The sequence below is a fragment of the Nuphar pumila genome, chromosome 13 (genome assembly GCF_984573655.1).
Source record: "Nuphar pumila chromosome 13, dmNupPumi1.hap1.1, whole genome shotgun sequence".
Taxonomy (NCBI): Eukaryota; Viridiplantae; Streptophyta; class Magnoliopsida; order Nymphaeales; family Nymphaeaceae; genus Nuphar; species Nuphar pumila.
In genome coordinates this window covers 66,380,061-66,452,149 of record NC_143261.1, presented here as the reverse complement: position 1 = coordinate 66,452,149, position 72,089 = coordinate 66,380,061, and the positions used below count along the sequence as shown (strand labels likewise).

The following is a 72,089-nucleotide window of genomic DNA, read 5'->3' as shown; positions in this document are numbered from 1 at the left end:
CTTGGCCTCAGAGTTTACTGTTTTGATAGTCCTCTGCTTTGGCCCAGTTTTCAAGCCCAACCGCTCTGCCTCTTCCCGCGAGACAAAGTTGTGTGTGGCCCCGGAGTCTACCATTGCCGAAGTAGACTTTCCATTCATAATGACTTCTACGTACATAAGTTCCTTACTGACCTGCATGTTCTTAGCTGCGCAACTTCTAGCTGCGTTAATCGATCGCATGGCGCCCATCCTCGGTTGCATGGTCTCAGTGTCACTGCCTTCAGTATTGCTGCATTCTTCCTGTGCAGCATTGGCTTGCCCGTCGTCCTTTATAAGGCGCTTTGGGCATTGCCGGGCGATATGTCTATCACCACAGAACCAACATGTCACAACCGCACCCTTGTTGTTGTTGTTATGCTTTGTGTAGTTCTGTTTCTTTTCGGATTGATGGCGTGTCGATGCCTCACCTTTATCGTTGCGCTGCTCATCCTTCTTGCCTCCGTGGTCAGGCTTCTTCCCAACTTTGGTTGATGGGGTGAAAGGTTTGCGCTGAGTATCAACTAAGCGCTCCGCCACCACATATGCATCTTCCAAAATACGGGGGTTGCTCCTTTCCACTTCGGACTGTGCCCATGGTTGAAGTCCCATAATGAACCAGTTGAGCATGTCGTCTTCTGGCATGTTAGGTATCTCCAACATAAGCTTCTGGAACGTTCGGACATAGTCTTGCAACGAACCAATATGTTTGAGTTCACGAACCATCCGATAAGCCTGTCTCTGCGCATTTCTTGGCATGAAGTAGTTGCGCAACTCTACTTTGAAGTCGTCAAAGGTGTCTATCACACATTGACCCCTCTCCATGTCATTGCGCTTCTGCCTCCACCAAGCGATAGCATCACCATCAAGTAAGGCCGCTGCAGCCTTGATCCTCAGATCTTCAAGGGTCACATTTTGGATATCCAAGTAGTCTTCTACTTGGAACAAGAAGTTCTCAATGGCCTTGCTGTCGCGAGAACCATTGAATTTTGCGGGTCTAGGTACATCAATCCTTGATGGTCTCTCACCATTTCCGCCATTCAGGGTCACCGTCCGCTGCAACGTACGGTTCCTCAACTCAAGATCGGTCACTATAGTCGTCAACGAAGTGACCTGCCCCATTAGTAAGTTCACCTGCTCTTGCAGGCTCGCCACCACATCATTCAATCCATTGAATGATTCACATGCGCATGAAATCGCTTCATCATGCGAAGTCACATCTTCCACCAACTTGTTAACATTTGCAGCCAACTCTTCTTGGCCCCGAGGTGAACCCATCTCCTCAGCTTCGGCAACTGCCTTGCCCCTGGTGTTGCGCAAGTATTGATAAGGCGCCACGATGTCTTGCTCACAAATCGCAGTCTGTCAGCGTGTCTGTCGACACCGACTCCAGAGTCCCTTCCCCAGCACGAGAACGGGCTCTAATACCACTTGTCACGGGCCTATTTCCTTCAATGGGCCAGCGCGGCGCGACGGTCCTTCCTTACCGCCGCAAGCCTACTTGTTAGCTCACTTGCCGGTCGCGGAAGCTTATGATCAGAGTGCAAGAGAGCAAGAGAGAATAGAGGGAGAGAAGTTGCAATCACAAGAAGCAATCACAACGAGGGTGAACAAAAGAAAGCTCAACGCATTTAATTCATTCACAATTTTGCCCGCAGGCTATTACAGTTCAAGTATACGGGCTGCCCCTTCGGGGTATTGATTCACCTGAACCGGGCAGCTTACATCAGACTCAACAAAAGTAAAACAGACTCTAGCGCAACTGTACACTGTAAGTCGCAAGGGAACAATTGAAGTGTTCTTATTTTTTGAGTACGGAGTCCATGCTAGGCATGGTAGTAGTTAGTAAGATATTGAAGTGTGTTTGCTGCAGGTACATGTTTGCCATTTGTTTGATATGAATGATTACAATATATTGCAATGTTTGATGTAATTGTATTCATGCTTGCATGCAGTTACTTTCAATTTGATTATGACTTCCATGTGAAATTGTATAATGAAAGCATGCTTCAAATGATTGTATCGTGTCATTAATAGTTTGCACATGAAAATATTAAGTTATAAATGCATGCATCAAAATTCTTGTTATTGTATGACATCATATATTGCATGATAAATTTGATATGTTCTTCATCGTAGCATTCTGATTGTTTTCTTTTAATTTGTTAGGCTATTATTCGTAACATCATAAGAAAATGACTTCAAACCATGAATGGATGTACCGTAGGATAGTGGACAATGAGTTATCGCATGAATATATGGATGGTGTTGACAGTTTTATTGAATTTGCAACAGCAAGTGTCTGTATAGTGGATCCCACAGGTCAGATTAGGTGTCCCTGCAAGATTTGTAAGAATAATCGATTTGTAGAACTTTATAGCGTTAGACATCACCTATACAGGAAGGGTTTTGTGAGTGATTATCAGAACTGGACGTTTCATGGAGAAGAATTTAGAAACGATTTTGATGCACGGGTGAGTGTGGTGCACGATAATCCATATACGAATTTGATATTTGATGCCGCAGGAACAGAACTGGGTTCTGCTATGAGTTCTAGTAATGTAAGAACTGTCGTAGATGAAGAATCACCAAACGATGCAGCTAATAGATTTTATGATTTACTTAGAGATGTTGATGAGACACTTTGGAACGGTTGTGAGAGTCACACTATCTTGTCTGCAGTTCTTCAACTAATGAATTTGAAGTCCGAGTATAATTTGAGTCAATCATGTTTTGACCGTTTGTGCATGATTGTGAAGAGTATGTTGCCCAAAGATGAGAAATTGCCACAAAATTTCTATCGTGCGAAAGTTATGGTCAACGCTCTAGGTATGGGTTACAAAAAGATTGATGCTTGTCCAAATCACTGCATGTTGTATTTCAAGGAGCAGGAAAACAACATATCATGCCCGTCATGTAGGCATCCTCGGTTCAAGCCAAAGACAAGAGGCAATGGTAGCACAAGATCAAAGGAAGTTTCATGCAAGTCGCTCCGCTACTTTCCTATCACTCCTAGATTGCAGCGATTGTATATGTCTTTAAGGATAGCTAAACACATGAGATGACATGCAAATAAAGTTCGACACGATGAAAACAAGATCACACATCCTGTTGACGCTGAAGCTTGGAAGCACTTTGATTGTACTCATCAGAACTTCGCAATGGAAGTGCGAAATGTTAGACTCGGTCTATGTACAGATGGATTTAATCCATTTGAGGGTAGATCAACTCAATACTCATGCTAGCCAATATTTGTAACTCCATACAACCTTCCACCAAGCTTGTGTATAAAACGTCCAAATCTTTTCTTGTCTCTGTTGATCCCTGGTCCAACCTCACCTGGCCAAAATCTTGATGTATATTTAAGGCCATTGATTGATGAACTAAAAGTATTGTGGGATGACGGTGTAACCACGTATGATGCCCACAAAAAACAAAATTTCAACATGAAGGTCGTTGTTCTATGGACAGTCAGTGACTTCTTTGCATATGGTATGCTATCTGGTTGGAGCACACATAGAAGGTTGGCTTGTCCGTACCGCATGGAGGATTCCAAAGCTTTTAGATTGAGGCATGGAAGGAAGCCTTGCTGGTTCCAGTGCCATCGTCGATTTCTACCCAACGATCATCCATTCCGACGACAAAAGAATGTGTTTAAAGCAGGCACAACTGAAACGGAAGGTCCATCCTCAAGATTGTCTGGCATAGAGATTCTAAGAAGATTGCGATACTTTCCAGATGTATTAACAAATGCCCGTTGTCCTACACCTTTCCGTGGATTTGGAAAGGATCACAATTGGACAAAGAAATCTATTTTTTGGGAACTACCGTATTGGCCGACCCTATTGATACTTCATAATTTGGATGTGATGCATATAGAGAAAAATGTGTTTGATAATGTGTTCAATACAGTAATGAATATTAAAGGAAAAACGAAAGATAATTCGAAGGCCCGTATGGATTTAAAATTAATATGTAAAAGACCAGAATTGGAACTCAAAGAGTATAATGGCAAAGTACTGAAACCAAAGGCAAAGTACATGCTCGGACCTGATCAAATAAAACATGTATGTCAATGGTTGAGACAACTGAGATTTTCAGATGGATATGCCTCTAACATTGCTCGGGCTGTGACAGTTATATGGGTTGAAGAGACATGATTGTCATATCTTTATGCAAAGATTGATACCCCTAGCATTCCATGATATGTTAGACAAACCTATATGGGTCGATTGATATGTCTGAGTTGAGCGGATTTTTCAGAACATTGTGCGCATCGGAGGTCGTAGTATCAGATGTAAAGAATCTCGAGGACTCTGTCATCACCACTGTTTGTCTGCTAGAAAAGATATTTCCGCCAACATTTTTTGATGTTATGGAACATTTGATCATACATCTGCCATATGAACTAAGGGTTGATGGCCCTGTGCGATATCGATGGATGTACCCATTTTAAAGGTATATGTTTTTTTATATTTGTCTCTTTAATGACAGATATTTAAAATTTGAAATGTATATTCTTGTCAGATGCATGTTCGACCTAAAAAAAAAGGTTCGTAATAAAGCAAGAGTAGAATGCTCTATTTGTGAGGCGTACACTTTAGAAGAGATTTCAAATTTCTCATCTATGTACTTCGAACCTCATATTCCAACACGTTACACATGCCCGCCCTGTAACGATGATGGAGAACAAGTAACTGTAGCTGACAAGCTATCGATATTTCAACCACTTGGGCATGCATTTGGTAGTTGCCGATCAAGGCTATTGACAGATCGAGAGCAAGACGCAGCACACATCTATATTCTTTTTAATTGCTCAGCGATCGACCCATACATCGAGTAAGTATATATATATGCAACTCAATTATAAATCCTTTTATGTTCTATATGTGGATACATGGCTCGGTAATATAAGTATTTGTGGTTTGCAGACGATTTGATCTAGAGTTGCAAAGCGAAGTTTTACATCTCACTGATGTAGAAGTACAAAAAAAATGTGAAACTAAGTTTGTGGAGTGGTTGAAACAGTTGGTAAAGAAGCTAACATAAATTTTGTACTTATAAACAACACTAAGTTACTAAATTGATCATGATCACAATCATTGTTTATGTCTGTATGTAGGTTCGCCATGGTGATGTTAAAGATCAAGGAATATGTGATTTAGAAAATGGTCTGACCAAAGTTGTGCAATGCTATAACGGGTATATCGTAAATGGTTATCGATTTCATACAAAAGATTATGGTATAAACAAATCAACGATAAATAGTGGCGTGTGTATCAAGGGTAGCAGCTACGGTGAAAATGAACATGATTACTACAGTGTTATAGAGGAAATAATGGAATTGACTTACTTAGGCATGAATAACAGGGTAACTTTATTCAAGTGTCATTGGTTTGATCCAACTGCAACAAGACTCGACAAAGCTTCAGGCATTGTGGAGGTGAATCATAAATCCAGGTTTGGAACATATGAACCATTCATATTAGCCTCGCAAGCTCAACAAGTTTATTATACTTCATATCCGAGTATAAAAAAGTCAGATAGAAATGAATGGTGGGCAGTTTGCAAGGTGAAGTCCAAACTATACCCTAAGTATGATCAGTTACAGGAATATGAGTTAGCTGAAGACAACAATTACTATCAATCAGATAATGTCTATGACTTCGCTTATGGTCACGATGTTGCGCATGATATGCATGTCATATCTCCATTGGCCGATGAAACATTCATAGAGGAATGTGATCCAAATGATGTACCAAGTGAATGGGCAAACAATGAAGAAGAAGAAGAAAGTCAAACTAGTGACGAGGAAGAATTCTCAAGCTAGTGAGCAAAATCTTGCACTACAAACCTCTATTTAAATGCATTGCAGTACTTGATGTGAGTTGTATTGCAATACTTGGTGTGAATGATTAAAAAATTTATTTGAATGTATTGTAATACTTGATACGAATGATTTGAATGCATTGCAATACTTGATGTGAATTATTTGAATGTATTGTAATACTTGATGCGAATGCATGAGTTGTATTGCAACACTTGATGTGAATGATTAAAAATTTTATTTGAATGTATTGTGATACTTGATACAAATTATTTGAATGCATTGTAATACTTGATGTGAATGATTTTAATTATTTGAATGTATTGTAATACTTGATACGAATGATTCGAATACATTGCACTACTTGATGTGAATGATTTAAATTATTTGAATGTATTATAATTTATGCAACGAATGATTTGAATTATTGCAATACTTGATGTGAATGATTTGAATTATTTGAATGCATTGTAATACTTGATGCGAATGATTTGAATGCATTGCAATGCTTGATGTGAATGACTTGAATGCATTGCAGTACCTGATATGAATGATTTGAATTATTGTAATACTTGATGCGAATGACTTGGATGTATTGTAATACTTGATGTGAATTATTTGAATGTATTGTATGACATGTTATTTGTTAGAATATGGTTCGTGGAGGTTACAGTGGTCGCTCATCCAGTAGTAGCCAGGCCCAACCTTCATCTTCACAGGCTCCTGTGATAGGTATATTGATTAACTAATTGGATGCTTGATTAGTTCAAATGTACATTCTGAGAACTTCTAACGTATTTTTTTAGAGATGATGTTTCGCCTATAGACGACCCACCTACACCAGTTGATCACACAAGTCAGGAGACAACACAGGAAGCAGGGTCTTCTCAGTCTGGCACAAGAAGACTCATTCGAATAGTGTATATCGATAATCGACCGTAAGTATTTTGTTTTCAATTATTGCATATCTTATAAATATTTTATATTGATATTTACTGTGTAACAATTCATGTGCAGCATGAGGTTTGAGCCACAAGTAGTATGGGAGATTAGGAATTCACTTCTTCAACATCTACCAGGACCGGTTGCTCAATGGAAAGAGTACCCAAAGGAGGTGTTAGACAGATTGTGGTCCTCATTCACGATATACAGTTGTTCCTCATAGTTAATGTGTTTCATATTTAATTTATTTAAGTAATGTCTACTAACTTTTTGAAAATATTTGTAGGCTTCGAATCGCTTCGCAACTACGGTAGAAGAAAATGATGCAAAGAAGGTGTGGCAGAAGGTGGCTGTCAATCGATTTGCAGACATGTTGCACACTATGAAGACTGTAGCAAAAAAAGCATCTGGCGTAGTAGATGATCCACTACTGTGGAAGGGTCATGGCCCTATTACTATCAGGAGAGATTACTGGGATGAAATGTGCGATAAGTGGGCGAGAGATGCATTTAGAACTCGCTCTGCGAAGGCTGCATAAAATCGAGCGAAGATGCCCGAAGCCCATCTACACACAAGTGGATCTAAGACATTTGGGAGCCACCTGAAGAAAATGGTAACTCATCAATATATAATATTAATTTTATAAGTATTGTTGCAAACTTGTGTACTAAATCTTTTGTCATTTAACTTCGCAGGAAGCAGAAAAAGGAGGCAGTGTACCATATAAGGATGTGTTTGTTGAAACACATAAACGGAAGACCACGGGAGTCTTTGTATCAGAGAAGGCGAGAACAACGACGGTATGTATTTATTCTATTAATAATCATTGCAATATGCAAGTTATCATAATGTTATCATTAATTATTAATGCATACTTTAAACATTATTTTGTAGGAGGCATATGAGCAATAGATGATAGAGCGATATAGCGATGACGCTACTCAGATTCCATCATTTGATCATGCAGCATGGGTGACTGCAGCAAGTGAACCCAAAAAAGGTCGCGTGTTTGGGTTTGGGAGTAATCTGAACACTTCACCAGTTATTGCTTCTTCCAGTTACGGCTCAGAGGCTACTTTCGCCGACATAAGCTCCAAGCAGCAGCCTATTCTTTCCGGTAATGATGTACGCCAGATCATTAAGGACACATTCAAAGACTACTTCCATGACACTCTCGCCCCCTTTCTCCGAGATGAGATCAACAATCTTGTGCTGAACAGGGGATCTTTGATTGCAGGTCCCTCTCAGGTATAATCACATATTCAGTTTTTTGACTGCCTTAGCACACATATGAGCATGATAGAATCACATATATAACTTTTTGCCTGCCTTAGAGCAAATATGAGCATGATAGAAGCACATATAGAGTTTTTTTGACTGCCTTAGAGCACATATGAGCATGCTATAATCACATATTCAGTTTTTTGACTACCTAAGAACACATATGAGCATGTTATAATCATATATTCAGTTTTTTGACTGCCTTAGCACACATATGAGCATGATAGAATCACATATATAACTTTTTGCCTGCCTTAGAGCACATATGAGCATGATAAAATCACATATAGAGTTTTTTTATTGCCTTAGAGCACATATGAGCATGCTATAGTAACATATAGAGGTTTTTTATTGCCTTAGAGCACATATGAGCATGCTATAAGCACATATAAATTTTTTTGCCTGCCTTAGAGCACATATGAGCATGCTATAATCACATATTCAGTTTTTTGACTGCCTAAGAACACATATGAGCATGATAGAATCACATATAAAGTTTTTTTGACTGCCTTAGAACACATATTAGCATGATATAATCACATATTCAGTTTTTTGACTGCCTAAGAACACATATGAGCATGTTATAATCACATATTCAGTTTTTTGACTGCCTTAGCACACATATGAGCTTGATAGAATCACATATATAACTTTTTGCCTGCCTTAGAGCACATATGATCATGATAGAAGCACATATAGAGTTTTTTTATTGCCTTAGAGCACATATGAGCATGCTATAAGCACATATAATTTTTTTTGCCTGCCTTAGAGCACATATGAGCATGCTATAATCACATATTCTGTTTTTTGACTGCCTAAGAATACATATGAGCATGATAGAATCACATATAAAGTTTTTTTGACTGCCTTAGAACACATATGAGCATGCTATAATCACATATTCAATTTTTTGACTGCCTAAGAACACATATGAGCATGTTATAATCACATATTCAGTTTTTTGACTGCCTTAGCACACATATGAGCATGATAGAATCACATATATAACTTTTTGCCTGCCTTAGAGCACATATGAGCATGATAGAAGCACATATAGAGTTTTTTTATTGCCTTAGAGCACATATGAGCATGCTATAAGCACATATAAATTTTTTTGCCTGCCTTAGAGCACATATGAGCATGCTATAATCACATATTCAGTTTTTTGACTGCCTAAGAACACATATGAGCATGATAAAATCACATATAAAGTTTTTTTGACTGCCTTAGAACACATATGAGCATGCTATAATCACATATTCAATTTTTTGACTGCCTAAGAACACATATGAGCATGTTATAATCACATATTCAGTTTTTTGACTGCCTTAGCACACATTTGAGCATGATAGAATCACATATATAATTTTTTGCCTGTCTTAGGACATATATCATTTATGATAGAATCACATAAATTTTTTTGCTTTGCCTGCCTTAGAGAACATATGAGCATGCTATAATCACATATTCAATTGTTTGACTGTCTTAGCACACATACGAGCATGATCGAATCACATATATAGTTTTTTGCCTGCCTTAAAGCACATCTGAGCATGGTAGAATCACATATAGAGTTTTTCTAGCTGCCTTAGAACACATATGAACATGCTATAATCACATATTCAATTTTTTGACTGCCTTAGCACACATATGAGCATGATAGAATCACATATATAACTTTTTGCTTGCCTTAGAGCACATATGAGCATGATAGAATCACATATAGTGTTTTTTTATTGCCTTAGAAAACACATGAGCAAATGATAGAATCACATATAGTGTGTAATTTATTTCATTATATTTTGTTTATCAATATTGATTATTCTTTTCTTGTGTAGACTGCTAGCGATAATCAGCGTAGCGGAGCTGAAGGGACAGATAAAGGCAATGAACAAGAAGACGCACAAAATCTTGGCGATGATTAGAGAACTGTGTTGAAGAAGTTCTATTTTTTTATGTTTCCTAATTGTAATTGTTGAATTGTAAATAATTAAACTTGTTAATTTTAAGATGGAATGATTAATTGTTGTAGATTCTTTTTATATGAATTTTTTTGTGTGGTTTGTTTTTTATTTTACAGAAAATATAAATTGTACTATTCTCAGTATTTAATTTTCAAATAATTTTTTTTTAATTTTTTTTCATGTTTGCGACAGATTAGCGACAGAACCATCCGTCGCTATTCATATAAATCTAGTGACAGCCTAGCGACAGACGTAAATCCGTCGCCATTCCGTGGTTGCCGTTTAGTACCGGCGGATTGGCTACGGAATACAGCGCTCGTTAGTTCATCGCACTTAGCGACGGACCTGGCGACGAATTTATTCCATCGCCAGTTAGCGTCGAAAAATTTGCGACGTAAGCATAGTGTCGCCTCATCGTCGCTAATCCGTCGCTAACAGTTGTAGCGACGAAATGTGGTCGTCGCTAATCTATTGCTTTGTTGTAGTGGTTTGGTGATTGTTTGTGAGCATTTTTTTGTTTAAACTTTCATGTGCAATACACCATCACATCATATTTATAAACATCACGAGGATATTTACAAATTTGAAATCAAATTACATAGAACGGTACATTCATTTGAACAAAAAAATTATGATACAATTTCACATGGAAGGCATAATCAAATGAAAAATAACTTCATGCAAGCATAGATACAGACAAATCAAACATTCCAATACATTCAAATTATTCATATCAAAATAATATCAAACATGTACCTGCAGCAATCACATTCTAATATCTCGCTAACTACTATCATGCCTAGCATGGAATCCGTACTCCAAAAATAAGAACACTTCTATTCTCATACATTAAAATCATGCTCAACATGATCTTCAAACTCCATCAAAGCAGTCCTAGATATCAACAACTAAGTGAGTGTGCGAACAGTAAAATGTTGCAACCAATAAATTAAAGAACATGTGACGCGCTTGCATCACTTACTCACCATGGGTATTTACCCGATTTGCATTATTTTTATCACTTACTTACCATGGGTGGTGGGGCACAAGCGGGATCTGTTGAGAAATCTGCAAGAGTCACTATGTTAAAATGAAGTCATCGTCTGCCGAAAAGAAAAAAAAATCAGTCAACAAGGCACCCGCTACCCCATGTCGGAAAACACAAGGCAGGGGGGCCACCACCTGTTAGAAAACAAGCTAGGCAGGAAGGTGCCACCCCCTACAGGAGAAATCAAGCAAGGCAGGGGGGTCACCTCCTACCGAAGAAACAGTAAGGCAAGGGGGCACCCACTGTCGAAAAAAAAAAACAATCAACAAGGTAGGGGGGCTACCTCTGTCGAAAAACACAAGGCAGGGGGGCCACCTCCTGCCAGAAATCAAGCGAAGCAGGGGGGCGACCCCCTGCCAAAGAAGAAGCAAGGCAGGGGGTGTCACCCCCTACCGAAAAACAAGACAGGGGGGTCACACCCTGCCAGAAAACAAGCCAGGCAGGGGAGTGCAAAAAGTTGTTGGGGTTGTCTCTCTACTCATCGAATATAGTTTTTGTTGGGGTTGTCTCAAAATTATCGGGTAAATCATAGATTTGTTTATTTTTTTTTTCTATATTTACATAAGTCTGTGTATTTAGTAAACCCTTTAAAAGTTGTCTCACGTTTAAGAGTGAGAATTTCACTTGGCTTTAAATAGCATAGAGTTTTATTTATGGGCAAGTCTCAATGAGGGCATATCAATTAAACTTTGAACATTAAATGAACCTTAGCTTTAGCTTTGGACTTAGATTTAGGATTTGGCTTCGGATTGGTCAGGTTTGATTATGATCATTCTTGGACGTTGACTATTCTTTTTGGTTTTTGGGATAGTTTTATGCCCAAGACATTTGACTGACCCATTTAAGAGTTTGACCAATCATTTAAAACCTTGAGCCAATCCAACCTATCATTGAAGTCATCCTTAAACATGTCCAACATTCTTGCATGACTCTTTTTAATAGTTCAACTTTCCAAGATCCTTCCTCTTTAAATCAGGCTTGTTAATTGTTGACCATGCCCCAAACATTAGGCATGTTTGAGTTCGATAGGGCCTTTTTAGACTCGTTGCCAATCTTTTTTTCTTCTGGTTTGTGCATAACCCCTCTTAGCCATTTTGGCTACCTAAGAGCATTGATTCCTAGCTATTGGCTTTAATAGCTAGTTGTTGTGGTTAGGGCATGTATATACTCCAGTCCTCTTTCATTCTTCGCATCACTCACAAGCTTTCTTTTTTCTATCTCTAGTGCTCTTCCTATCCCTCTTTTTAGTGGGTTCAAACCTTGACTTATTCAAAGCTCCAAAGTTGAGCCTAGTATTAGAAAGTTGCATAACGGAATAAAAACGAATAAGAGAGAAGAAAACAAGTACACACAATGACACACAATTTATGTGGCTTGCCTATGTCCATAGGCGCAGAGGAGCAAAGATTTTCACTGTCAAAAAAGCAAAATTACAAAGGTAGATGACGGCTCTCTTCTGGCAGAAAACCCTAAAGCCACACAGAATGCTCAAACTCACAAAATAAGTTAGCTTAACAAGAAAATACTAAAGGAGTATTTATAGGACCTTGTTACAAACGGATCAGGTTCATACCTAGAATCTAAGCCACCACAAGCCTAACGGCCCGGTCCCTCCACTACCGCCACAGACTTTCAAAATTTTTCTCAATATAATTTTCTTCAAGTGACATGTGGGGGTTATAACATGAAATTCAAGGCACATCTCAACACCTAGGATCTAAGCCTAGCTTAGGGTCTAAGATTAGGATCTATCTAACCCGGCTATTCAAGGTGGTTCATATCGAGTTACTTGGTTTCACCCAGTGTAGAGTGTGAACCAACATTCACGAGCAGGAATAAACTCAGTTGTATCCTGGGAACAAGGTTGCACGAATACCCATTGCACCAAGGATATGATCCTAAGTGAGACAACTATCACTTTAAAGTTGATGCATCCAACGTGTGCCCTTGAACATACCTGCTTCAAGCTCAGGTATCATACCCACTAAGATATATATATTTTTTATGATGATGGAACCCTCACAAAAAATCAGGTCACTTAAATGGGTCTGTCTCTTTGGGAGGTAAAACTCCGGATTGAGGACACAACCACCCAACTTTACCTACCCCAACTGCGATAAAGCAACAACCTCCTTGTGCCGATGGGATTTGATCCTGCGCTTTCAGTTTAAATTCTTTTCTTTTATAATTGGGAGAAACCATTTATTTGGTTTGGGCGGCCTGGTCACAAGTCAAGATGTGTCATGTTGAAAATGTTCTTGTTCGAGTATACACGGTAATATTCTAAAAAAGAAAAACAGAGTATACACCACGGTGTAAAACTCTACCCGTACTCTTTCCGTTCTTCACCGAGAATAGTTTTCAGTTGGCTTCGGTCTTTCAACTTAAATGCCTTAAAAATCTGTCCCATCTAGCCAGGTGTATAGAGCCCTTTTGGACAGATGGATGTCTAACCTTGTCTATCAAACTTGACTGTAAAACACTTAGAGTACAAGCTTATGTTTAGTATTTGCTCATGAAGAGATGAGCTGACCAACCTTTTCTTTTCTTTTTTTGAGAAGGTAACCAACCTTTTCAAACTTGCATCATTGTTTCTAGTAGTTGGTAATATGTATGTTGGCCTTTTCTCTTGTCCGTTTTGATCGCCATTTATTATAGAATTTCTTTTATATTACAAATTTTATGCATCCAAACATTCAGTCAAATGTGTGGCCCATTAAATGATTTGCTTTTACTCAATGTCTGCCGCAGTTAGTCATCCATCAAACTGCTTATATTAATTTTATGTAGAATAAAATTGTCACTTCAGCTGATGAAAAGTCTTCTATGCAAAAATTGAAAAATGATGGTCTTAATTTCAACCTCATGGATATATAGCTGTTAACTGTTTATCTTTCACTGTCATATAGAGTTGGTGACTAAATCTGCAGATCAATTCCTGTTTGAGGGGTACCTTTTAGATTTCTACTGATCTATCACTGTTAGAGCATCGCATCCTTTTGCCTCAGCTAGCGATGTTCATTTTGGTCAAAAAGAAAAGTATGCTTTAATTACCACTTTGAACTAATCAAATATTGATAATGGCAAAATGATTAAACCACCCTCAAATGATTAAAACATTTCTCAAATATTGTTAGTATCTAATCCATTTACAAAAAGGAGTAAATTTATGAAAGCACTTTAGGGGCTTTGATTGCCTAACCCCAACTTGCTCCAAAAAAATTACATTGTTTTAAAGGTGAAAGCAATAGGATTTTGAACTCTTAAACTTACTGCTTGCAAATATAATATATTATATAAAATATATTTATTAGCCTATTTCACAAGATTGAATGAGCTCTTTAGCAGCCGAGCTACAAGCCATTCGTGTTGTTTCCCAGTCTTACTCCTCCATGCAACACCATCCATCACAATATGCAACGTGATAAAACCTACGTGATTCCACATCTACAATAATGATGTCTTTGATAAAATTGACTATTGCTTTTCTCAAGATGGATAAACTAAACTCAAGACTTTGCCACCTCTTTCTGTGCTTGTGAGATTTGATGGGATCATAAATTAGTGGTACTGTCCATCAATTGAGTCATGACCAGAATTACCACCGTTGTTCACGGGGGGAGAGAGAGAGAGAGAGAGAGCAATTAAGTCAAGCTGGGTCCAATTGCATAGAAGCAGAATGCAGGAGTCAAATAGGAGACATCTCTACGACATTGAGGCTCCAATTCAAAGTCGCATAGGAGCCAAGTAGGGTTAGCTATCAACGGGTCAGTATTTGACCATCAGGGTGCACCCAAATAACTCGGGTTGGTGCTTGAGTTATGTTTGGTTGAAAAAATTAAATCCAATCCCCACCCGCATAATTTAGAGAGTACTTTGAATATATATATATATATATATATATATATATATATATATATATATATATATATATATATATATATACTAGTTCTGCCGCATTAGGCCCATTCAAAAATAATACTTTTTGGGTGTTTTTTTTCACATTAATACCACAGATGTGATCTATAGGTTTTGTTTGGTGGGAACCAGCTTTTGGATCACCGGAATCTGACCTGAATACAGGTTTTTCGGGTGATCCAAAATCAATGGCTATGAAGGCATCAGTTTCTTTTTGCTCATAAAAATATGTTTTTTTTTGAAAAAAACATGATCCAAGAGTTGATTCCCACTAAATCGAGCGTGATAAACACACGTAGCGGTTCAGATGTATCATAAAAAATTTCAAACTATGGGGCCTAAATGAGCAAAACGAGAAAAGTGAGCCTAATATTTTCATTACACACACATATATATAAAAGAAAACATTGGGGTCAACAAAGTCAGGTCGAGCATCCGGCAAAAATCATAGCACCAAACTCAACTAAGCATATTCCTGGAGGTGTTCTCAAGACTAACACTTAAGAATGCCTTTTTATGCTCATACCCGTAGATCGGGCTTTGGATCAGACCGGGTAGTGAAGACAAACCTGACCCATTAACTGCCTTAGAGCTATGTAGCAGACTGATGCCAGCGAGTGCTAGGGATGTAAACGGTTCGGATTCTGATAGGATGTGGCCCATACCATATCCAACTAATCAGATGTGGGCTAAATGGATTTGAATTCGGATACAGATTTGGATGGTAAAAATCTCATATCAGATCCACTTTTTTACATGTAAATGGATTCATATATCCATCAAATTCAGATATTTGTTGGATTCCATAGCGAAAAATCAAAAGCATATCTACATCTGATTATAATCTGATATGGTTTTGTCTTACCAAGTGCAACTAAACCTAATTGAATTCTGTAAAAAAAAATGTCTCCTTCAGGAGTCTAGAATAATCCAAGCATTAACAAAGGCATCTCAATCTCAATCGTTATTATGGGCGATAGCTCAATCTGATTTATGGGGCTCAACTAAATTTAGCATTATGCAACTAAATGCCACCCAATTTAGTTAGATAGGGGGGGGGGGGGGGTTGGATTTTTGACTTTCTATTGTTCAGCCAATTTTATACCTTATTCTATTGCAAGCTTTTGACTCGTGCTTTCTGGTGAATAAAAGGGCTTTCATTTTCATTTCCTTATTTATAACCTGGACTTTTGAGACACCAAGATATCTACCAAAACCAACAATCTTTTTTTTTTTTTGAGTCACTTGTGTGTCAGTGGGGTTTGATCCGGAGTCTTTGAGTCAACACCTTCACAACTCAACACCTTCATTTCCATTTTCTTATTTATAACCTGGACTTTTGAGTCACCAAGATAGCAACCAAAAACAACAATCATGACCAACAAAATTTTAGACTAAAGAAACACTCAAGTGATGAGCAAAAATGGTCCATCTACACAACACATGGAGATGAAAGATTAGGTGAAAGCGTGTGCCCTCCGTTTACACTGATGGATGTCTGACCTTGTCTATCAATCTGACTGCCAAGACAACAAACTTGTCTTTAGTATTGCTCATGGAAGATGAGGTAACCAAACTTTTCCAACTTGCATCATTGTTTCCTGCAGTTGGTAATATGTAATGTTGGCCTTTTCTATCAACCATTTATTATAGGTCCATTGGTCAACCTATAATTTCATTTATATTGTAAATTTATGCATCCAATCATTCAGTCAAATATGTGGCACATTGAATGATTTGCTTTTACTCGATGGTTGGTCATCCATCAAGCTGCTTATTTTAATTTAAATTGTGATTTCAGATGATGAAAAGTCTTCTATGCAAAATTTTAAATTTGATGGTCATAATTTCCAAGTGCAAAGATATACACGTTGACAAAACCTCATGGACGCATAGCTTGGAGAGCACATCAGGTAATCCGTCAGATCACTTTAAGAAAGTGTTTTGATATCTTCACCGTCCATTGCTTCATCCCATGGTGACCCCACGGTGAGAATGCCAAATCTGCTCTCGCTGTTAAATGCTTATCTTTCATTTACAGAGATGGTACAAATAAATTCCTGATTGAGGGAAGTACCTTTTAAATTTTTACTTACAGAGGGCGTTTGATGGCGCTGAAAATTTCTCCATCAAAGAAAAACCTCCGGTTTTGGGTGGGAATCATGCGTCTCATCAAACACATCAAAGGTTCCTCCACTTTTTCCGCCATCTTGGGGGAGTTTATCCTGGAAAAACGGTCATAGATAAATTTCTCATCAAGGATAAATTTACCATGCATGGCATCAAACGCCCTCTCAGTTTCAGAGCCTGCACCCCTTTTGGCTCAATTTCACATTTTCATTTTGGTCCACTTTGAACTAATCAAAATTTTGGTCCACTTTAAACTAATTAAATATTGAAAATGGAGATATAATTAAAATTCTCATGTAATTAGAATACCATCTAATCCATATCTCATCAATTTTGAATGTAGAAAATTCTATGCAAGTGCTTTAAAATGAAGTGGGGCTTCGATCATCTACGTTTTACGAACTCTTTTTTGAAGAAATTTTGCTCTCGTGGGGCTTCGATAATTGGCTCAATGTCGTTGCTCTCGTGGTAGCTGGTCTTGTGAATTTCAAATTTTGCATTGATCCTCCATGACATCCATAAAGCTGGTAAACGAGCCGATCAAACTGAACATATAGATCATTCAAACTTGTTTCATTCCCAAGGCTTCCCGGACTGAGCTCGAGTTCATGGCAAGCCCGTGTTGAACGAACCGAGATCAAGCTGGCTCATTAACAAAAAAAAAAGTGAAAATTGTAGAAAAACTCAAACTGGCTTATTTACATAATAAATACATTGTCTCAAAGCTGCAAGCAATAGCGTTTGCACTCTAAACTTATCTCTTGCAAATAATATATATATATATATATATATATATATATATATATATATATATATATATATATATATATTGAAAGAAATGTGTGAGCTCTTTACAAGCCGAGCCACAAAGCCATTGATCGATCACAATATGCAATGCACATGATAAAATCTATGTGATTCCATCTCCATAATAATGTTTCCTTTGATAAAATTGACTATTGCTTTTCTCAAGATGGAATGATGGATTAAATAAAACTTTAGATTTTTCTTATAACCTCTTTCTGTGCTTTTGAGATTTGATGGATCATAAATTAATGGCAAGTGGTCCATGCACTTAAGTTATGACCACAATTACCACCGTTCATGGAGAGAGAGAGAGAGAGAGAGAGAGAGAGAGAGAGAGAGAGAGAGAGAGAGAGAGAGAGAGAGCAATTAAGTCAAGCTGGGTCCAATTGGGCTAACAACAAGTAGCTCTACCGACCTTGAGGCTCCAATTCAAAGTCACATAGGAACGGGCCCGTCAGGGTGCAATAGGGATGACAGTGGACCGGGGCGGAGGTGGGGGACAAAGTCTTCACCCAATCGTCTCAAAATTCGGCCCTCCATCCCCGTCTTCATTCTCGCACAGGTTTTGATTTTAACCTCCATCTCCGGTCCAAATGGGGGGAGGCGGGGCGGAAGCCCATTTTTTTTGGGTCCACTGCCATCACTAAAAATATTTTAGTTATTTTATCAATGGAGATTGGAGACCGGGTGGGGCAAAACATAAGTCTATCCCCGCCTCCTTCCTCGCATGGGTTTTGATCCCTTCCTTCATCCCCGTTTCATGTCCTCCATCTCCGGTCCAAATGGGACGAGGCAGGGCGGGACCCCATTTTTCCCGGGTCCACTGCCATCCCTAAGGTGCACTCCAACACACCTTAATCATTCGAGTTCATGCTTAAGTTATGTTTAGTTGAGAAAATGAAATCTAATCCCGACCAGCATAATTTAGACGGCATTTAGAATATACTTTTTACATAAATACAGTAGGAAATACTAGGTCCACAAAGTTAGGTCGACCATCCAGCAAAAATCATAGCCCAAATTCAAGTGGCACGTTTCCTTGAGTCGGGCTCAAGAATAACATTTAAGTCCTTTTTTATGCCCATACCCCTATGTTGGGCTTTGGATCCGGGTAACCCATTAACTGCCCTGGAGCTATGTAGCAGACAGATGCTCACCGAGTACTAGGGACGAGGATTCGGATGGTGAAAACCTCATATTGGATCCACTTTTTTACATGCATAAGAATTCAGATCAAATTTGAATATTTGTTGGATTCAATAGCAAACAATCAAAACCATATCAGCATCCAATTATAATCGGATATGGTTTTGTCTTACCAAATGCAATTACACGGAATTAAATTTGGACATCTCCATTGAGTGCCTTAATGAGCCCTCCTCTTTGCAAAGTAAAACTCCAGATTAAAGATACAACTACCCAGCCTTATGTGCCCCAACCATGATAAAGCATCGGCAGGCCCCCATGCAATAGCAAGATTCGATCCTCGACTTTCAGCGTAATACAGGACCCTGCTGACCACATGAGTAACCACCACAGTGGTTCTTCACAGGTTTTAAGCAATTGGTTAGATAGTCTAAGGGATCAGTAGCTGGGATGGGCGTACCTCTTGAGTTGGTGGTAGCTGCCAAATTCATTCATGCTTTAGTGCAAATACAAAAGAGAAAGGGCCTCACTTCTCATCCTCGCGCCGAGATTACAAATGGAACCACCATGGGCGTTTCACAAAGATTTTTTTCTTGGAAACACCAAATGCATAAACGCCCATCCCAGCGCCGAGATTCCAAACAGGCCCCAAGAATAATCCAAGCAATAACAAAAGCAAAGGTATTTTAATAATCTATTATATCTCAATCATTATTATGGGCAATATGTCTATCAGATTTATGGGGCTCAACTAAATTTAGTACCATGCAACTAAATGCCAACCAATTTAGTTAAAACAATGGTGGGTTATTTTTTTTTACTTTCTGTTGTTCAGCTCAATTTTATTATTGCCCTTCAAGTTATTTTATTGCATGCTTTTGACTCGTGCTTTCCACTAGTGGTGAATAAAGCACAGAAATAGTCATGAGCAAAAATGGTCTTTCAAGAGAACACATGTTCACCCTTGGGCAGGGCAGGTTAAACGACCCAAGCAAGTCAAGGTTAGGCCGTTAGGGTTCCGATAATTAAGGGTAAACCCTTGCTTAAGCTAAAGTCAAGCTCTATGAGCCAATCATATGTAGGCTCATTTTAATAAAAAAAAATCATGTGTTTTTTTTTAAATTATATATATCCTTGTGGGGTAAGGAACTTCCTTGTTGGAACTCAAAGGAGGAGCTTATTTTCACAAATCTAACCTCATGGATATGTTCAACATGATAAAAATAGTAAGAATCAAGCCTTTGATCATAGTTTTTCAACATAAAAATATGTTTTCTTGAGGTTTAATAATTTGACAGGTTGTATATTATTGTTTTTTCAACCCTCATAAAATCTGACAAATACATCAGAAAAACATGATCCAAAGGTCAGTTTATAGTAAACTTAATATGTAGATGATGTATGAAGGGTCAGATGTGTAAAAAGATTTTTAAAAAATAAAAATATTATGTTTTTTCACTAGAGTGTTCCTTAACGATGAGGATAGCAAAAGATACCACACACATATAATATATATATATATATATAATTGCTAAAAGAGTTTTTCAGTGTTTTTTTGTCTTATTTTTAAATTCTGACCGTACAGATGTGATCTATGTACTTGATTTTATAGGGATCAGCTCTTGAAGTGTTTGATTCCGATACATGGGTAGATTTTTATAACATTTGAAAAATCAATGGTCCAAAATCTTTATAAAAATTTGAAGCTCCAAATATCATTTTTTCATCGAAACACATGATTCAGTTGTAGATTCCGCGTAAATCAACCATGCCTAACTGTGAAAAAAACACGAGAAGGGCAGAAAAACCCATTTAGCACGTATCATTTAGCCCCTAACGTGTAAGCAGCTACCAATTTCTCTCTCTCTCTCTCTCTCTCTCTCTCTCTCTCTCTCTCTCTATATATATATATATATATATATATATATATATATATATATATATATATATATATATATATATATATATATATATATATATATATAGCATACATGAGCCAGGCTTTGCTTTTCTTATTCAAACTACCTAAACAGGCTGCTTGTCTTATTTCCTAGCCTTACCTTTCCATTTAGAAATGAATGGCTTGAAGATCTTGGACACCATCCACCAAGTGGGTAGGTTTGGTTACAATTAATTATGGAAATTTTCTTGGTATGATTGTGTCGGTAACTTCAATGAAACAAGGAAAACAAACAAATATGCCTGCATGAGAATGCACATGTTCTTGGAAAAGCAGCAAAAGAAAAGTTAAATTGATTAAAATAACGAATGTGAACGCCCATATAAATGTGTGCTGAGATGCCAAGAAGTAGTCATCTGCTTTAGGTAGAGAGCGTGTGTGGGACCACAGTTGCTTCAAGTCAATATTCAATATGGCCCACACGTTTTGAAATTTGAAAACAAGCCGTTATAAATAAGGAACCAACCTTGAGCATTTCCCCAACTCTTGTGCCTACCAAACAAAAGCAGCTTCTCTTCACTTGTTACAAACAATGGCTTCCTCCACACTTTTAGTTGCTCTCTTCATTTTTGGCCTCCTCTTGAGGAGCTCCTCTGCTCAACTCACCACTGATTTCTATGATAGTTCTTGCCCTAGTGTCTTCTCCACCGTCCGATCTCAGGTTGAGTCGGCGGTGGATAACGAGAAGCGAATGGGCGCATCTCTGCTTCGCCTCTTCTTCCATGATTGCTTTGTTAATGTATGTGATTTTAACCACTTGCTTCCATATTAGTGTGTTTACACCAGCTCTAAATCACACGCTCATACATATGCCAATTTTGGATTTGGTAAAATTTTTCTTAGGAAATTTGACGGTTCATATCATATGAAAATCATGGGATACATGGATATGAAATTTTTCACCATTGTTTCTCATCCCCCTTACATGGAGGAATTTTTCATATGTACAACTGGTAAAATCATGGAAAAAATATGAAAATTGTCATATCAAAAGTTCTCTTGTTTGGAAATGCAAGCAAGTTCTGTTTTTTTTTTTTTCTTTCATATAGATTTATCACATTTTCTTCCCACTTTCAAACATGCCCATGGAGTACTGCAACAGGTTTATTTTCTAATATAGGTCTGCATAGAGAGCTTTTCTGCACCAACTTATTGATTCTTATATCTTGGGATTGGTTATGGTTATTATGGCTTTCTTACAAAAGTTGGATTTTCTTGTACTTGGCTTTGCAGGGATGTGATGGCTCTATTCTATTAGACGACACCGCCACATTCATTGGAGAGAAGAATGCTGCACCAAATGCCAACTCTGTTAGAGGGTTTGAAGTAATTGACAGCATCAAGGCTGCAGTTGAGGGGGTCTGCCCTGGTGTTGTCTCTTGTGCTGACATCCTAGCCATCACTGCTAGAGACTCTGTTGTTGAGGTCTGTGTTCTGTTGGTACATTGCTTCCTATAGCCCTAGGGGTGCCAAAGGGTCGGGTTTGGTTCGGACCCAGATGAAATCATACCCAAACCCGATTTGAGATAATGGTACAGTGTTCGGACCCGGGTCTAATTGGACCCACTATAAGAGAAACCATACCTAAATCTTATAAGGATTACATGAAAACAGACCTGGACCAAACCCAGTAAAATAATAATTTTTTATCATTTTTATTTTTTGAATCTTAATCGGGAGTCGTGCCGGGGTTTGGTATGAAATTTCACAAACCATACCCGACTCTATATATTAATCAGACCCTTTTGGTCTGACCCAGATTCTAATTGGTTCTTTTTATTTATCACCAAACCCTGACCCTATAGGGTTTGGTACCTATCAAACCTGACCCATTGACACCCCAACCTAGGCCTTCTTATTATTGTTTTCTTCGTGTTAACCATTGTTTTTTTTTAAATAACGGCGAGAAACCACCAGTTTGGTTTGGACATCCCATTACTAGCCTGGAGGTGACATTGATTGTGGCCCTGACGCCCACGGTGTAAAACTCCATGAGTACTCTTTGGCTTCGGGTTTAAGTATAGGATGTGCACCTTGGGTAGCATACTCACTACATCCTTCAACTTGAACCCCTTAAACCAACCCACATCACCAGGTGTGCAGAGCCCTTGTGGGTTGGCATTAGCCATTGATTTTAACTACAAACAATTAGTTTGGCTCCTTACTGAGCCCAAAGAGGGCACCACATAAAGCATTTTGGGAGTTTGACAATTTAGAACATAAACTTTTAACCTTAGTGTATGAAGTACTCGTGTGAATTATGTGACTCTGAAACAGTTGGGAGGACCTAGTTGGGATGTGAAGCTGGGAAGAAGGGATGCAAGGACAGCAAGCCAGGCTGCAGCTAACACCAGCATCCCACCTCCAACCAGTAATCTTGACAGACTCATCTCTAGCTATGGAGCCCAAGGACTTTCTGTCCAAGACATGGTTGCATTGTCAGGTATCAAACATCTCTCTCTCTCTCTCTCTCTCTCTCTCTCTCTCTCTCTCTCTCTCTTTCTCTCTCATAGTTGTATTTTCAATTTAGCGGTGTCAACGGGTCAGACCTTCACCGAACCAGGGTGGGTCCAAACCTGGATTTGACTCTGAGTTTCTGGTACTGGGTCCTACCAGACCTACTATGAAAGAAACCATACTCAAGTCCTATAAGGATAGAATGAACTAGACCAGGGCGATACCCAGTAAATCAACATTTTTCTTGTTTTTTACATTAAAAAATTGTCGACCTTAATTGGAACTCGAGCTAGACCCGGGTCTAGTGTGAAATTTCAGAAACCATGCCCTACTCGATATACTAATTAATTAGACTTCCTGTGTCTAACTTGAATTGTTAATCAGCCCTCCTTTATTTCCAAACCCGTATTCTATCGGATACAGTACAGGTTGAGATCAGGTCATACCCCACTTGTAATTTTCATGTATCAAATTACTCTCTCTCTCTCTCTCTCTCTCTCTCTCTCTCTCTCTCTCTCTCTCTAACATGTTAATTTTTGAAAGCAGGGGCCCATACTATTGGCCAGGCAAGGTGCACCAACTTTAGAAACCACATATACAATGAGACCAACATAGACAGTTTCTTTGCCAGCACAAGGCAAGCCAACTGCCCCAGCACTGCAGGCTCAGGGGACAACAATTTGGCACCTCTTGACATACAGACCCCCACATTCTTTGACAACAGCTACTACAAGAACCTGGTTGCTAGGAGGGGCCTCCTTCATTCCGATCAAGAATTGTTCAATGGTGGATCCACTGATTCCCAAGTTCAAACTTACACTGAAAACGCCGACGCCTTCAGCGCGGACTTCACCGCCGCCATGATCAAGATGGGAGACATCAATCCTCTTACTGGATCCAATGGTGAAATCAGGACTAATTGCAGGGTTGTCAATTGAGAAGGCCTCAAGTGCTCTTTTGGATGCACTAGGAGAGTTTGATTAGCACCACAGCATGATGTGTGTGAGTCTTGAGTGCGTTGTTGTATGGATTTGAATCATTTGGGCCTTTTGCTCCTTTCTTTCTTTTTTTGTTTCTTTCTCAAATTTTGCTTTGTTGGGACTGTGTCTTTGGCTGTTTAAGCCTCTGCAATGGATAGTTTGGATTTCTGCAATATTAAAGATTTTCATTTTCATATTTAGAGGTGGTCCTGTTGGATCCTAGGAGACCTTGAGCCAGGATCCAGATCCATGACACGTCTTGGTCTATGTGGAGACCTGGGAGGAGGTAAGCAATTTTATTTACATCACGTCACTTGTACTAAGTCTGGGAAGTAGGGATGTCAACGGATCGGGTATGACCCGATCCGATCTGTACCAGATCCTATAGGGTCAGGGTTTGGTTACAAAGAAGGGAGTCTGATTAAATATCCGGGTTGGACCCATGAGGTCTGATTATTAAATGGGTTATGGTTTATGAAGTTTTATACTAGACCTGGGTCCGACCCAAGTTCCGATTAAGATCTGCAATTTTTCAATGTAAAAAAATTTAAAAATATTATTTTACCGGGTATGGACCGAATCTGGTTTATGTAATTCTTATCAGATCCTAGTATAGTTTTTCTTATAAAAAATCTGGTCGGACCCGATTCCACTTCCAATACCGGCATCACTTAGTTGGATCTGGGTTTGGACCCACCCATTTTAGTACGGGGACGACCCGTTGACACACCTATTGGGAAGTGGAAAGGTCTTCGTGGGTCCTGGACCTGGTCTGACCCCACTCTGGCTTACCTGTTTCACTGTCGGTCCATGTGAACCTGTCCAAAAAGCCTATGGGAATTTGATCCCGAACCATGATCTTCGAAATCTAGTAAAAACTGGATATAACTAGGAATTGAATTATGGAAAAATAGGAAATATCAGAAAATAAAAAAGCCTAGAAATGGTCTCGTAACAACAACTATGAACTCTCATCTATTTATAGATGAGGCCGTCCAAGTGTTATGAACTTGGACTTTTTGATTTTCATAAACTTCTAACTAAAATAAACTTACCCTAGTTCTTGTATCAGATATATAGATCCAATGTTTAAATACAATCTAAATATCCAGAATAAAAAATCCAAACACATAATTGGATCAAAATGGATCTTATGGATCCAGATCGCATCCAGCTCCTAATTGCATCAATATTACCCCAAGCTTCCTGCTTATGTGTGGTTCTTATTAGTTGAATGATTAGTGCGAGAAAACTGAGGCTTGACAATCTGTGCACTTTATCATTTCTCAGATGGCCAAGAAAATGCTTGCTTATCCAACTCCTCAGACTCTAGTTCTTACAAAATTTGCTGACCCCAGAGAGAGAGAGAGAGATTAACTGGAATACTCATAGATTCATGTTTCAAGTATTATTTTACAATAATCATTGCAACTGGTCATGGAAAAATAAAATAGCAAACAAATATTATGATCCGATTATGAGATCAAAGTTTAAAGATGTAACCATGGACTCAGCCAGGCTTTTAGATCCTATTGTTTTGACATGGTTGATCCCAAAGATTAGTATGTTTCAAGTTGGATCAATGGGCTTAGCAAACCAGCCATTTGACAGGGCATGGTTTCTGCCAGATGCCTGTCTGATGCCCTTCATGGGCTGCACAATTAATTGAGATTGGATACCAAAGATTTGCTGACCAAACAAGAAATCTGTCTGGATCCATAGTTATATGCCCTATGGAGGTCTAAACGCTTGGTCAACCCAAGAGACACATTTTCTCATCTCTCTTCCAAATTCCCCATGATTTATGGCTTGAAAGCAGGACTTGAAATGGGCCGGTCTGGTTTGGATCCAAGTGGATCCATATCCATATCCATATCAAGACAAAATTAAATGTGCAGTCATTTGATTACAGTAAAGTTTGATCTGGGCCCACATAGGATTCTTCTATCAAGGCTGACACAAAAAAGGGGTTTTGAACGTCACCCAATAGTAAATTGAGTATGCATCAGCTGGTGGACCTGACTCACATTTATTTGGGAGGCCCAAATCCTGACACAAAAGTCAAATGTGTTTCTTCAGGTACTAGAAATGGGAAAGTACACTGACTGTCTGATGCTTGAATGCTATATGAAACTAGTTTGTTGTGTACCCAAATTCATTTTGAATAGAAATGAAACATACTTGTAGCATAGCTAGAATGCATAGAAATCCAAAAATTTCAGACGCAAAACAGTGTCAACGGGTCGCATCAGAGTGCACCCAAACCCGCCAGAGAACAAACACTTCAATTCATGAATTCGAGTTCCGGTTATGTTGGGTTTAAAAAAATGGAATTCTAAATCTAAGCTACATAATTTACAAAGTATTTAAAAACATATTTTGTTATGCAAACAGCGATCAAAACCAAGCAAACTATAAGATCAAGGGAGAAAATAACAAGAGAAGACACGAGACATGGTTCAGCACTCAGGCCTACGTTCATGGGTGAAAGAGAAGCAAAAATCCACTAGCAAGATGTAAGGGAATGCTCGTAACTCTGAAAACCCTAATCCCTAATAAACCCCAAAACCCTAGTATCCAGCTCTTAAAGAGGAAGCAGTTTTATATATATATATATATATATATATATATATATATATATATATATATATATATACACCAAGGACATAAAAACCCTAGTTGGTACAAAAGGGCAAATTACAAAACCCGATAGGTCCATGCCATGGGGTCGCCGGTATTGGGCCTAACGGCCCGATCCTCGTCTACCACCACAAATCTCATTGAAATTTCTCATTGTACTGTCACTAAAATATTTTCAAATCACAACGGGTCCAAAATTCAAGACAACATATTTTACAAATGAGAGAGAGAACATTAAGATCAGCCAGAAGCAGGGCAGAGCTACGTTAGGGCTAGGGTGGGCACGTCCCCATCCTGACCCAAAAATACCCCAATAGAGAGGTTCAGTTCAGGTTGGGTGGTGCCCACCCTGACCCGAATTACATGTGAAAGACCCCCCAACCCTAGCCCTGAGCCCCCCCTGCACCCATTACCCCACCAACCCTGATTTCCCCTCTTTCTCTCTCTCACACACAGAGAAAACACCAACCTTCTTGTCACCTTTCCCCTCCTCTGCCTTTTCACAACTTCCAATGTTCCCTCTCCCTCTCTTGTGGCCTGGCGACCTCCCTTGTGATCTCAGATTCCAGCCATACCTCCAGTGATCCCCAAAGTTTCTCTAGTATGCCTCCCCCCACATAATTAGCTAGCTAGGATTATAGATGATTCTTTAATCTAATTGGAATCCCATCTGGCGGGTTTTATTATTTAGTTAGGAGATCTCAAGAGGAAAGCTATATAAAGAGGCTCTTTCCTCCCTCTCTCCCTGACGCCCCCTATCTCTCTCTCTCTCTTTCCCTTTTTCTTACTTTCTCTCTCACGCACCCCTCTATGAGAAGAGCCTCAATAGAAGTTGGTTGGGTGTAGCTGCATCTCCATTGGGTATGCAGTAGTGGGTAGAGGTTGATCAGTGGAGATGATTTCAGAAAGAGTATTCATACACCTTAACTTTGTATGTGTGTATAGTGATAGGATACATGAGCATGTTATGTGATGATCAGTGAATGCGATCAACACATATATTAACCTAGATTCTCATAGAATTTGATATTGTGATGTGCATGAAGATTTTAAAACCATTATTTTTTTTTTTATAAAGGATTTTTATTCGTAGTATAGAGAAAACTTATTCTCTTTTAAAAAATAGTTGATTTTGGATGTTGTAGTCATGCTATGTGTTGGATTTGACATATGTGTATGAATATAACTATTGTATTCTTGATGAATTTAAAATCATTGGATAATTTTTCTTAAAGTTTTTTTGAAATTATGATGTTTTTGGTTCATTCTTAAAAATCTTTTTTCTATTCTATCTATTTTGATCTGACTAGTCAAAATGATAAATTCGTTTCTTCCAAATCGTAGACCCATAAATCCTGAAAATTTATAGAGATGTTTCATATATATAGAAGAAGTCTTAGATCAAATCCTAGACTCGGTTGAGTTGTGGATTAGAGATATGCCCTCTACAAGTCAGCACAAAAATTTTATCCTAACAGTGAGTTTGTGAAGATAAAATACTTTGTAAAAATCATATCTCCTAAAATACTCAGGATCTATGGATAAGATTTTAAATTAGTCTAGTTATGGAAGAAAAAACAGTTAAAATCTTAAAGGTTGATTCCTCATGGTTTAGAAATGAAAATTCATAGAAGACAATTTAGAATCTATAATTTTATGAAACATATTCTATCAAATAACAAAAATAGTATGTGTTTCGAGAATTTTAGCTCTCTACTGTAACTAAATTAAATTCTTAATTTTTTATGGACTTAAATCTGACATAACAATTCACTCACAGTAAAAATCATAATATCTAAAATACAGTAATCTGTGCACCATGAATCCTTACCTACAACAATTGTTCCTGCTCGATGCCTCTGGCACCCTAGATCTATTATCATGGAGAAAGAAGGGTACAAGGAAGACATGTTTTGTGAGAGAACCAATAAATTCTAAGAGAGTCCCCTCAGATTGAACCCTTCAAACAACAATCACACCAAAGTTCTTCCCCCTACATCTATAACAAAAAAGAATGACCTCCCTGTGTAGTCCCCATTGTCCAAATCTAAGAGGCAAATTGATGTACCAACAGTTCACTGAAGGAGAAAACGATCCCATCATCAAGGTCAGTCGTGAATGTGGCATCTTTTAATTTGGGCTAAGTATCAGCCAAAGACTTTTTTAAAAGTCCCAAAGTCTTCAAACTCAAAGAAAGGATTGATGACTCCCACCTTAAGAGTCGTCCCATATATCAACATGTGTAAAAATATGATAATGGATAAAGAATCACTTTGCACATGGGGTACCAAACTTTCGAAGGACCATAAAAAATTAGCACAACATAAGAGAGCCTCTCCCATTAGTGACCAAAGCAGGGACCCAAGGACTAGGCTATAAAGGACTAAACAAAAGTGCAAAAGAGAAAATCTCACATAGATCTCGAAGGATCATTTCAAAAATGGGTCAACCGTCATTAGCTCAATGGAGAGTTCAATGGCATTTGAGAGCATTAGATTGACAGTTCCTCTGCATCAACTCAACCCAATCTCACGAAGGCCAAATAACAATATGAGCCCTTCCACCTCTCCTTCTGAAGAAGAGCAGCATGCTAAAAAAAAAGCAACCACAGGTCATGGCAAAGTCACAATGACATAGAGGAAAAATGACATCTTGCATGGGTCACCATCTCGCAACCCCAGGTAACCCTTCAAAATCTTAAATTATGTAAAATGGCCTTTAAAACAATAAAAATAAAAATAAAAAATCATAAAAAAATGGAAAAGTTTTGAAAATTCAAAAAAATAAAAATATTACAAAAATCCAAAAAAATGAAAAAATTCAAGAAAATTTAAAATAATTTTTTCTCTCAAGGTCCAAGTTATTATCTTTGTTGCAGGAGCATGTTATTCTTGTTGATGAAACTAACAAAGCTTTTGTCAAGTCTTTTTTTATTTTTAAATCATTCTCAATGATGCCTTAATGACAAAACCATATGGGAGTATCACTACAAGAAAAATGTGGATTAGCGACAGACGATATCCATCGCTAATTCGTCTCTAATCTGTCGCTAAACAATTTAGCGATGGATTGGTGATGAATTAACGATGGATAGCATCTGTCGCATAATCTTGGTCGCTTATTAGTGATAGAACTTATCCGTCGCTAATTTGTGACAGATTAGTGACGAACATGATCCGTCGTGAGTACGTCGCTATTTTAAATTAGCGACGAATAATATCCATCATGAGTCTGTCGCTATTTTAAATTAGCGACGAATATTATCCTTCGCTAAATTTTTTAAAAAAAATTGCTTCCTGCGGTATTCCAGCAGCAATAGGCCGGACTTGTACCATACCACACATGCGTTGCACCCGAGCGGCCCGGCCCGCCACTGCGTGGTCTTTTGCACAGAACTGGCATGCTCTCCAGTGCGCTCTTTGACACGCTCTCCAACGCACTCTTCGGCACCTTCCCGGCCTGCCATTGCGGGGTCTTCTGCACAACACAGGAGAGTGCACCTCCGAACCGGTGCACTCTCATGTGTGCTCTCGAGCGCCCTCTCGACCTTCGACCCAACCCGTCACTGCAGGGTGTTCTGCACAATGCAGTGATTGCACCTCTGAATCGGCGCGCTCTCCGATGCCCTCCTGACCTGGTTTCCTCGCTTGTCCATCGACCTGAAACCATAACCCCCAACAGAATCGTTAGGCCAGGAACGGAAAGCCACACTCAGAAAAGAAAGTGACTTACCAGACCGGAAAGGTCGGGTCGGCCTGGTCCTCCAGCGTCGGCAGGCGACTCTGACTCATGTTCTTCCTCGCGTTCCTCCACCACGAAGTCATCATCATTCGAGAAGTCATCGGTTTAAATTTTGAATGGGGAGAGAGGGAAAATTTTGTGCCTTAGATGGGACAGTTTAAATAAAAAATTAGGAACATAATTAGTGAGGGAACTTTTTTGTCGTTAATCCATCCCTAATTAGCGACAGATTAGCTACAGAATAATTTCCTTGCTAATTATGTTGATAATTAGCATTTTTCTTGTAGTGTTTGGCGACAAAAAAATTATGTTGCTAATCCGTCGCGCATTAGCGGAAAAATTACGAGGGAGATATTTTCATCGCTAATTTTGCAAATATTTTGAATGTTAGCGACATATAGTTTTCTCTCGCTAATTCGTCGCATATTTGCGACAGAAAAAATCCATCGCAAATGTCTGTCGCTAATTCATGTTTTTCTTTTAATGTATGTCAAAGGAGTATGAACCTATCCATAACCTAGGGATAGGGCATTATAAAATCATTCAAAGTCCAAATATCTTAGGCAAGAAGGAACCTCTAGCAGCCAAGCATACAAATCTCAAACTGGCTCGATCTCGTTTGACAATACCAAAATAGTCTTAAAAGTTCAGTTTACTAAACAGTGTTCTGACATCGTTCGATGAGACCCACAATGGTTTTCACATTCCAGTTGCCTTAAAACTAATTTGACCTCGTTCAAGACCCAGAATGGTCTTGACAGTCTAGTTCACCTTGGTTCCAATAGTTATATAAAGAGGATAAAACTTCATCATGATATTAAGCATATAATTAAAAGATCATTAAAGGTCAGGGATCTTGTTTCAAAACGGATCTAGCTCTCATCAAAATGGTCGTTTTCTCAAGTAAGTCATTGCATATGAGAGTTTACCATATAAGACATCCAAGTCTTAGTGAAAAATAAAAAAGTAACATAATGAGGCCTAGGTACTTCAATCTGATAATTCTAGCCCATGAGTCTATAAGGATAAATTATAGAGGCACGAGATTAGTATCAAGGCATGAATGTAGATTCTTTAGAAACCCACCTAGGCAAACAACTCTCCAAGAAAATGGTTGGGTGCTGAATACCTTCGATGCTAATCTGCTTCATAGGTTGACCCCCTAAAAAGTCTTTTTCTTTTATCTCAATAAGGAAAAATATTAAAAAAATAAGAACAAAAGAAGAAGAAAAAAAGCAAAGCACAAAAAAGAGCAGTAAATTTAGGTTAATACCTATTCTGAGTCTATGACGAAGTGGTAGACTTCGATCATGAGGTTGCCTTAGGAGTAGAGGTTAGAATAGAGAAGCGTGTGTTAGGAGAAGACCAATACTTACCTCTAAACCTATGATAAGGTGGTAGGCCCTGGTCATATATATTTTGAAGGTAGAGGTTGGATAATTAGGGGCATCCCTTCTAGATTGGGAAGCCATGAGACTCGTGGTTGCTAGTCCTCAAGTCAAATGATGAAAAAAGTGAGAAACAAGCCCCTTTTGAGTTAAAAAGAAAAACTCTAGGAAACTTATCTAGGTCCAAGAAGTGTACTTGAATGCATTTTTATTAAGCCCTAGTCTTTAAGAGTTCAAGCCGTAATGGAGATGATTAGACCTAACATGAATATCTTGAGACCTAATCTCACGTTCCTATAACTAGTCACTAAAAACTAAGTATCGTTATTTTAGACTATCTTAAAAGGAAGAAAGTCTAAAGTGTAGGAATCTCAAGTGCAAGAATCAACTTGTTAAGAAGGTTCTAATTTTTCAAAGAAAAAAAAAAGAGCAAAATCCCTTGACTTTATATGACCAATCATTCATGGTTGTCATATGCTACCCATTCTACTACAAATTCATGAGTCCTATTGCATATCATAAAAGATCATTGCATGCATCAAAGAGTCTAACAATATGGATCTTGAATCTGAGGAGTACACAGGAAGATCTACCCTTTCTTCGGCACCATCAGATCGAAGTATGCATGACTTCCCTCATTGAGGCATGAAGTCTCATTTCTAAATTTAATGATTCTAGAAAGGTGACATCTGCCCTAAGGTCATACTGAGACAACTCTACCATATTCATGAGCTTACGAAAGGTATAAGATTCATGATATTTTCTCTCATAAATTCTTAAAAGAAAGTCACCAAAAGGCATCAAAGATCAAAACAAGCCTAAAAGGCATGAAAGAGAGTTATATTCCTCTTGTGTTACCTCTGCCTGAAGCTCGATATTTTTTTCTCTACCATAAATAAAGTGCTTCCTAAATTAGTCTGACCTCGTTCAGTGAGACCCATAACAATCTCCACATTCCTATTCTTTTCCTTTCTGACACTAACACTGAACTCATTTGGTAGGACCACCAAATGGTCTCGACAATCCAGTTGTCCCTGCATTGGCACCAACCTCGCTAAGACAGACCACCAAATGGTCTTGACAATCTAGTTGTCCATGTACTAGCATTGACCTCGCTCGACAAGATCACCAAATTTTCTAGGCAATCCAGTTGTCCTTAGACTGACTTGACCTTGCTCAATGAGACCCATAACAGTTATGACAGTCTAACTCCCCCCTTTAGACGTTGGCACCAGATTTTCTCGACGAGACCACCAAAATGGTTTTGGCAATCTAGTTATCTAGAAACCGGCCCGACCTCACTCGATGAGACCATAGATGGTCTTGAAAACCTGGTTTACCTCTCGATACTGGCCTCACCTTGATCGATGAGATCACATAGAGTTTTGAAAACCCAATTGTCCCACCACTAGGCCTATATTGTTAGGTAGAACCACCGAAAAGTTCTTGACAATTCAGCTTCCATAGGTGCCTACTTTTTTCCCATAAATTGAACCACATTTGATTAATGCCGAGGAGCATCTGTAAACACCTTAATTTTGACCAGGTCATTATAAAGTTCTGATAGCTTAAACCTTTAGATTCTAAAATGACATCCTGTAGATTTTTGTTTAAAATACCTCAAATTTGACTAGGTCATTATAAAGTTCTGATAGCTTAAACTTTTGCACTCTAAAATGACATCCTCTAGACTTTTGTTTAAAATACCTTAATTTTGACCAGGTCATTATAAAGTTCTGATAACTTAAACTTTTGGGCTCTAAAATGACATCCTCTAGACTTTTGTTTAAAATATAAATTAAACTAGAGGATCTTAGCTTTTCAACAAGCTAAAAATCAGGTCAATACAAAATCAGAGTATGAAGTTATGACGAAAATAATGTGATTTGTTAAATAAAAATCATATTTTTTAGGTAAGGCCTACTTTGAGTATATTTTTATCACAAAAATGATTGGATTTATTTTTTTACTTAAAAATGAATTAAAATTAGGAATTTTAGCTTTTCAACGTATCAAATGATGATTTAAACTGACATCTAGATAGAAAGTTATGACCAAAACAAGTTACCCTATCATAACGGATCCAAAGTATGACTCAATTTAAGCATGAAGATCCAAAATTTCATTATCTAATACATAAAAAACCGCAAGAAAACTCATCCACACATGGGATAAAAACCAGCCAAAACCCTATCCATGTCTCCCTAGAGCTAAAAAAAAAATCATATCCTACCCAAAATCTTATCCCAAACAGAACTCTTCTTAGATGAGTCATATTCTTCGTAAGGATAAAAATAAATCTATTTAAGTTGGATTCAAACTCAGTAATTTTTGACTCCATATCCCATGAAAAATTCCTATAACACTACAAGAAAATAGGTGATTAGCGATAAAATTTAGCGACAGAATAATTTCGTCGCTAGTTAGCGACGGATTAATGCGAGAAACACATATGTCGCTATAATCAATGAAATTTACGAAAATAGCGACGAAATATATCCCGTCGCAAAATCCGTCGCTAATTAGCGATGGATTTTGTGAGGGAATATTTTGTCGTAATGGACGCACAATTTAACGACGTCTTTTACGACGAAAAATATTCTGTCGTGATTTAAAGATGGAATATATTCTGTCGCCATTTTCGTGTTTTGATTTACGGCGGCTTAGCGACGGAATTAATCCGTCACTAAATGTCGCATAACCCCTAATCCCAACTCTCTTTTTCTTTTCTTCTTTCACTGCTCCCGCTCCCGCCCACCACCCTCTCCCTCCCGCTGCCCTATCTGTCCCGTCAGCCTCTCTCCGACCCCCACCGTCCACCGTTCGCCGGCTGCCGATCCCCGTCAGCCTTTCGCCGCCGCCCGGAGACACGCAGGTAATTTGTAAAATTCCGGTAGGGGGTCGACCCCCTGCATTTTCTGGCGACAGGAGGTCGACCCCCTGCGTTTTCTAGCAGGGGGTCAACCCCATGAGTTTCAGTAGGTCATTGGGTGTTGGGCTTCTCAAGGCCTATGCAAGATGTTTTCATTTGCCTCATTTTTTTTTCGGCAGGTGGTGACTTTATTTTAAAACAGTGTTTTTTGCATATTTCTCAACGGAACCCGCTTGTGCTCAGCCACCCGTGGTAAGTAAGTGACAAAAACAATGCAAATCGGGTAAATACCCGTGGTGAGTAAGTGATGCAAGCGCATCACATGTTATTTAATTTATTGGATGTAACACTTTATTGTTCACACACTAACTTAGTTGTTGATATCTAGGGCTGCTTTGTTGGAGTTCGGAGATCATGCTGAGCATGATTTTAATGTATAAGAATAAAAGTGTTCTTATTTTTGGAGTACGGATTTCATGCTAGGCATGGTAGTAGTTAGTGAAATATTGACGTGTGTTTGCTGCAGGTACATGTTTGACATTTGTTTGATATAAATGATTTTGATGTATTGAAATGTTTGATGTAATTGTATCCATGCTTGCATGTAGTTACTTTCAATTTGATTATGGCTTCCATGTGAAATTGTATAATGAAAGCATGCTTCAAATGAATGTATCGTGTCATTAATAGTTTGCACATGAAAATATTAAGTTATCAATGCATGCATCATAATTTTTGTTATTGTATGACATCATACATCATAGCATTTTGATGGTTCTCTTTTAACTGGTTAGGTTATTATTCGTAACATCATACGAAAATGGCTGCAAACCGTGAATGGATGTACCGTAGGATAGTGGACAATGAGTTATCGCATGAATATATGGATGGTGTTGAAAGTTTTATTGAATTTGCAACTGCAAGTGTGAGTACAGTGGATCCCACAGATCAGATTAGGTGTCCCTGTAAGATTTATAAGAATAATCGATTTGTAGAATCTCATAGCGTTAGACATCACCTATACAGGAAGTGTTTTGTGAGTGATTATCAGAATTGGATGTTTCATGAAGAAGAATTTAGAAACAATTTTGATGCACGAGTGAATGTGGTGCACAATAATCCATATATGGATTTGATATTTGATGCCGCAGGAACGGAACTGGGTTCTGCTATGAGTCCTAGTGATGTAAGAACTGTCGTAGATGAAGAATCATCAAACGATGCAGCTAGTAGATTTTATGATTTACTTAGAGATGCTGATGAGCCACTTTGGAATGGTTGCGAGAGTCACACTATCTTGTTTACAGTTCTTTAACTAATGAATTTGAAGTCCGAGTATAATTTGAGTCAATCATGTTTTGACCGTTTGTGCATGATTGTGAAGAGTATGTTGCTCAAAGATGAGAAATTGTCACAAAATTTCTATCGTGCGAAAGTTATGGTCAATGCTTTAGGTATGGGGTATAAAAAGATTCATGCTTGTCCAAATCACTGCATGTTGAAGAAGAAGAAGAATATGGAAGTCAAACAAGTGACAAGGAAGAATTCTCAAGCTAAAATCTTGTAATACAAAGCTCTATTTGAATGCATTGCAATACTTGATGTGAATGATTTGAATTATTTGAATGTATTGTAATACTTGATGCGAATGAATGAGTTGTATTGCAATACTTGATGTGAATTATTTGAATTATTTGAATGTATTGTAATACTTGATACGAATGATTTGAATGTATTGCAATACTTGATGTGAATGATTTGAATTATTTGAATGCATTGTAATACTTGATGCAAATGAATGAGTTGTATTGCAATACTTGATGTGAATAATTTGAATTATTTGAATGTATTGTAATACTTAATACAAATGATTTGAATGCATTGCAATACTTGATGTGAATGATTTGAATATATTATAATACTTGATGCGAATGAATGGGTTGTATTGCAATACTTGATGTGAATGGTTTGAATTATTTGAATGTATTGTAATACTTGATGTGAATGATTTGAATACATTGCAATACTTGATGTGAATGATTTGAATGCATTGCAATACTTGATGTGAATGACTTGAATGTATTGTAATACTTGATACGAATGATTTGAATCAAGGTTGTTAAATGCGATGAGGCGAAGCGAGGCGTTGAGCTTGCGCTTCGCCTCTGAGGCGTACGCCTCTCACAACGTGAGACTCTCAAGCAAGGTTGTAAATGCGATGAGGCGAAGCGAGGCGTTGAGCCTGCGCTTCGCCTCTCATAACACTGATTTGAATGCATTGCAGTACTTGATGTGAATGATTTGAATTATTTGAATGTATTGTAATACTTGATGCAAATGAATGAGTTGTATTGCAATACTTGATGTGAACGATTTGAATTATTTGAATGTATTGTAATACTTGATACAAATTATTTGAATGCATTGCAATACTTGATGTGAATGATTTGAATGTATTATAATACTTGATGCAAATGAATGAGTTGTATTGCAATACTTGATGTGAATGATTTGAATTATCTGAATATATTGTAATACTTGATGCGAATGATTTGAATGCATTGCAATACTTGATGTGAATGATTTGAATACATTGCAATACTTGATGTGAATGACTTGAATCTATTGTAATACTTGATGTGAATGACTTGAATGTATTGTAATACTTGATGTCAATGAATGAGTTGTATTGTAATGTGAATGATTTGAATTATTTGAATGTATTTAATACTTGTTGCAAATCATTTGAATGTATTGCAATACTTGATGCGAATGATTTGAATGTATTATAATACTTGATGCGAATTATTTGAATGTATTGTATGACATTTGTTATTTGTTAGAATATGGTTCATGGAGGTTACAATGGTCGTTCATCCAGTAGTAGCCAGGCCCAACCTTCATCTTCACGGGCTCCTGTGATAGGTATATTATTTAACTAATTGAATGCTTGATTAGTTGAAATGCGCATTCTGAGAATTTCTAACGTATTTTTTTACAGATGTTGTTTCGCCTATACATGACCCACCTACACCAGTTAATCACACAAGTTAGGAGCCAACACATGATGCAGGGTCTTCTCAGTCTGGCACAAGAAGACTCATTTGAATAGTATATATCTATAATTGATCGTAAGTATTTCATTTTCAATTATTGCATATCTTATATTGATATTTATTGTGTACCAATTCATATACAACATGAGGTTTAAGCCATAAGAAGTAGTACGCGAGATTAGGAATTCACTTCTTCAACATCTACCAAGACCAGTCGCTCAATGGAAAGAGTATCCAAAAGAGGTGATAGACAAATTGTGGTCCTCATTCACGGTATACAGTTGTTTGTCATAGTTAATATGTTTCATATTTAATTTTTTTTTATAATCATGTCTACTAACTTTTTGAAAATATATATAGGCTTCGAATCGCTTCGCGACTACGGTGGAGGAACATGATGCAAGGAAGGTGTGGCAGAGGGTGGCTGCCAATCGATTTGCAGACATGCTGCACAATATGAAGACTGCAGCAAAAAAAGCATCTGGCAGAATAGATGATCCACTACAGTGGAAATGTCATGGCCTTATTACTATCAGGAGAGATTATTAGGAGGGAATGTGCGACATGTGGGCGGGGGATGCATTTCGAAATCGCTCTGCGAATGCTGCACAAAATCGAGCGAAAATGCCTGAAGCCCATCTACACACAGGTGGATCTAAGACTTTTAGGAGCCACATGAAGAAAATGGTAACTCATCAATATATAATATTAATTTTATAAGTATTGTTGCAAACTTGTTAACTAAATCTTTTATCATTTAACTTCGTAGAAAGCTGAAAAAGGAGGCATTGTACCATATAAGGATGTGTTTGTTGAAATACATAAACGGAAGACCACGAGAGACTTCATATCAGAGAAGGCGAGAATGACAACGGTATGTATTTATTCTATTAATAATCATTGCAATATGCAAGTTATCATAATGTTATCATTAATTATTAATGCATACTTTAAACATTATTTTGTAGGAGGCATATGAGCAACAGATGGTAGAGCGATATGGCAATGACGCTACTCAGCATTCATCATTTGATCCTGCAGCATGGGTGACTGCAGCAGGTGAACCCAAAAAGGGTCGTGTGTTCAGGTTTTTGAGTAATATGAACACTTCACCTGTTATTGCTTCTTCTAGTTACGGCTCATAGACTTCTTCCGTCGACATAAGCTCCAAGCAGCATCCTATTCTTTCCAGTGATGATGTATACTAGATCATTAAGGACACAATGCATGACTACTTCCATGAAATCGTCCTCGACATTCTTTGAGCTGAGTTCAACAGTTTTTTGTTGAACAGGAGAACTTCGATTCCAGGTCCCTCTCAAGTATGAAACTTTCATGTAATATATTGCATGTCGTTAGATTTCATGTAACTTTGATTGCCTTAACATATTCAGTTTTTTTGACTGCCTTAGAACACATATGAGCATGCTATAATCACATATTCAGTTTTTTGACTGCCGTAGAACACATATGAGCATGCTAGAATCACATATACAGCTTTTTGTCTGCCTTAGAGCACATATGAGTATGATAGAATCACATATAGAGTTTTTCTGACTGCCTTAGAACACATATGAGCATGCTATAATCACATATTCATTTTTTTGACTGCCTTAGAACACATATGAGCATGATCGAATCACATATATAGCTTTTTGTCTGCCTTAGAGCACAAATGAGCATAGTAGAATCACATATAGAGTTTTTTGCCTGCCTTAGAGCACATATGAGCATGCTATAATCACATATAAAGTTTTTTGCCTGCCTTAGAGCACATATGAGCATGATAGAATCATATATAAAGTTTTTTTGACTGCCTTAGAACACATATGAGCATGCTATAATCACATATTCAGTTTTTTGACTGCCTTAGTACACATATGAGGATGTTATAATCACATATTCAGTTTTTTGACTGCCTTAAAACACATATGAGCATGCTAGAATCACATATAGAGTTTTTTTACTGCCTTAGAACACATAGCATTCATGATAGAATCACATATAAAGTTTTTTGCTTTGTCTGCCTTAGAGCACATATGAGCATGATAGAATCACATATAGAGTTTTTCTGACTGCCTTAGAACGCATATGAGCATGTTATAATCACATATTCAGTTTTTTGATTGCCTTAGAACACATATGAGCATGATCGAATCACATATATAGTTTTTTGTCTGCCTTAGAGTACATATGAGCATGGTAGAATCACATATAGAGTTTTTCTGGCTGCCTTAGAACACATATGAGCATGATATAATCACATACAAAGTTTTTTTACTGCCTTAAAACACATATCATTCATGATAGAATCACATATAGAGTTTTTTGCCTACCTTAGAGTACATATGAGCATGATAGAATCACATATAGAGTTTTTTTACTGCCTTAAAACACATATGAGCACATGATAGAATCACATATAGTGTATAATTTATTTCAATATATTTTGTTTATCAATACTGACTGTTCTTTTCTTGTGTAGGTTGCTAGCGATAATCAGCGTAGCAAAGCTGAAGGGACAGATCAAGGCAATTAACAAGAAGACGCACAAAATCTTGGCAATGATTAGATTAATGTGTTGAATTTGTTCTATTTTTTTTTTGTTTCGAAAATGTAATTGTTGAATTGTAAATAATTAAACTTGTTAATTTTAAAGTTGAACGATTAATTGTTTTAGTTTCCTTTTATATGTACTTTGTTTTTTATTTACAGGAAATATAAATTGTACAAGAAATATAAATTGTAGCGTTCTCAATATTTAATTTTCAAATATATATTTTTATTTTTTTCTTGTTTGCGACGGATTAGCGACAGATATATCTGTCGCTATACATATAATTTAGCGACGGTTGTAAATCCGTCGCCAAGCCGAGGTCACCGTTTAGTACCGGCGGATTTGTGACGGAATCCATCGTTCATTATTCCGTCGCAATTAGCGACGGATTTATGCCGTCGCCAGTTAGCGTCGAAAAATTCACGACGTAAGCTATCCATCGCTACTTCGTCGCTAATTCATCGCTAAGCCGGTTAGCGACGGAATAGCGATGGAATGAGGTCATCGCTAATCCACTGCTTTGTTGTAGTGTAAATAGGGGCATCCCCCTATATTCTAAGGGATCAGAAAATCAAAAAATCTGATACTTAAGTGCTAGCTCAAAGAAGAAGTCTACCCAAGCCCTTCCTGTACTCTTTCCCGAAGCCATAATTGAACCATCATACCTATGCAGAGGTGATGTCGAACGAAAAAGAGCGTAAAAGCTAAACGAGCCCTCGAGTCCAAAAAAGGTAAATTTTCAGATCATTTAATTAAGTTTGTTCTTATATTTCAGTTTTCAATATTCTAGAATAGATACTTACATACTGATGGTTTTTATTGCATATTTGAGTGTCTCGATGGGGCAATTTGGGTTACGAAGATTGGAGAACTTGCTTGGATCTTACCTTCCTATGAGGCGAAGGATGATCGACGCTCGTATACAACTTCCCCATAATTTCAAAAAGGATTTCAACAAATCTGGGTAAGTTCCATTTTTTTCCTATTAATTTTTTTTTTAAACACCCATTTAGTCTAAGCTTACCTTGGAGAGTGTAGGTGGTATACACTCCGCCAAACCTTGTTAAAAAAATTTTGACCGAGAAAGCTCATTTGGTCCCTAGTCTTTGGAGCTTAGAGGCAAACTATCAATATTGTCTTATGGGGTATATTCATGTCTTATGCAGAAGTTTATGATGTATCTTGTTTTTAGAATAGATACTTACATACTGTTGGTTTTTATTGCATATTTGAGTGTCTCGATGGGGCAATTTGGGTTACGAAGATTGGAGAACTTGCTTGGATCTTACCTTCCTATGAGGCGAAGGATGATCGACGCTCGTATATAACTTCCCCATAATTTCAAAAAGGATTTCAACAAATCTGGGTAAGTTCCATTTTATTCCTATTAATTTTTTTTTTAAACACCCATTTAGTTTGAGCTTACCTTGGAGAGTATAGGTGGTATACACTCAGCCAAACCTTGTTAAAAAAATTTTGACCGAGAAAGCTCATTTGGTCCCTATTCTTTGGAGCTTAGAGGCAGACTATCAATATTGTCTTATGGGGTATATTCATGTCTTATGCAGAAGTTTATGATGTATCTTGTTTTTAGTGGCCGCCGATGGTGTTTTTCTCGATCATGAACCACTCTCAGTAGATCTGCTTTAGTAAGTCACTCAGAAAATTAAAATACATGGTATAACAAACACACATGTTTTCTCCTCTTATTCAAGACTTGGCCTGTGAGTACCCGCAGAAATAGTAAGCAAAAGAAACAAGACCTTATATTTCAGCAGATTTAGTTTTTGACGAACTTATGTTAAAAACATGCCTTTAATGATTCAAATGCTTAATCATGAATATGTTCTTGTTATGTAATATATTGCATGAATTTAATTGCTATAATTGTTCATCTGATTACTTTATGATTGTTATGTTGAATTATATATGTTCTAAAAAGATGTATAATGACCTATATACTTGGTTCTATACATACCTATAATGTTTTGTGTTTCTACTGAGACTTGATGAGTCTGACTCCTATATCATAAATATTCAGGTAATGAGAGAATGAGCTAGAGCAGTGGGGGCATTCTATAGACAATGTCTAGAACCAACTATTTTTGTCTTAATAAATTATTTTGAAAAATGGTCCATGATTATTAAGACTTGTTATTTTGATTGACAATGTTGTGCGCCTTAAAGTTTAATGTTTAAACAAATAGTTTATTTAATTGATTAATCGATGAATGGTTTAAATTGGTTCATGAATTTAATTGTCTTATTTCTATTTTGGACTTCGGATCTTTGATTAGACCGATCCATAATTTGGACCTAAACTCATATCTGTTACAAAAAATGGATCTAGTCCTATGTTGAGTTTGAGTACCCGTAACCCACTTGAAATTCTAACCAAAACTAAAATTAATATTTTTGCTGTATTCTAAAGACTTAAAAAAAACATGAGGTTTTTAAATATATTTTTTGCTTAAAATTTTGGGGTGTTACACTCTCTATGTCAATAAATTCAGGGTTTTGTTTTCAAATTATTCCATGAATCACTTCACAGGATTTTGAATTTAGGGTTTTGTTTTCAAATTATTCCATGAATCACTTTACAGGGTTTTGATTTTAGGTTTTTTTTCTAATTAACATAATACATGATGCTTGATAGGGTTTAGGTTTTTCTTTAATAGTGTGAATATTTAATTAGGGTTTAGGGTTTTTTGTGTTTTTTCTCAAATTAGCATTAGCCATTACATGAATATTTAATTATTGTTTTTTTTTTCAATCAACATTAAACATATTCCATGAATGCATGCATGAGTTTTGTTAGACTTTTAGGGTTTTTTTCTCAATTAGAATATCTATGAATGATGTTAGGATTTGGGATCTTTTTATTTTTTTCAATTATTAATTCTATGAATGATGTTAGGATTTGGGGTTGTGTTAGACATTAAATACTTAGTTATGTTATAGGGTTTTTGTGTTTTTTTACAATTAGCATTAGGTATAACATGCATATTTAATTAACATTTCTCTCTCTTTTTTTCAATCAACATTAAACATGATTAGATGAATGCATGTTTAATTTTGGTTAGAATTTTAGGGGTTTTGGTTTTTTATCTAGGAATGTTGTTTGTTACGATTTAGGGTATTTTTATTTTTTTTAATGTCATAAATATTTAGTTATAGTTTTATGGTTTTTGTATTTTTTTCAATTAGCATTAGGCATGACATAAATATTTAATTAGGTATTTTTTATGTTTTTTAAATCAACATTAAACACGATTCCATGAATGCATGCCCAATTTTTGTTAGAATTTTAGGTTTCCTTTTCAATTAGCATATCTATGAATAATGTTTGTTAGGATTTAAGGTTTTAATTTGGTTTATTTCACTGTGCATGTGCATCTGTGCCCACCCTAGTTTAGATTCCTAGCTTCGCCTTAGCCAGGAGGGGTTAGATAGCCAACGAAAAGCATAGCTTGAACTTGACCCACATGATTTTAGGGTCGAGTTCAGGTCAGTTATTTTTTTTTCCATGAGTTACAGGTCGGACTGGGATCCCAACAATATCCCGGCCAATTGTCAGCTCTACGAACATGTCACATTGGATTATGGAGAAAATGCCAATTCAGCAATACTTTATGCCAACCTACCTAACTTGTGGCTTTGATTGCATTTATGGCTTATATATTGTGTTAAAGTATGAAATAAGGTAAAATCCATGATTGTGAATGCTTAGGCTTGGCCTAATGCCACAACTGTGCTGCAGCTTAAGACCTAGTGAATAGTCTAGTTATTGAGTTCATCCTCTAGTTAAAAAAAGGCTTAGCTAATTCCTTCAAATATGCTCCAGCTTAATACATATTCAATGGTTTAGTCATTGAGTCCATCGTTGATCCTTCCATCATCTCTCACTCAAAGTATTAAACTTTCTATCATGTTTTTGGATAATCCAAGGAAAATCATTACCTATCGCACATTGGCTGGCCTCCAGTTGGTAAAACCCTTGAGGTCCCCTTGCACAACAGGAAGTACACCTAGCTTCATCCTTACCACAAGGGATGCCACCCATGAGTTTTAAATTTGTGACATCTCGCCAACTTTGCAATTTTCAAACTTACAAATACACTTGTCATGCCTCCCCACCCCCCCCCCCTCTCTCTCTCTCTCTCTCTCTCTCTCTCTTTTCTTTTTTGCCTCTTTCCTCCCAAACAAAAAAACACTGACCGCACATTGGCAGGCCTCTGGTTGGTGAACACTTGGGGTCCGCTCTACCCACCAGAGAATGTACTTACTTTAAACATTTTCATTGATTCATAGACAAATACATAGAGGTAGCTTTCATGGAATAACAAGACAGGCAAAAAGTGGACAAGATAGGTGGCTAGGTCCAATCAACTTTATCTTTTGATGCAGACATTCCTATATCTTAATGTAGTGAATTTTGACTTCTTAAAAGTTTTTGCCAACTAAGAAGTCTATTAATTGATTGGCGACTCCCTGGGGCAAAGGGTAAGCCGACAAAGTTTTACACTGCCAGGATAGCGACCATAAGCACAGCAAACAAAGCTAGTGCAGTTAGGTTTCTGGTCTTGGGGTTTGTTTCTCCGTGTAAATATATAAAAAAAATAAGAGTCTTAGTAGCTTCTTCATTGGCAAAGAGGATATCTAAAGGAAAATGATTTGTTTATATGCAAAGCCGAGTTGTGAACAAACAACTTACTACAATTTTGTTTTGCAATTTGTACAGTTTTGTGACTTTTTTCAAAACACAGTCCAATATTTTTTATAATTCCTCATCTGCTTTCTGCCTATGAACACATTATCGAGCCACAGTTCCTTTATTCTTAAGAAGCACCCTGTCCTCATGTGAAATAAGAATGCTACACCAACCGCATATATGCATGGCAATGTGAGAGGTGTGGAGTCTAATTGCTAAGCCACAATGTTGTGACTTGACGTTTACACAAATTTCCAAAGTGTATAACTTTATTTAAATTTTCTCTTATACTAGGTTAGTTATTTAACTTAACTGTTGCTTTTTATTTATCTATAATCTGAAGAAATCGCACCCGGCATGAAGACCTGGTCACGCTGGGTCAGCCTGTCATACCTACTGCCGTCGTGCAGGCAGCCTAAAACTCCGAGGGCCTATGCTACACATTGGCTTGCACAGAGGGGGCGACACCTATGGGAATCAAACTTTGACTGCCCATCTATCAGCCAAGGCCCCATCTCACTGCGCCAACCCCCCTTGGGGCATTTAACTTAACTGTTTGAAATTATAAATATGGAGATAATCAGCTTATGTGGAAAAAATTAATCAAGTCATTAATTTTCTTTATTTTTTGTTGTAAGTTTGAGGTCATTTTGTGCATCCAAGACATTTTTTTTAAGAGAAGTTGGCAGCTCTGCATTACATTCATTTTTTATAGTAACATGTTACCTCACTCACCAGTATTGAGAACAGTCTTCCATCATGCTGATACAATTGAGACATGTGCTTTTGCATATCTTTTCTTCCAACTGCACTTGGACATATTTCAATTCTAGCATGTAGTCGGCAAATATCAATTTCTCAGGCCTCACAAATCAATCAAGACACAGTAAAATCTCGCAGTAAAATCCCACATTTAAGGCATGTCTTCAATAATTTGTGCCAAGAAACATCAATAAACATCTATAATGGGATCGGCCTTCTAATAGAGTAATCAATCTAATTGTTGCAGTAAGCTTATTTTAATCTCACAGTAAAATCCCACATTTAAGGCATGTTTAAATGCCCCTGCTATTTAGGGGTGAATGATAAAGAATTTCATTTGCTAACTTCTTGAGCCAAGAAGCCAACCAGCCAACGTCTTTCACAGGTAGTTCCTCTAGTTCCACTTCTTTTTTCGTCATGCTTGCTTGTATGGATGGATATAGAAAGACGTGAAAAGATCAAGTGCAATATAATTGCATAAATATTTGTGCATTAGGCACCTGATCACCCTTCATCTTGGAGACAGGACGGTCAGTTGTGGGGCACAAGGGTTGATGGAGGGCGATCGGCTGCTTAATCCACAAAATTTGTGTCATGTGATTGCACCTGATCCGGACTCTAGAAAGATAATGACATATTAGCTAACAGCCTCAAAGTGGAAGTTGTTAGTCTCTTCTTTCTCCTTAAGAAGTACAATACTTATTTTCGCATAATGAAGAAGAAGAAACCACCGCCTCCGGTCTCCTCTCTCTCTCTCCCCGGCGACGACCCACCGCCTCCGGCAGGAGTGTCGACGACGATGACTCAACCGAGCCTCCTCATTCCTCGTCCGCTGATCCGGCGATACAACCGACCTGAGCAGGGCGGCAACCACCTGAGCAGAGCCTCCTCCCTTCTGGCAGCACCCACCCAGCTGAGCTCTCCTTCCCTTGTGTCCGATCAAGAGACCCATCCTCTCCCTCAGCTTTACCCCACGCCATTGGCTCAGAAGAAAATAAGGGCCCTGGTAAGCAATCGGGAAATTACCAATTTGTCTAAAAGAGCAAATTCGTATACCTCAGTCTGCCATCGACGAGGGGGCAGAACCCCCTGCGCCGCAACCCTCTCCCTCTCGTCGCCTTTCCCGACCTGCCGCCGCCGGCGAGCACAGCCACCGACGACAGCACCACCGCCTTCGACCAGCCCTTTTCCCCCCTGTTCCACCTCCTTTCTCCTCCCCTGCTCGCCTCTCTCCGACCTCGCTCTCCGGCAGCCCGCAGGCCGATGGCCTCCGTTTCCCAGCAACCCCGACTGCCGCTCGCCTCCTTCCCTCGTCTTCTTCTGTTCGCTGAAGCCCCCCCCCCCCCCCCCCCCCATGTCGGCCCCCTCACCAGACGCCTGCCGACACCCCTTTCTCCGGCCACCTCTCCTCCTGCGGGCGACCCCCGAACCCTCTCCCTGTCCCACGACGCCACCACTGACCCACCTGTTGCCTGAATCAATCGGCTTCACCCCGACCTGATCCTCACTCCAGACCCCCAAACCCGACCCTCTTTTCGCCTCTCTTCTCGACACCTATGACACACTGCCGGCATCCACCCCGCCTCAGCGGAGGTCACCTGGCGCCAGAACCCCCGTGTGCCATCTTTCGTCGGTGATACCCTTTGCGTCCGGCCCTCGCAGAGCAGGGACACAATCTGAAACCTCGACTACCGGATACTTTCTCTCTCTCTCTCTTCGGGTCGCCAGAACTTGGGTCGCCGGAGGCAGATGAAGCTCGTCAGTGCCTTCCCCCAACCCTCAAACCCGATTAACTGCTCTCTCTCTCTCTCTCTCTCTCTCTCTCTCTCTCTCTCTCTCTCTCTCTCTCTCTCTCTCTCTCTCTCTCAGCGACAGGGAGGGGGGTTTCACGCTTTGGGAGACCCGACACAGGCGACGGAGGAAGCCCCCCTCGATGAGCAACGATTCAAGGTATTTTTTATGTACTTTCGCCAAATTCTTCATTTGTTGGTGTTTTCATGTCGTTTCTTTTAAAAAAACTTGATTTTTATACATTTTTAGGCCGTGTTTTCTTATCCTGTGCATAACTGTTTAGTTATACACTGTCTATCCCAAGCCTGGATAACGAAGGAGGGTTGCGGTAGGCCAGTGACAGCCAACGTAAAAGCGTAGTCACATCCTATGAATATGAACCAATATGCGAATTTCATTGGGGCATTCCCTACTAAGCGACGCTCTGTACTCTATAGGTCCGGAGGCAGTGATAAGGGGGCAAGGGTAGCTAGGACATTGCCCAGAAGCGACGCGTCAAACCAGCGTTCGGGGGTGGGGTCACATAGGAAAGGGTTCCCGCACTTTGTTGGACGGGTGAGGGTAAAAAAGGTAGTTCAAGACCATATAATTAGGTTAGTCACTTGGAACATAGGGTCTTTAACTGGTAAGTTGGTAGAGTTAGTAGATGTTATGTGTAGGAGAAAGATTGATATTTTATGTTTACAAGAGACCAAATGGGTAGGTGAGAAAGCAAAAGTGATACAACCTTGGGGATATAAGATTGGGTATACAGAAATACATAGGAATACGAATGGAGTTGGGATTGTTATTAGGCGTGAGTTTATAGATAATGTAGTTGAGGTCCGTAGGAAGGGGGATAGAATTATACTTATTAGATTAGTAGTAGGTACATATATTATTAATTGTATTAGTGTTTATGAACCTCAAATCGGTTTAGACGATTCCATTAAGCAGCAATTTTGGAAAGATTTAGACGAAGTAGTACAAGGGATATCTCATGGAGAAAAAATTTTCATCGGCGGAGACCTTAATGGACATGTAGACATTAGTAGGGATGGATTTGAGAGTATCCATGGAGGCTATGGTATAGGAGAAAGAAACGAAAGTGGAGAAAAAATTTTAGATTTTGGTTTGTCCTATGATTTGATCTTAGCCAACACGTGGTTTAGGAAAAGAGAGTCCCACCTAGTAACATTTAAAAGTGGGGTTAATAAGAGTCAGATAGATTTTTTCCTACTCAGAAAGAGAGATAAGGGTTGTTGCATTGATTGTAAGGTTATACCGAGAGAAAGTGTAGCTACACAGCATAGAGTCTTAATTTTAGATCTTAAAACTGGAAAATGCCACAAAAGGGATAGACATAGGATAGATCCTAGAATTAAGTGGTGGGCACTGAAAGGAGCTAAACAAGGAATGTTTGTAGAACAGGTAGCTAAGAAAGCTAATTGGTGTCTCAAGGAGGATGCAAAATCAATGTGGAATAAGATACCGGGTTGCATGCGAAAGGTGGCGAAGGAGGTTTTGGGTGAGTCTAAAGGTGGTGCACCGTTAGGTAAGGATACATCATGGTGGAACGAAGATGTCAAATTAGATATTAAGGTTAAAAGAGAGTATTATAGAAATGTAAGTAAGAGTCGGGATAATAAGAATTTGGAGAAGTATATAGTAGCAAAGAAGGAAGCTAAAAAAGTAGTTTGATACACGAGGGATAAGGTATATAAGGAGGTCTATGACAAGTTGGATACCAAGGAGGGCGAAAAGGATATTTATAGGCTTGCAAAGATGAGAGATATGAAATCGAGGGATCTGGGTATGGTTATATGTATCAAAGATGAAGCGCAAATGATTTTAGTTGAAAATGAGGAGATTAAGGAGAGATGGAAAGATTATTTTGATAAGCTATTTAATGGAAGTCATGCCCAGGATCTTGGAGACTTCTCCATTCCTTTTCATGAGATGAATCGTCGGTCTCCTCCTCCTCCCGCTACCTCTCCCCCACGCCATCCTCCTCCTCCCGGCGATGCCCCTCGCCGGTCTCCACCGCCCATCCTGCCTCTTCCTCGCCTAAGGCTCTCCGAGCGTGACTGGCGTCGGCCGCTCGACCGTCCTCCTCCTCCCGCTACCTCTCCCCAGCACCGTCCTTCTCCTCCCGACGGTGCCCCTCGTCGGTCTCCACCACCCGATCGGCCGCCTGCAGCTGCCCGCGTCCCTTCTCCCGCCGTGATTAGTTCGCTGCGAAAGAGCGTCCCGACGCCGGAACGCATCGGTTCTATGCAAAAAAATTTGCTCCCTGCCGGAGAACGCGCCGGCAGAGAGCAATTTTTTTAATTTTTTTTTTTTTTAAATTTAACGATGGATTACCGACGGATATTATTCATCGCTATTTTAAAATAGCGAAAGACTCGCGATGGATCATGTCTGTTGCTAATCCATCGCAAATTAGCGACGAAAGTAGCGACGGATAAGTTTTGTCACTACTTAGCGTCGAAAAATTCGTGATGAAAGTTATCTGACGCTAATCCGTCGCTAAACCGTTTAGCGATGGATTAGCGACGGATTTAGGTCGTCACTAATCCACAAGTTTCTTGTAGTGTGGGCTCATTAGCTATCGAGCCAAAACTTGGCCTGTTATATATATATATATATATATATATATATATATATATATATATATATATATATATATATAGATATATATATATATATATATATATATATATATGGGTTAGGCCCAGGTTGGCCCATGGGCTAACAGGCCAGTGGCCAGCCCGATGGGCCTAAGTTATCTAATTAATTTTTTAATAATATAAAAATTTAAAAAAATAACTGATTTTATAGTAACTTGATATTTAGTTGGGTATATGGTAACTTGTTAATTATTACTATTCACCTAATTAGTTGTAGTAATTTTATGAGAAAGAGAGCGATAATACTATGGGACTGGGTTTATTTGGGAATTAGGTTTTCTAGATTTAGTTAATTTTTTTAATGTTTATATGAACTTTTGATTTGAACATTTTGAACATTATCAGATGTGGAATTTTGAATTTTATGTTTTTTTATTTAATTTTTTTGGTATTGTGAGAATTAATTTTATTAAAAAATTTATTAAAATTTTTATTAAAAAATAACCTACAAATGGGTTTGGGCCGGGTCAGGCTAGACCTAACCCTGCTTCACATTCGCCCATTGGGCCAATTGGTCGGGTTACGGGTTTCTCTTGAAATCCAAGCCCATTAAGAATCGGGCCCAAACCTGACCCATTTGTAAATGGGTTGGGCCACACTTAAAACTTGGCAAAAGAGCTCTAAATGGTCATGGGCCGACTCAATGCCCCACCCCTACTAATATTTGCCTTCAAGGTCGACCTAGTCTAGGACTAGAACCTATGCCAGATCTTCTGGTCACATAAATAGGAGATCTAAGATCCCCAAAACTCCTGAAATACATGGTTTTCTAGTCCCATTTTTCTCTTTTTGGTGATGAACTGGTGGTCCTCGAATTTGAGCCCTAGGATATCAAAATATCCGAGGCAACTAAACACACCCTTTCCATTCCATTAGCATATTCCTTGTAATAAGATTCATGACATGAATGGGGTTGAATAAGATTGTTGGATGGTTAGGTCACACTATCATAACTAAGGGGCATTGGATTTGAATCATTCAAGAGGTATTCCTCAGCTTGCCTATCAACACACACATTCATCACTTAACAAATATGATAGATAACTATTTTAGAATAAATTGGTAGCGTTTGGAGGTAGGCCACCTAAGGTAGGGTGGTTGTGGTGTCCCACTTGGGGTTTTATTGCTTTGGTGAGGGTTCCTCGTCATAAATAAATAAATAAAAGTATATATTAGGTTTAATCTAACATTAAACTAGTTATGCTTAACATTAGATCAATTCAACTTTATAAAAATAACTAAAAATATTCTTAAAGGAATGATATTTTTTTAAAATGCATGATTACTTTTTTGGACGTTATATGTCTTTTGAACTTGGAGGGATTTGAAAAGTTAATCACATTTTTCAAAAAAATAACTTGGCTAAGCCATCATAGTTACTTTTTTACCTTAAAAAGTAACCTTGTATTTTTCAAAAATATCATTATTTTAAGGGCATTTTAGCCATTTTCTTGAGATTGAATATATCTAATGTTAAGTACAACTAGTTTAATCTTAGATTCACCGATATATATTAGAATAATGTTTGCAGTTAATAAACCTCAACAACAATAGTAAACCAACTTATTGTTGTTGAATATACTGTAAAATCTAAATCTGTTCCTTAATACATTATGTTCAGAGTTCATAATTGTCATCTACACTTTATATCCTTAATGCCTTGCCACAGTAACTATCTGTTTCTATATATTATTAACAATTAAAGCATCCTAGGCAACAGTGCTTGATACTTGGACAAGGGCATGCAACCTTGCTATAAGAATCCAAGAAGAGTCACATCCTAATCCAGGAGGCCAATGTGCGAGTGTTCAGCTTGAGCAAAGGAAGGGGAGAAAAAATGACAAAATGTAAAAGCGCAACAAAAAGATGATGGACCTTCATTTGCATGCCAGACAAAACAAGGAGTGAGAATTTAAATTTTTTTATTTTTTTTATTTGTGGTGAGAAATAAGCCTTTTACTGTAAGGGCATGAAAAACCTCCAAATTTAGGATAGTAAAACTCTTTAGGATACATGTCCACGTTGCCCAAGCACCGACAAAAATATATTGTGGATATGAACGTTCAAGGCATGCATGGACAAGGAAATGGGCCCTTGAGGATAACATCATCAGATTGAATCATGCCTATATATATAAAGTGTGCGTGGTGATACTAATGAAGTTACAACCAATCTACTTTTCACCTTTTTCTTATAGAGTGGACTCTATAAAACACAGTTTGTTTTTGTAGGAAATGAGCTTTGGATCATGTGATTGTGCTTTTCAGCTTTTCAAGAGCATCAAAAATTAATAGCCCGGCTCGGGGCTCAGCCTGGTTGGTAGAAGTTATCCGTGGACGTTTTCTTGTGTGGAACGTTGCAGGTTCAAAACCGTGTGGTATGCTTGAATAATAGCTGTTGGGGGTCTGCCTAACCCCAGCTTGCCAGACATCCAAGGGGCCAGGTTTGGCGGTTACAAGTTACACCAATGGTTTTTTTCTTGGGTTCAATAATTAACATATGTATATATATATATATATATATATATATATATATATATATATATATATATATATATAGAGAGAGAGAGAGAGAGAGAGAGAGAGAGAGCAGTGCAATTCATAGGAGTGCAGCTACCACAGTGGAGCCTCGCTGAGCATCCATCACGTGTGTGATGGATGCTCAGCAATTTTTCCCGCAAAAAATGTTGAAATAATGTCAAAATCGTGAAAAAATAAAAGGATTTGACTGCGGCCAAAACCGTTAAAATAGAAGTTTTAATGCCGGGTACAATCCTTAGGAGGCGTTAGTGAGTTTCAACCGCCGCTAAAGGTCCCAGTGAAACTTGGACCTATAGCGGTGGTCCATAACCGTTAAAGGTCAAAATGGTGCAATAAACACACTATTTAGTCGTTTTTGTATGCTAGCCGTCCATCATGACATCGTTTCACTGTAGCTGCACACTTAAGGGTTGCACTGCTACAAAATTCTCTCCCTCTCTCTGTATATATGTGTGTGAGCGCGCATGTATGTGTGCAGGCATCCGCGCTCCTGAAAGTTCTATTGAAAAGACGTTCCACCTTTTTCATGCATTTCCCAATCAAGTGTTGATGATGATCAAACTTGTCCGCATTTACCTGTCATATTGACACAGTGTAAGCTTACATTTCATATCATACGAAAAGGTATTTACATATAGGTGCCTGATATATAGTAAATTTATGTTTAACGGCTTTAGTTTTTAAATATTTACAATAAATTGTAAGAAATTGCGGATTTACTTTTACCTCTTTTGAAAGTACTAATTTAACCTTAGCTGTATCTACAGAAAATGAGCAGTTACAAGAGTAACACACAATCAATCAGAGATATTAAAAGGTCGAAAGTGTGCATTTTTAAAGATTTTATGAGAGTTAAGCGATATAAAAGGTAACTCGGGCGGTCATTTAAGCAATTCCTTAAATATTTGAAAATTGAAGAGGCTAAATGAAAATGTTGTAGGCGCTTACATATATATTAAACATATACTACGTCTCACTTGTCTTTTTTGCTTTATTAATTATCAAAGCCAGAGTCTCCCATGCATGCTTCTGGCTTGCTATTGCATAATCCCTTGATTATTAAAGGTGGAAGTCTAATTACTTCCAAGTATGGGTAACTATAAAGATGATATATACCCTTATCCCCATCATGAATCATCTCAATTTATCATGTAAGTTTGAAGCACCTTATGTAGAATGGTAAGATTAGAAAGTATATACCAAGGAATTCTTTTTCAACATTTAATCATTCAATGTAATATGGGTTAGTTTCATCCATCAAACTTCAGATTTCATGTCTTTTTCTTTACTTAAGGCTTCCTTTGCTTGTTCTTGTGCTTTCAAGATCTACTAAAAACACACACGCATGGACAGAGAGAGATCCAAGCCAACATACACGCTATCCATTGGTCTAGAGTGGAGAGAGAGAGAGAGAGAGAGAGAGAGAGAGATCAAAGGCAACATACACGCTATCCATTGGTCTAGAGTGCTATTAGAAATATAATCTCAAGGGCCTTTTATTCTTATGGCCTAGAAAAATGAAAGAATTAAAACAACAATGTACATTATTTCTAATATTTATTTTACTTTATTTTTAACCGAAAGGAACCTAATTTTGAGACTCAAATAAAATGGCTGGTGTATGATTGGCTTCAACACGTCGGTGCAGGGCAGGCTTGCCTCTTTGAGATTTGAGGCTACCGCCTAGGGCCTCTTATTTGGAGGGGCCTCAAATATCAAAAGCAAGAAATGTGGATTTTAGATAATATTTTTTAAATTATTTTATATTTTTTAGTGTAGTATGATGAATATATATATATATATATATATATATATATATATATATATATATATATATATATATATGAAACCAACTAATAAATATAAAGAATATTAAGAATTTAAAATAGAAAAGGTGTGACCTTTTTAATAAATAATAGATTTTTTTATGTACAATGCCACATGTGGAGGCTTTGCCTTGGGCTTCAACTTATCTTGAGCCGGCCCTGCGTGGGTGATGGCTTGACCCCATTTCCTATTCAATCATATTCTAACAGCTCATTTGTATTGTACATTTCTATTACATGTTTTGGACACATTCACGTGGCTCAACCAAAATTTTCATCGTTTTTTTCTTCTTTAATCATGAAAAAAAAATGAGGCCAACACAACTGACTTGATCAAAGAAATGATAAGAACCATTGGCAGATTTAACCAGGTTAGGCGCGCTAGGCCTCAGTTTATAGGTGAATTAATTATAATGCTGGGAAATGAGACGAGCTGCTTGTGGTTCAGCTCACAGAGAGCATGTTCTAAATCACAGAACAGGCTCGGTAATTGGAAAACAAGCAACAGGTGTCTGGATAAAAAAATTAAAGGTCCAAATTTTTGTAATTTTTTGAGGCTTCAAATATCATTTTTTTCATCGAAAACACATGATACAGGTGTGGATTCCTCGTAAATCGACCATGCCCAACACATTTATGCGATCAAAACTGCGAAAAAATGTCCAAAGGGCAGAAAACTTATTTAGCACTTATCAGCACATATCAATTTCACACCTACCCGTTTCTCTCTTGCTATATATATGAAGAATGAAAACTTACGCAATAGAAAACCTCCCAAACCTACACAATAAGAAATATTTATCAGATTTTTGGTGTTTTTTTTAAATTATGTCCATACAGATGTGATCTATGCGCTTGTTTTTATAGGAATCAGTTCTTACAGCATTTGATTCCGATGCATGGATATGTTTTTATAAGGTTTCAAAAATCAATAGCCTATAATTTCATAAATTTTTGAAGCTCCAAATACCATTTTTTTCATCCAAAATACATGATCCAAGTGTCAATTTTTAGTAAAACAAACATACTGAACACATCTGTAAGGTCATCATTTCAAAACAGCACCAAAAATCTGATAAATGTTTATTATTGGGTAGGTTTGGGAGGTTTTCCATTGGGTAGGTTTTCAATTTCTTATGTATAAGAGGGACCGTCCAACCAAAGGAAGGTTCAAAATCTACAGCTGATGATAATTGATGGTGTTACTTCTTTAACAATTGAGTTTTTCATCGATGAACTTTATAAATTGGATTTTTATCATTCATTTAGTGAGTGGCATATTTTGGATTATCAATTTTCGATATTTAGATACATTTTTGAAAGCGATAAAATCTATGACCCACAATATTTTGTATTGTAAAGTTTTAAATGCATTATGAGATCGATTTTTTACATTTCAAAAAACATGCCTATATGTTGTGAAGTCTTTGCGTAAAGCATAGTTTTTGCTAAATAAATTATAAAAAAATATATATATGAGGTCTGATCGATGAGATGCTCAAGTTTTGGAGAAGGGGAGCCTTCTAGTCATCGTTGGTTGTAGATTTTGGACCTTCTTTTGGTTAGACGGTCCCCCCTTTCTTTTATATATATATATATATATATATATATATATATATATATATATATATATATATATATATATATATATCAGTTTGAGCTTGGCTCAAAATATCTAGAGCCCAACAATTAATTTCGGAACAATGTATCCTCCTGTAAACGAGCTAGCACGAGCTCATCAAGAGCTTAAGCTTAAACACCTCATGTTCATTTCGTTCCTCTCGTTTCCCAACCTAGTTACAAGGGTTCTATACAATCTAGTATGGAGTATGAAAATATCTCTGTGGTCCATCGTTTTCGAGAATAGATAGATTTTGTCATTACAGTAAGATAGTTTTACTGAAGTTGGCCCGCATTGTCATGATGATTTTGTTTCTTCCAACTTGAGTACCCAAATCAAGTATTGCCTATAGGCTATTATTCTCTTTAGTAATTCCACTGGTGCTTTAGATAAGAAGCAAAAGTAGACATTGATTAAATATGAACTCCCAAAGACATGTTTAGATGCCCGCTATCATCCGTGAGAGAGAGAGAGAGAGAGAGAGAGAGGCTGCTGGGTAGGAGCAAGTCAATTTGATTCACATGTTATGAAACTTGGTTATAAATGGAGCTCACACTACCATTACTTGTCAAGCCATCCTGTGGCCTTGGAAGACATTAGTTAGTCACTGGCAATGGCTTCCTACTCTACATTTGTGGTTGCTCTCTCTATCTTAGTCCTCATGCTAAGGAGTTCCTCTGCTCAACTCACAACTGATTTCTACTGTGAGACTTGCCCTGACCTCTTCTCTACCATTCGGTATCAGGTCCAGCAAGCAGTGGCCCAAGAGAATCGGATGGGCGCCTCTGTCCTTCGTCTCTTCTTCCATGACTGCTTTGTTAATGTACATACATCCCCCAGCTCTCTCTCTCTCTAAATATTTGTGCACCTATATGCAAGCCATCATTCTTTGTTATATAATTCTTTTTTTCATATTACTGGAGTGCTCACTCGTTCAATAGATCAACTTGTAATAGGGTTACCTGTATCTCTGTTTCTCAAGTGACGTTCAGTCTCTTGCACCAAATCTGTTTAGTGATCTCTCGTCACAAACAGCACAACTGTATCTTTCTGTTTTAATTCAATCTGACTTATTTTTCTTTCAAAAAAAAAAAAACTGCACCCAGGACTGAAGACCTAGCTGTGCAAGTTTTAACCAGCCATACATACGGCTGTGGGTGCCCCCTCGACCCATATGCAACCACCTACTTTGCCTTGCGTAAGGAGGCACTCACATGTAGACTCGAACTCAGCTTGAGAGCATGCAGGTGAATATATATATATATATATATATATATATATATATATATATAGAGAGAGAGAGAGAGAGAGAGAGATATGTTTATGCCCTTTTTTGTTAGGTCCTGTTAATTAGAACCTTCCCCAAAACTACTTTCAAGTATTTTTTCCTGGATCTGTATCTGTACCGTTAAATGTGTTTATCATTGTTTACTCAATATAGATTATGTATTTGACTTACTTTCGTTGCTTAAATGTGTATTTTAAAGAAGTAAAAAAAATCAATGGTTGATATTATAGTAAAATTTGCTGATAAAATGTTAACATTTTTACATCAAATCAATTTGAAAGAAAGCTTGTTTCTTACTAAATAAGCAATGATAAACACATCTAAAGGTTCAGATTGAGTAAAAAAAAACTTGAAAATATCATTTTTAGAGGATCCTAATGAGACCTAAAGAAAAAAGAGGTAGGATCATACCCCTTCTCACATATATATATATATATATATATATATATATATATATATATATATATATATATATATATATATATATATATATAGAGAGAGAGAGAGAGAGAGAGAGAGAGAGAGAGAGAGAGTTTGTTTATGACTAGAACACTTCCACTTGCAATGTTTGGATGTAAAAAAACATATGTTTCTTTTTCTCACACGCACGCACACATTGTATCATCATTTTTAGACCAATGTTCATGATATTTGCTCTAGAGTATATAATATTCAGGTAAATTAGGATGGAGGATCAGATGCAATGTAATTGCACACTTTTTAGTTTGCTTCTGTACGTGATCACCCACCATCTTCTGTTGGGCCCACAGCTGATAGGCTGTATCTTAAAGATGGAGGGTGATCAGGTTCAGCAGCACACTAAAAGTGTGCAATCACATTACACCTGATCCTCCCCCATAAATTAGTCCTTCCTTTAGTTTGACACTCACCTGATGTGAGCAGGTGCCTTTCACTGGTGGGCTTGAGTGTCGGTGACTCGTTAAAAAAAGAAGAAAAGATAGGCCTTGCTTTAGTCGTTCTCTGCTACCGAACCACCTTTGACAAATTGAAAAAACTAGCTAGCTAGCTATCTACATCTATGATATAGGCTTGGAAATGGCCTGACCATGTTCTATAATCAATGTTAGGGATGCGATGGATCTGTTCTCTTAGATGACACACCAACATTTACTGGAGAGAAGACCGCAGCTCCAAATAACAACTCCCTCAGAGGTTTTGAGGTAATTGATGCTATCAAGGCTGCGGTCGAGGAGGCTTGTCCTGGTGTTGTCTCCTGTGCTGACATACTTGCTCTAGTTGCTAGAGACTCTGTTGTTGAGGTGAGTGCTTCTTGTCAGTGTCGCTTTATTTTTTCTATTACTCACTATTCTAAACTAAGGGCGAGTTAAATCATCGCTCATTCATTAACATCCAACCATCAGAAAAAGAACATAAAACTAGTGCACAAACTGTTATTGTATTGCCCATAAGGGCTCCATATATCTTGCTAGGTTAGCCAGATTCACGCGTTCAAGTTAAAGGATGTCACGAGTTCGATATCCAAGGTGTGTGTCCCAAGTGATCAAAACCAACAGGAAACTATCTCCATTGGGTAGGGAAGGAGTAGACATGGGAGTTTTACACCATGGTGACTAAACGAGGGTTACGGTCAATGTGGCATCTTTCTACTCGTAATGGGATGTCCAAAAACAAAAAACAAAAACTTTTACAGCCTGTTTTGTTAGCATTAACAATTATCCGGATAAATGGGATATTGGAAAGATAAAAAACCAGATTTATATTTTTCAACAGTTTTTTTATAGAAATTTGAGATATTTGAAAATCAAATTAATTGAGAAAACTAAAAATGTATGTCATGTGGATACCTGGATTAATAAAAACAAAGAAAAAGATCAAATTCCTTTTATCCTAAAACACGGGCTTAGGGGACATTTGACACCCTGGACAGCTCATCACCGCAAACCATCTTTGTGCGGACACCAATGTCCCACATTTGATACAGGATGTGTTGTCCATGCTGGATAAGATGCAATCATCCCGGAAAATAATTTGGGTCCTGCCAATCAATGCCCCCTTAGTGTACAAATTACTAATGTGAATTATATGTTACAAAACAGTTGGGTGGACCAAGTTGGGATGTGAAGCTGGGAAGAAGGGATGCCAGAACAGCAAGCCAAGCTGATGCCAACACCAGCCTCCCACCTCCTAGCTTCAACCTAAATCAACTCATCTCTAGCTTCAAATCCCAAGGGCTTTCTGTCCAAGATCTGGTTGCATTGTCAGGTACAAAACAACTCTCTCTCTCTCTCTCTCTCTCTAACACCTTTATAAAAGCAGGGGCTCATACTATTGGCCAGGCAAGGTGCATCTTTTTTAGGGACCATATATATAATGACACCAACATAAATGATTCCTTTGCTAGCACACTGCAACCATGCTGCCCAAGAACTGCTGGCTCAGGGGATGACAATTTGGCAGATCTTGATGTACAGACCCCAACTTACTTTGACAACAGCTACTACACCAATCTTCTTTCCGGGGTTGGTCTCCTCCATTCGGATCAGGAATTGTACAATGGTGGCTCTACCGACTCCCTAGTTAGAAGTTACAGTGATGACACCGATGCGTTCTATGCAGACTTCGTCGCATCCATGATCAACATGGGAGATATCAAACCTCTCACTGGGTTCGATGGGGAGATCAGGTTGAACTGCAGGGTGGTGAACTGAGAGGAATTGGATGATTTTGTTTGCCATACAGGTGCTTGGTTGCACCATAAATGTGTGCCCTGTATCCTTATGAATGCATAACTTGCACTCATGTTCGTGTTTCTCTTTTTTCTTTTCTCTTTTCTCCTTTAGCTGTGAAGTGTTTCCTTTTCAATAATGTATAATGTATGATTAGTTGGTTGTACGTATACTTCAATAATGGGTAAATATTGGATACTATTGAAGGTATATACTATGGAGGAAAAATCGACATCTTTCGTCTTTATTCCTTTTACATTTTTGAAAGCCCATACTCTAAAGATATGATCAATATAGCTTGTTAAGTATAAAACAGGTTTTGGATGATCTCTGCATCGGCTGAGAAAAAGGGGGCCCATTCCACAGCTCCTTTCTTGGCTTTTCTGAGTATTAGTCGTTGAACCAGATAGGTATTTAATTAATCAAACCAAGCTTCGGGGGCTTGTTTCAACCCAAAACAGAACTTGAATAACAAACATGATTTGGGAACTGTTTGTTCTCAAATTCTTGAGACTGCACCATATATACCTTTTCATTCGTAAATCCATGCAAAAATACATTATTAATATCTAATTGATGTATGGACCACCCATAATTAATAGCAATTACCAACATTGTCCTGACTATAGTTGGTTTGATTACAGCACTAAAAGTCTCAAAATAATTAATCCTTTCTTGTTAGCTATAACTTTTTGCTATAAACGAGTATCTGACAATAGAACTATCTGTGTCGCTTTATCTTGTAGATCTACATGCACCCAACTAGAATATGAGCACTAGTGAGAGGCACAAGAATCCAGAGATCATCATACTCCTTCATGGCCTTCTTCCATTTCACTACAAGAAATCTGTGGATTAGCGACGACATCAATCCGTCGCTAATCTGTCATCAATCCATTGCTAAACAGTTTAGCGACGGATTAGCATCGACTTAACGACGGATAGCTTTCATCACAAAATTATAGTCGCTAATTAGCGACGAAAACTATTTGTCGCAAATTTCGTCGCTAATTTACAACGAATTAGCGAATGCCACGATTCGTCACAAGGTCGTCGTTAATATTCGAAGATTTTGGTTTGGCGACAGATTAAAATTCGTCGCTAATTATGTCGCTATTGTAGCGACAGACTTAGCGACAAATTAAAATTCATCGGAAAAACATTGGTCGATTCACATTTACAATGGATTAATAGTCATCCCTAATCCGTCGCTAAATTGGACGTCGATAGTAAATAGCGACAGAAAATATCTGTCGCAAACAAAAAAAAATTAAAAATTGTTTAAAACATAAATATTGAGAAAAAAATCTCGTGATACAATTTATATTTCCTATGTATAAAAAATAAAGTACACATAAAAAATACATATAAAAAGCAACTAAAATAATTTATCTATCCACTATAATTTTCGCCAAGTTCTAATTATTTACAAGTGAACATTTACATTTTTGAAACAACAAGAAGGTACAACGAATTCAACATATGAATCTAATCATCGCCAAGATTCTGTGCATCATCTTCTTCATTGTCTCGATCTGCCCCTTCAGCTCTTCTACGCTGATTATCTTCAGCAACCTACAAGAGAAAAGAAAAATTAGTATTGATAAACAAAATATAATGAAATAAATTATATACAATGCACCTAAGTTAAGGCAATCAAAGTAACATGAAATCTAACGACATGCAATACATCACATGAAAATTTCATACCTGAGAGGCACCTGCAGACGAAGTTTCCCTGTCCCAAAAAAAACTACACAACTCATTACGGACAACGTCGAAAATTGCTTCATATAAATAGTCAAGCGTTGTGTTCTTAACAAGTTGGCGTACACCATCCCAAGAATTAGGCGGGTCAATCGGATGCTTGGAGCTGATGCTGACGAGAGAACTATGTGAGTCGTGACTGGATGAAGCAATGACTAGTGAGGTATTCATATTACTCCCAAACCCGAACACACGACCCTTTTTTGGTTCACCTGTTGTAGTCACCCATGCTGCAGGATCAAAAGGTGGATGCTGAGTGGAGTCATCGTCATGTCGTTCTACCATCTGTTGCTCATATGACACCTACAAAGTAATGATTACAGTATGAATTAATAATTAAAAATTACAATGTTTATGATAACTTGTATATTATAATATTTATTAATACAATAAATACATATCGTTGTCGTTCTCGCCTTCTCTGATATGAACTCTCCTGTGGTCTTATGTTTATGTGTTTCAACAAACACATCCTTGTATGGCACAATGCCTCCTTTTTTTGCTTTCTGCGAAGTTAAATGATAAAAGAATTATTTAACAGGTTTATAACAATACTTATAAAATTGACAATATATAGATTGATGAGTTACCATTTTCTCCAAGTGGCTCCCAAAAGTCCTAGATCCACCTATGTGTAGATGGGCATCGAGCATTTTTGCTCGGTTGTGTGCAACTTTCGCTGAGCGATTTCGAAATTCATGTTTTGCCCACTTGTCGCACATTACATCCCAAACATCTGACATGATAGTAGGAGGTCCATGGCCCTTCCACTGCAGTGGATCATCTATCTCGCTAGATGCTTTTCTTGCTATAGTCTTTATATTCTGCAGCATGTTTGCAAATCGATTGTCATCCACCTTCCGCCACACCTTTCTCGCATCTTGCTCCTCCATCGTAGTTGTGAAGCGTTTCGAAGCCTACAAATATTTTCAGAAAGTTAGTAGACATGACTATAAAAGAAATTAAATATGAAATACATTAACTATGTGAAACAATTGTATATCATGAATGAGGACCACAATCTATCCAACACCTCCTTCGGGTACTCTTTTCATTAAGCAACCGATCCTGGTAGATGTTGAACTAGTGAATTTCTAATATCTCGTATTACTTCTTGTGGCTCGAACCTCACACTACACATGAATTGGTACACATTAACTATCAATATATAATATTTATAAGATAAGTATAGGATAAGTAAAAATAAAATACTTACGATTGATTATCGATATACACTATTTGAATGAGTCTTCTTGTATCAGACTAAGAAGACCCTACATCTAGCATTGTCTCGTGACTTGTATGAACAGTTGGTGTAGGTGGGTCATGTGCAGGCGAAACATCATCTGCAAAAAAATGAGTTAGAAATTTACACAACGCGCATTTAAACTAATCAAGTATATAATTAGTTAAATGATATATCTATCAAATCAGCCCGTGAAGATGAAGGTTGAGACTGGTTATTACTGGGTGATCGACAATTGTAACCTCTATGAACCATATTCTAACAAATAAAAAATGTCATGCAATACATTCAAACATTGCAATACCTTCAAATTATTCAAGTCATTGCAATACATTTCAATATATTCAAATAATTCAAATCATTCACATCAAAAATTATAATACATTCAAATCATTCAAACATGTTACAATACATTCAAATTATAACTTTATACGTATCGAAGATATATAATCAAAGAATAAAAAACGTCATGCAATACATTCAAACATTGCAATACCTTCAAATCATTGCAATACATTTCAATACATTCAAATCATTCACATCAAATATTTCAATACATTCAAATCATTCAAACACGTTACAATACATTCAAATCATAACTCTATATGTATCGAAGATACATTCTAACAAATAAAAAATGTCATGCAATACATTCAAACATTGCAATACCTTCAAATCATTCAAGTCATTGCAATACATTTCAATACATTCAAATAATTCAAATCATTCACATCAAATATTATAATGCATTCAATCATTCAAACACGTTATAATACATTCAAATCATAACTCTATATGTATCGAAGATATATAATCAAAGAATAAAAAACATCATGCAATACATTCAAACATTGCAATACCTTTAAATCATTGCAATACATTTCATATAACATACCATATGCAGGAAAGTCACTGATTGTCCATAGAACAACAACCTTCATATTGAAATTTTGCTTTTTGTGCGCATCGTACATGAGAACACGATCATCCCACAGTACTTTCAGTTCATCAATCAATGACCTTAAATATACATCAAGATTTTGGCACGGAGAGGTTAGACCAGGGATCACTAGAGACAAGAAAAGATTTTGACGCTTCATACACAAGCTTGCAGGAAGGTTGTATGGAGTTACATATACTGGCCAACACGAGTATGGAGTTGATCTACCCCCAAATGAATTAAATCTATCTGTACATAAACCAAGCCTAGCATTTTTCACTTCCATTGCAAAGTTCTGATGAGTACGATCAAAGTGCTTTTAAGCTTCTGCGTCAACAGGATGCGTGATCTTGTCTTCATCATGTCGAACTTTATTTGCATGTCATCTCATGTGTTCAGTTGTCCTTAAAGACATATACAATCGTTGCAATCTAGGGGTGAGAGGGAAGTAGCGGAGTGACTTGTATAATACTTCTTTTGACCTCATTCTACTATTGCCTCTTGTCTTTGGCTTGAACCAAGGATGCTCACATGATGGGCATGATCTGTTATTTTCCTGATCTTTGAAATACAACATGCAGTGATTTGGACAAGCATCAATCTTTTGATACCTCATACCTAGAGCGTTGACCATAACCTTCGCACGATAAAAATTTTGTAGTAATTTTTCATCTTTGGGCAACATACTCTTCACAATAGAGCACAAACGGTCAAAACATGATTGACTCAAATTAAACTTAGACTTCAAATTCAGTAGTTGAAGAACTACAGATAAGATAGTGTGACTCTCGCAACCATTCCAAAGTGGTTGATCAGACTCTCTAAGTAAATCATAAAATCTGTTAGCTGCATCGTTTGGTGCTTCTTCCTCTACCATAGTTGTTACATCACTAGGACCCATAGCAGAACTCAGTTCTGGTCCTGCGGCATCAAATATCAAATCCATATAAGAATTATTATGCACTACATTCACTCGTGCATCAAAATTGTTCATAAATTTTTCACCATGAAACGTCCAATTCTGATGATCACTCATAAAACCCGTCCTACATAGGTGATGTCTAACGCCATGAGGTTCTACAAATTGATTGTTTTTACAAATCTTACAGGGATACCTAATCTGACCTGTGAGATCCACTGTACTGACACTTGCCATTGTAAATTCAATAAAACTGTCAACACCATCCATATATTCAAGCGATACCTCATTGTCAACTATCCTATGGTACATCCATTCACGGTTTGCAGTCATTTTGTCGTATGATGTTACAAATATTATCCTAACCAATTAAAAGAGAATCATCAGAATGTTATGATGAAGAAAATATCAAATTTATCATGCATTCGTGGTAGATGTAATGATTTGATATATATCACACACACACACACACACACACACACACACATATATATATATATATATATATATATATATATATATATATATATATATATATATATATATATATATATATATATATATATATGTAATGTCATACAATCACAAGAACTATGATGCATGCATTGATAACTTAATATTTTCATGTGCAAACTATTCATAACATGATACATTCATTTGAAGTCATAAACAAATTAAAAGTAACTTCATGCAAGCATGAATACAATCACATCAAACATTACAATACATTCAAATCAAAACAATGTCAAACATGTACCTGCAACAAACACACTTCAATATCTCGCTAACTACTACCATGAGTAGCATGGAATCCGAACTCCAAAAATAAGAACACTTCTATGCTCATACATTAAAATCATACTCAACATGATCTCTAAACTCCATCAAAATAGTCATAGATATCCACAACTAAATGAGTGTGTGAACAAAAAAGTGTTGCATCCAATAAATTAAATAACATGTGATATGCTTGCATCACTTACTCACCACGAGTATTTACCTGATTTGCAGTTTTCAAAGTCCTCGTGCAGTTTTCCCCTACCTTGTGAGATTGCGACGCGCTCGAGTGTCTACGAGTGTAAATGATACGGGGCTCGGGATGTAGAGTCAAAAGGTGGATGTTGCGTAAAACTGCAAAAGTGTGAAGACTTAGAAGGTTGTAGCCATATTAAAGAACAAAAAGTGACACGGGTACGACCCCTGTCCGCCATTCTACTGCCGGCCTCCCAGCAACCACAGAGAGAGGGGGCAGGGGGCACCAGCCTGGATTTGCTAGGAGGGAGGGTGTCGACCCCCCACCCCACTCTGCTCTTTTTCCCCTGCCGACCTGGTGCGGCAACTGAAGTCGCAACCCACCCCCTTTTGCCTCCTATTTTTTTCAGCCAAGAGGAAGTGCGCTTGTCCCCTGAGTCACCCTACCGAGCTGAGCTCGGTTTGAACCGATCCCAGCCTGGTTCGCTTAGCTGAAGGGCTCAGTCCCTTTTGAGATGGAGCCCTCCGGCAACCACAAAGAGAGAGGGGGTGGGAGATACGACAGGGGGCCACCGGCCTCCCGACAACCACAGAGAGAGAGGGGAGGGCACGGCAGGGGTTGTCGGCCCTCCGGCAACCCGAAAGAGAGAGAGGGGGGCGGGCCCTCCGACAACCACAGAGAGAGAGAGAGAGGCGGGAGATGCGACAAGGGGCCACCGACCTCCCGGCAACCACAAAGAGAGAGGGGAGGGCACAACAGGGGTTGTCGGCCCTCCGGCAATCCCAAAGAAAGAGAGGAGGGCGGAAGATGCGGCAGGGGTCGACGAAAGGAAAAAGAAAAGAAAAGAAGAAAAAGATAGAGGGGTGGGGGGTCATCTGCGGTTGTCGGACGGGAGGTCGACGGGCGGTAGGCGGGCGATGGAAGGTCGACGGGCAACGGTGGTGGGCGGGTGAGCAGTAGGAGCTCGATGGGCGGCGAGCGGGCGACAGCAAAAAAAGAAAGGAAAAAGGGGCTCGCATTAGGGATTTATGAGAAATTTAGCGACGGCCAAATTCTATCACATACTCCGTCGTAACTTTACGATGGAGTAGCGACATGAAATTTTTGTTGCTAAGCCATCACGCATTTGCGACAGAGTTTGGGACGAAATTTGGCCATCGCTAATCCGTCGCTAACTCACGACAAATTCGCGATGACCTGTTTTCCATCGCTAATTCCATAAATAATTTGAATGTTAGCGATAGATATTTTTCTCTCGCTAATCCGTCGCAAATGGGCGACAGAAAAAATTTGTTGCTAATTGGAGTTTTTCTTGTAGTGTTTGCTATTGCATTAGAAAATTTGTGTTTCAATTTCCTAAACCAACTCATAAATAAGGCCAAACTTAAAGGATATTTAGTAGCCAAGTACACCTTAGGTTTTCGTGTTAGTCCTTTGGAGTGAGTTATCATATGTTGAGCCCTAACAGGTTGTCAAACTTTTTCTCTTGGTGTAATGTCAACTATAAGATTGAGACATGAGGTGGAAGCAAAGCTCAACTCACTACAAGAAAAATTTTAATCACCGACAGAAATTTGTGATGGATTTTTTTCGTCGCAAATTTGTGACGGATTAGCTAGAGAAAACTATTAGTCACTAATATTCGAATTATTTATGAAATTAGCGGCAGAAAAAATTTCGTCAAGAATCCATCGTGAATTAACGATGGATTCGCGATGGAACAATTCTGTCTCAAACTCCGTCACAACTTCGCGATAGCTCAGCAGCAAAAAAAATTTGTCGCTACTCCATCGCACATTTGCGATGGCGTTTGTGATGAAATTTTGCTGTCGCAAATCCATCGCTAAATTTCCCATAAATCCCTAATGCGAGCCCCTTTTCCCTTTTTATTTCATCGGTCGCCCGCCTGTCCGCCCGTCTACCTCTCATCGCATGTCGACCTCCCATTGCCCGCCCGCCGCCCGGCGATCTCCTATCGCCCGCCTGACCAGCACCCATCGACCTCCCATCCTCAGCCTGATGCCCATCGACCTCCTGGCGACCTCCTCTTTCTTTCCCCTCCCGTTCTCTCTCTCATTGCTCTCCCTCTGGGTTTTCCGGTGAGCCCCGTTCGCAGGTAACCCTCCCCCATTCCCCTATTGTGTAGTTGCCCCCTTTCCCCTATGGTTGCTATAAACACTCCAAATTTTTCTCATCCATTCTCAGACACACCCCTCGTGCAGATGTCAACCCTGGTAGGTTAGTACAGGAGTCTAACCCCGAGTCTGTCTTAGAAAATTACCATTTTACCCACTTTTATTAGGAAGATTACCATTTAACCCCTAGGTCATCCTAGACCCATGTCAGTCAGAGTCGATTGAGCTCATTCTTAAGCTCAGAACAGTTAGAATGACAATCGTTTCTAGCTCACCTGAGCTCACAGTGAGCAGATCATGTTCACTACAACAAAGCAGTGGATTAGCGACGACCTCATTCCATCGCTAACAAGCTTAGCGACGGATAGCTTACGTCGCGAATTTTTTGACGCTAACTGGCGATAGAATAAATTTGTCGCCAGTTCTGTCGCAAATTGTGACGGAATAACGAACGACGAATTTCGTAGCAAATCCGCTGGTACTAAACGACGACCTCGGCTTAGCGACGAATTTACAGCCGTCGCTAAATTATATGTATAGCGACGGATATATCCGTCGCAAATAAGAAAAAAAATAAAAAAATTTATTTGAAAATTAAATATCAAGAACGCTATAATTTATATTTCCTGTACAATTTATATTTCCTGTAAATAAAAAACAAAGTACACATAAAATTTCATATAAAAGGAAACTAAAACAATTAATTGTTCCACTTTAAAATTAACAAGTTTAATTATTTACAATTCAACAATTACATTTTCGAAAAAAAAATAGAACAAATTCAACACATTAATCTAATCATCGCCAAGATTTTGTACGTCTTCTTGTTTGTTGCCTTGATTTGTCCCTTCAGCTCCGCTACGCTGATTATCGCTAGCAACCTACACAAGAAAAGAACAGTCAGTATTGATAAACAAAATATATTGAAATAAATTATACACTATATGTGATTCTATCATGTGCTCATATGTGTTCTAAGGCAGTAAAAAAACTCTATATGTAATTCTATCATGCTCATATGTGCTCTAAGGCAGGCAAAAAACTGTATATGTGATTCTATCATGAATGATATGTGTTCTAAGGCAGTAAAAAACTCTATATGTGATTATATCATGCTGATATGTGTTCTAAGGCAGCCAGAAAAACTCTATATGTGATTCTACCATGCTCATATGTGCTCTAAGGCAGGCAAAAAAGCTATATATGTGATTCGATCATGCTCATATGTGTTCTAAGGCAGACAAAAAACTGAATATGTGATTATAGCATGCTCATATGTGTTCTAAGGCAGTCAGAAAAACTCTATATGTGATTCTATCATGCTCATATGTGCTCTAAGGCAAAGCAAAAAACTTTATATGTGATTCTATCATGAATGATATGTGTTCTAAGGCAGTAAAAAAACTCTATATGTGATTCTAGCATGCTCATATGTGTTTTAAAGCAGTCAAAAAACTGAATATGTGATTATAGCAAGCTCATATGTGTTCTAAGGTAGTCAAAAAAACTTTATATGTGATTCTATCATGCTCATATGTGCTCTAAGGCAGGCAAAAAAACTTTATATGTGATTATAGCATGCTCATATGTGCTCTAAAGTAGCCAAAAAACTTCATATGTGATTCTATTATGCTCATATGTGCTCTAAGGTAGGCAAAAAGCTATATATGTGATTCGATCATGCTCATATGTATTCTAAGACAGTCAAAAAACTGAATATGTGATTATAGCATGCTCATATATATTCTAAGGCAATCAGAAAAACTCTATATGTGATTCTACCATGCTTATATGTGCTCTAAGGCAGACAAAAAGTTGTATATGTGATTCTAGCATGCTCATATGTGTTCTACGGCAATCAAAAAACTGAATATGTGATTATAGCATGCTCATATATGTTCTAAGGCAGTAAAAAAAACTAAATATGTTAAGGCAATCAAAGTTACATGAAATCTAACGACATGCAATATATTGCATGAAACTTTCATACCTTAGAAGGACCTGCAATCGAAGTTCCCCTGTTCAGCAAAAAACTATTGAACTCAGCTCGGAGAACATCGACGACGGTTTCATGAAAGTAGTCACGCATTGTGTCCTTAACGATCTGGCGTATATCATCACCGGAAAGAATAGGAAGCTGCTTGGAGCTTATGTCGATGGAAAAAGTCTGTGAGTCGTAACTGGAAGAAGCAATAACAGGTGAAGTGTTCATATTACTCTCAAACCCGAACACACGATCCTTTTTGGGTTCACCTGCTGCAGTCACCCATACTGCAGCACTACAAAAAAATCGTGGATTAGCGACGGACTATATCCATCGCTTATTCGTCGCTAAACTGTTTAACGACGGATTAGCGATGGATAGAGGCCATCGCGAATTTTTGCTCGCAAATTAGCGAAAAAACTTATTTGTCGTTAATTCCGTCGCTAATTTGCGATAGCTTAGCGACGGACATTATCCGTCGCTAATCTGTCGCTAAATGTAAAAATAAAAAATAAAAAAAATTGATCATTGTCGGGCGGTATTCCAACAGCAATAAGCCAGACTTATACCACGCCCGACAGGCATTGCACAGAACGATCGCTCTGCCTCGTCGCCGGACTTGTATCGTCCTCCGTGAACTGGTGCTCTCCGGCGTCGCCGTCCTTTGTGAATCGGCATCGTCTTCCTCCGTGAACCGGCGTCACCGTCCTCCGTAAACTGTCCTCCGTGAACCGGTGCTCTCCGTCGTCACCGTCCTCCGTGAACCGGCGTCGTCATCCTCCACGAACTGGCATCACCATCCTCCGTGAACCGGCGTCGCCGTCCTCCGTGAACCGGCATGCTCTCCAACGTCGTCGTCCTTCTTGAACTGACGTCGTCATCCTCCGTGAACCGGCATCGTCGTCCTCCGTGAACCGGCATCGCCGTCCTCCAGCGATCATTCTGTATCATCGCTATCCACCATGAACTGACTTGCACAGCGATCACTCTGCATCATCGAAGTCGGTTTAAATCGAGCGCGGTTGATTTAAATTTCAAACGGGAAGAGAGGGAAAATTTCGCGCTCAGTTTAAATAAAAATTAGTGAGGGAATTTTTCGTCACTAATTAGCGATGGATTAGCAATGGAAAAATTCCCTCGCTAAAATGTTTTCTTGTATTGAGAATTGGCGACGAAAAAATTGTTGTCATTAATCCATCGCTAATTAGTGACTTATTCATGAAGAAAGTTTTCTCTAGCTAATTAACAGTTTTCTTGTAGTGCAGGATCAAATGATGGATGTTGAGTAGCGTCATCGCCATATCGCTCTACCATCTGTTGCTCATATGTCTCCTACAAAATAATGTTTAAAGTATGCATTAATAATTAATGATAACATTATGATAACTTGCATATTACAATAATTATTAATAAAATAAATATATACCGTTGTCGTTCTCGCCTTCTCTGATACGAAGTCTCCCGTGGTCTTCCGTTTATG

At 38.1% G+C, this 72,089-nt stretch overlaps 2 protein-coding genes across 3 annotated transcripts; both read left to right on the top strand.

Moving 5' to 3' along the window:
* The first annotated feature begins 21,520 nt into the window (after positions 1-21,520).
* LOC149818558 (peroxidase P7-like) lies at positions 21,521-24,657 on the top strand. Its single transcript, XM_089984603.1, has 4 exons — positions 21,521-21,777; positions 22,272-22,463; positions 23,316-23,481; positions 24,042-24,657. The coding sequence occupies exons 1-4, from the start codon at positions 21,571-21,573 to the stop codon at positions 24,431-24,433; spliced, it is 957 nt and encodes a 318-aa protein (XP_089840729.1). The 5' UTR covers positions 21,521-21,570; the 3' UTR covers positions 24,434-24,657.
* A 32,524-nt stretch (positions 24,658-57,181) lies between these two features.
* On the top strand, positions 57,182-60,877 carry LOC149818557 (peroxidase P7-like). 2 transcript variants are annotated; one of them, XM_089984816.1, is made up of 4 exons: positions 57,182-57,472; positions 59,026-59,217; positions 60,016-60,181; positions 60,236-60,877. In XM_089984816.1, the coding sequence occupies exons 1-4, from the start codon at positions 57,263-57,265 to the stop codon at positions 60,625-60,627; spliced, it is 960 nt and encodes a 319-aa protein (XP_089840942.1). In that variant the 5' UTR covers positions 57,182-57,262; the 3' UTR covers positions 60,628-60,877. The 2 variants fall into 2 exon arrangements, with proteins under 2 accessions (XP_089840942.1, XP_089840941.1); XM_089984815.1 differs by having other exon boundaries at positions 60,321-60,632.
* Positions 60,878-72,089: the final 11,212 nt, after the last annotated feature.

What these genes read in the sequence shown, in the direction of transcription:
- LOC149818558 (XM_089984603.1), top strand. Translation starts at nt 21,571, where the DNA reads ATGGCTTCCTCCACACTTTTAGTTGCTCTCTTCATTTTTGGCCTCCTC. An exon ending in TCCATGATTGCTTTGTTAAT is followed by an intron (nt 21,778 to 22,271) that starts GTATGTGATTTT and finishes TTGGCTTTGCAG; the next exon opens with GGATGTGATGGCTCTATTCT. An exon ending in CTAGAGACTCTGTTGTTGAG is followed by an intron (nt 22,464 to 23,315) that starts GTCTGTGTTCTG and finishes ACTCTGAAACAG; the next exon opens with TTGGGAGGACCTAGTTGGGA.
- LOC149818557 (XM_089984816.1), top strand. Translation starts at nt 57,263, where the DNA reads ATGGCTTCCTACTCTACATTTGTGGTTGCTCTCTCTATCTTAGTCCTC. An exon ending in TCCATGACTGCTTTGTTAAT is followed by an intron (nt 57,473 to 59,025) that starts GTACATACATCC and finishes AATCAATGTTAG; the next exon opens with GGATGCGATGGATCTGTTCT. An exon ending in AGATCTGGTTGCATTGTCAG is followed by an intron (nt 60,182 to 60,235) that starts GTACAAAACAAC and finishes TTATAAAAGCAG; the next exon opens with GGGCTCATACTATTGGCCAG.